Consider the following 71,575-nt stretch of genomic DNA (forward strand, 5'->3'; position numbering starts at 1 on the left):
CCACCAAGTCAGCCACTCATCGCCGTAGTCATACCCTTGATTTTGTTACGACAAATTATTGCAACCCTTCTTTACTCCCAATTTCACACACCCCATTCTCCAATCAGCTCCTCCTATTTTCAGCTCACACCTAACACTCCAGCTCCAGTGATCACTACCTACAATGCATTCATCTTACCACCTTCTCACTGTGCTCTCATCTATCTCCTTCCTTCCTGTTACAGACTAAATTGTGTCCCCCACCAAAATTCATTTATTGAAACCCTAACCCCCAATGTGACTGTATTTGGAAATAGGGCCTGTAAAGAGGTAATTAAGGCTAAATGAAGTTGTAAGAGTGACCCTATCGCCTAGGACTAGTGTCCCTATAAGAACAGGAAGAAATCACCTTGGGCAAGGCTGAGAAAGGGCTACAGGGCAGCGGGAGTGCAGACTGAAAAGATGCACTTCTTTTTCCAGTTCTGATCCAGCCTGGGTCTGCCTCCTTCCTGAACAGGCCAGAGAATTCATCTAAATAGCCTAAGCACGCTGGGCGCAGTGGCTCACACCTGTAATCCCAACATTTTGGGAGGCCGAGGTGGGCAGATCACCTGAGGTCAGGAGTTCAAGACTAGCCTGGCCAACATGGCAAAACCCCATCTCTACTAAAAAAGTACAAAAATTAGCCAGGCATGGTGGCTGGCGTCTGTAGTCCCAGCTACTTGGGGGGCTGAGGTGGGAAGATCGCTAGAGCCTGGGAGGTCAAGGCTGCTGTGAGCTGTGATTGTGTCACTGCACTTCAGCCTGGGTGACAGAGCAAGACCCTGCCTCAAAAATAAATAAATAAATAATAAATAAAAATAAGAGTGCTTGGCAGCTTGATCAGGCTATGCTAGGAACCCATCTCTCAAGCAGCAGCTCTTCTCCTGTGCCATTGTCAGTTTTGTCCTGTCTGAGTCCATGGGACTCTTCTGTCTGATGGTGGCCTTCCTCATCCTCTTCATCATGTGAAGCTCCATGGAGATCACCTACCCATACCTGGTTCTGTGACCTCATGCCATTCCTGGTGTTGGAATGTGCCAAGGTTTGCCATTAAACACACATTTCTCTCTCTCTTTCTCTATATATATATGTACACACACACACACACACACACACACACATATATACACACACACACATATATAGACACACACATATATACATATATATACACACACACACACACACACACACACACACACACACACACACACACATATATATATGAAGAGGCACCAGAGGTCTCTGCACAGTCACAGAGGAAAGGTCATGTGAGGACAGCCAGAAGGCAGATGGTTACAAGCCAGGAAGAAGGGCCTCACTAGCAACCTACCTTACGGTGCTTGTACCTCCATCCTGGATGTCCAGCTTCTAAAATTAGGAGAAAATAGTCAGGTGTGGTGGCTCGCACCTATAATCCCAGCACTTTGGGAGGCTGATGTGGGAGGATCATTTGAGGTCAAGAGTTTGAGACCAGCCTGGGCAACATAGGGAGACCCTGTCTTTAAAAAAAAAATTTTTTTTGTTTTAATTAGCTGGGTGTGGTGGTGCACACATGTAGTCCTAGCTACTTGGGAGGCTGTGGTGAGAGGATCACCTGAGCCCAGGGAGGTGGAGGCTGCAGTGAGCCATGATCACACCACTGCAATACACCCTGGGAGACAGAGCAAGACCTTATCTCAAAATAAACAAACAAACAAAAAAATGATGACAAAATAAATGTCTGTCGTTGAAGTCACCCATTCTGTGGTATCTTGTTACGGCAGCCTGAACCGACCAATATGCCTCCTCACCCAGTTTAAATTCCATGCTCAGTCATAATCAGCCATTGCAATTACCCTTAACTGTATTATCAACCCTGAATTTGTATTACTTGCTTGGCAAAACTCAAACCCTTGTGAAATCCAATTCTTCTACATCTACATCGATGCTGCCGAATATGGCTGAAGAAAAGCAACTGTGTTGACTGGACTACTTTAAATTCATGACCACTTACCTCAAGTGGGCACTTAACTTCCTGGCAATTATTCTACATTTTTCTAGTCCATTAACTCTCCTCCTCTCTGAGTTAATTATTTCACAGCTTTTCCTCCCTCTTTATACATGTTCCATCCTAACTCTCTGCTGATGACCTTGTTTCCTATTTCACTAATAGAGGCCACCAGGAGAGAATTCCCAAGCCATCAACTCCACCAAGCCAACAGCATCGTTACACATACTCTGCCTTCTCTCCAGGCTGGCTGTACCCTCTCTTTGCTCCTGCAATTTCCCTAACTCTCCTGTACCATTGCTATTCACTCTCCAGTGGATAATCACCATCAGGATGCAAAGATGCTGTACGAGCTTCCGAACTCTCCCAAAACCCAGGAAACAAAAAGGCAAAGGCTAAGTTTTTTCTTATTTCCTCTTCCAGTTATTGTACTGTTTCTCTGCTTTTATTATTTATTTATTTATTTATTTATTTATTTTTGAGATGAAGTTTCGCTCTTGTTGCCCAAGCTGGAGTGCAATGGTGCGATATCGGCTCACCGCAACCTCTGCTTCCCAAATTCAAGCAATTCTCCTGCCTCAGCCTCCCAAGTAGCTGGGATTACAAGCATGCGCCACCACGCCTGGCTAATTGTCTATTTTTAGTAGAGATGGGGTTTCTCCATGTTGCTTAGGCTGGTCTCAAACTCCCGACCTCAAGTGATCTGCCCACCTCAGCCTCCCAAAGTGCTGGGATTACAGGTGTGAGTCACCACGCCCTGCTGTCTCTGTTCTCTTTTAAAGCACAATCCCTCAACACAAGTGTCTATACTCAGTGTCTCTCCACTTTCCCTCCATCTGGTCTCTCCAGTGCCCCCTCATAAGGTTTTCACCCCGTGCTCCTCCAGGGCTAGTCTACTCTTGCTTCCCGTCTTACTGGAAGACCAGTAGCATTTGACAGAGTTGGTCACTCTCTCCTCCTTGGACACCTTTTCTTGACTTGGTTTCCAGAACAGCATCATCTCCTGCTTATTGTCTACCTCAGTCTACCTCAGTGAAAAGCTTTACTGGTTCCTCCACATCTCCCAGACCTCCAGTAATAACAGGAATGTACCAGGCCATTGCTCTCTCTCTCTCTCTCCTTTTTTTTTTTTTTTTTTTTGAGACAGAGTCTCAATTCTATCACCCAGACTGAAGCACAATGGCATGATCATAGCTCATTGCAGCCTCGAACTCGTGGGCTCAAGTGATCCTCCCACTTCAGCCTCCTGAAGAGCTGGGACTACAAGCACACACTACCATGCCCAGCTAACTTTCTATTTTTTATTTTTATTTTTTGTAGAGATGGGGTTTTGCTATGTTGCCCAGGCTTGTCTCGAACTCCTGGGCCCAAATGATCCTCCCACCTTGGTCTCCCAAAGTGCTAGGATTATAGGCATGAACCACCGTGTCCAGCTTTTCTTTCTTAATGGAATTTAGGCAAAATTTATTACTCATGGCCTTGGAATGCTCTTCCCTCAGAGAGCCACATGGCTCACCGTTACTTCCTTCCAGCTTTCTTCAAAGGTCCGCTTCTCAGTGAAGCTTTGTCCTGACTACCCAGCTGAAAATTGCAATCCTTTTCCCTCTACCATGTACATACTGCCTATCTGCTTTCCTTCCTTTATTTTTCTCTGTGGGTATGACCTAACATAATATATAATTTACTTCTGTACCTTGTTTGTTTTCTGTCTTCCTCTTTAGAACATGAGCTCCATGAGGGACAGCGTTTTTGCCTGCTTTAGTCACTTTATCCCCAGCAACCACAACAGCGCCTTGTATATATATATATATGTGTGTGTGTGTGTGTGTGTATATATATGTGTGTGTGTGTGTATATATATGTGTGTGTGTGTATATGTGTGTGTGTGTGTGTGTGTGTGTGTGTGTATATATATATATAGCAGGCACTCAATAAACATTCACTGAATGAACGAACAGTAATGCTCACTTGCCCGTAAATACAAGTACCTCGTCTTTTACCACAAAGGATATTTGTAAATATTTAGGTTGTTTCTATCCAGATTATGGCTTGGCAATTCATTTTTTTTAATTTTTATTTTTTTGTAGAGACAGGGTCTCACTATGTTGCCCAGGATGGTCTTGAACTCCTGAGAAACTCAGCAATGAGCAAAGGCTTACACAGTCACCACAAGTCAAAAACTTTTTTTTTTTTTTGAGACCAGATCTTGCTCTGTTGCCCAGGCTGGAGTGCAGTGGTGCAATCAAAGCAAGCTACAGGCACAAGCTACCATATCTAGCTAACTTTAAAAAATTTTTGCGGCTGGGCGTGGTGACTCACACCTGTAATCCTAGCACTTTGGGAGGCCGAGGCAGGCGGATCACGAGGTCAAGAGATCAAGACCATCCTGGCTAACAGGGTGAAACCCTGTCTCTACTAAAAATACAAAAAAAAAATTAGCCGCGCGTGGTGGCGGGCACCTGTAGTCCCAGCTACTCGGGAGGCTGAGGCAGGAGAATGGCGTGAACCCGGAGGCGGAGCTTGCAGTGAGCAGAGATCGCGCCACCGCACTCCAGCCTGGGCGACAGAGCGAGACTTCATCTCAATAAAATAAAATAAAATAAAATAAATAAATAAATAAAAATTTTCTAGAGACGAGATCTCACTATGTTGGCCAGGCTGGCCTCAAACTCCTGAGCTCAAGCAATCCTCCCACCTTGGCTTCCCAAAGTGCTGGGATTATAGATGTAAGTAACTGTACCTGGCAAAAACTTTTTAAGAGCTTCGCTTTCAGGATTAGGCAACTTTAACCTTCAACAGTGATCATAACCCTTAGTTTTCAGGTCAAATGATAGGGAAATGTGTAATGTCTTACTGACACACTAATCCCATCGCTGCTCATACCACCTACAACTAGCTGGGGGATAGTAGAAAGCCAAAATGGGATTTCGAAAAAGAAATTGGTTAAAATGTATCGACCAAAACGGCCAGATGTCTTGCCCATAATTCTCAAGAATTATGTACAGGCACATGCAACTTCCTTCTACAGTTCCAGTGACCATCCACTTGGAAAACATTTAGGTATAAAATGGGATTTTGCTAGATTTTCACAAAGCATTACTGAAGTGTGTTCAAACTTTCCATGCACAGAAACAAGAGTCTAAACAATCACCCTGGTGAAACTGAGCTGGAGGCTGAATATACATGACGATTAATCAGAGGAAAGAAGCGTCACTCGAACTTTCCTAGAGAGGACCATCCCGGCTTGTCCTCACCACGCATGCACCCTGAACCACGTTTCTCAACTTGAGAAGATGTCTGCCTCAGGGGCATGGCAGCTTCTTGTGCCTTTTTTTGTTGTTGTTAGACAGAGTCTCGCTGTGTTGCCCAAGCTGGAATGCAGTAGCGCAATCTTGGCTCACTATAACCTCCGACTCCTGGCTTCAAGGGATTCTCCTTCCTCAGCCTCCCAAGTAGCTGGGATGACAGGCTCCTGCCACCATGCCCAGCTAATTTTTGTATTTTTAGTGGAGACGGGGTTTCACCATGTTGGCCAGGCTGGTCTTCAACTCCTGACTTTGTGATCCACCCCCCTCAGCCCCTCAAAGTGCTGGGATTACAGGCGTGAGCCACCGCGCCCAGCTCTTGTGCCTATTTCACAAACTTTTAGCCTTAAGAACAACTTGGTGGATATTTTCTGTTGGCCTATTATTTGCTCCCTGGATGCCAACTGAGCAGGAGGCTGGGAGCGGGCTAGTTTGTGAGCAAGGTAAGAGGTTCCAACTTTAAAGAGAATAATTCTGTTACCAACCTCTATTCTGCAAGGAAAAAACTTAAGCAGTTAGCAATTTTCTCTCATTTGACCAAAAAAAAAAAAAAAAAAAGCCTCTACTCAATTCTTACCTCAAAAGTTTAAAGGTCACTAAGTGCGGTGGCTGATGTCTGTAATCCTAGCACTTTGGGAAGCAGAGACAGGAGGCTTGCTTGAGCCCAGGAGTTTGAGCCCAGCCTGGGTAACATAGCAAGGCCCCATCTCTACAAAAAAAAAAAAAAAAAAAAAAATTTAATTAGCTGGGTGTGGTGGCATGCCCCATAGTCCTAGCTACTCAGGAGGCTGAGGTGAGAGGATTGTTTGAGCTTACGAGTTTGAAGGTGTAGTGGCCTATGATGGCACCACTGCACTCCAGCCTGGGCAATGGAGTGAGACCCTGTCTCAAAAACAAACAAAAACAAAAGTTTAAAGACACAGTGAGTGTGCCGGCCCCCTCTGCTCTATGAACGAGGACCAAATGATGAGGTCAGCTTTACCAAGCAGTTATCACAGTGCTGTTCACTTTGTCCCTTCTGAATGAATCAGTTTGGCTTTGGGTCTCATTTCTAAGATACAGACAACTTGCCATATCAAGGTAATAAGGATCTTCCCCTCCAGAAAGAATAGAATTATCCAAAAGATCAAGAAAAGTTTCAAAATGACTGCTGGACCTTTGTCTGAATACTGGTGTATGGCTTTTGTGTGTCAAAAATCCAGGGATAAAAATATTACACTTTCTTAAACTATCCCTTCTGTTCATAAAGAAACTTCATATCTCTGAGTGTTGAATCTGTTCTCAGGGGACCCCCATGATACCAATGTCCCTCATCTAGGGAGACTTTTGAAGCCTGGGGACACACACACACACACAAATTGTTTCTGACTACTGCTGGTCTAGGACCAATAAAACCCTCCGAATGCACACAGTCCCCAGCGTAATTTCCAATACTTCCACACTCTTTCCACAAATAGCCACCACCATTAAAAGGTTTTAATGTTTCATTCAAAATGGATTAGTTCCTGTGGCCAATAGCCAATGTAATTATAATGAATGTTGTATTAATCCTTATGATATTTCCCTGAGTTCAATACATCACTGTATCTTAATCTTCCGCTATTCAGTTGCTCAATTACCCAATTAGACTGTTGGTGATCATTTACTGGGACTTATTTCATCTGTGGTACATGAGCTTACTTTTGGTTCCTAAGGAATTGGTCTGGCTTATGTGATTATGGGGATATTATTCTGGTTATGCACCACTTCTAGTCTCTCCCCTAAGCAAAATTATGGAATCTCGGAGAAATAACTGAAATGGAAAGGCTCTGGACATTAACTTTCCCAATATATGGTGTTGCCAGGTCCATTAAGAAAAATTATTTAACATTTTAGAACAAGTTGGTAATGTCACATATAATAACATTCTAGACAGCATAACAACAAAAAGACTTCTGCCACTAGCGGTGTGGCACACTAGATATTTTGAAAAGCTCTTCTTTACAATATATTGATAGTGGATACATTTCAACAAATAGATATTTATACACTTAGTTAGGACTACAAATAACTAAGGAAAATCTCTAGAAGCCTGAAACAGACACAAAGAGCTGAAATAGGTGATGTTCCCATATGGAAACAAGACTACCATGGGGAGGCCAGGTGCAGGGGCTCATGCCTGTAATCCCAGCACCTTGGGAGTCTGAGGCAGGTGGATCACTTGAGGTCAGGAGTTTGAGACCAGCCTGACCAATGTGGCAAAACCCCATCTCTATGGAAAAAAAAAAACACAAATATTAGACAGGTGAGGTGGTGGGTGCCTGTTGTCCCAGCTGCTCGGGAGGCTGAGGCAGGAGAATTGCTTGAACCCGGGAGGTGGAGGTTGCAGTGAGCCAATATTGTGCCACTGGACTCCAGCCTGTGTGACAGTGAGACTCTGTCTCAAAACAAAACAAAACAAAAAAACTACCATGGGGAAAATGCCAATACTAGAAACCTAGAGCTTTGAGTTTCGAGCTAGGCTTCATTTAAACCTAGTGCTTTAAACTAAACAGATTTAGTTTAACATGAGGTAGTGTCACAGAACCAACAATAACAACACAGATTAAATCTGTTTTGTTACTCTATCTTATGGTGGTATACTTCCTCATGCAGTAGATTTTCTTTCGTATTATTTGTCCATTAATACGATTAAATCATGTGAATTTGAGGTGGGGTGCGGTGGTTCCTGCCCGTAATCCCAACACTGTGGCAGACCAAGGTGGGTGGATCACTTCAGTCTAGGCGTTCGAGAGCAAGTGGAGCAACATGGTAAAACTCCATCTCTGCAAAAAATTCAAAAATTAACCACACATGGCAGCGCAGGCCTATAGTCCCAGCTACTTGGGAGGCTGAGGCAGAAGGATTGTTTGAGCCTAGGAGGCAGAGGTTGCAGTGAGCCGAGATCACACCATTGCACTCCAACCTGGGCAACAGAACAAGATTCTGTCTCAAAAAAAAAAAAAAAAAAAATATATATATATATATATATATACATATATATATATAAAAATTCACCATGAATTAAAGAAGAAAATATGAGTTCATCTAATTAAAGGCAGATAAAAAGGATTTGATAAAAATTCAACACACTTTTAAAGAAAATTAAAATGGTGGAAGGACATGCTTTATCAGCTACCAAGACTTATTGTAAAATATGATAAGTAAGACACAGAGGGGCCAGGCACCGTGGCTCATGCCTGTAATACTAGCACTTTGGGAGGCTAAGTCGGGTGGATCACAAGGTCAGGAGTTTGATACCAGCCTGGCCAACAAAGTGAAATCCCATCTCTACTAAAAATACAAAAATTAACTGGGCATGGTGGCATGCACCTGTAATCCCAGCTACTTAGGAGAGTTGCTTGAACCTAGGAGGCAGAGGTTGCAGTGAGCCGAGATCATGACACTGCACTCCAGCCTGGGTGACACAGTGAAACTCTGTCTCAAAAAAAAAAAAAAAAAAAAAAAAAAAAAAAAAGACATGGAGGGATTAGTGCAGGCACAAATAGAAAAATGGGTAAAACAGACAGGCTAGAAATGGACACAAGCGTATGTGGATTCCTGATATATGACAGAGCCATCACCAAAGAACAATAGGGGAATGATGTTCTTTCCAAAACATGGCGCTCAGACAATTGGCTATCTGGATGGAAAAAATGAAGTTGAACTCTGATATCATACCATATACGAAATATTTTCCAGGAGGATTAAATCTGACCGATTTGTCAGTGAGGTTCCAGTCAGGAAAAAGAAACCATACCAGTAACTTGAACAGGGAAATTTTAATATAAAGAATTACTAGGCCAGGCATGGTGGCTTATGTCTGTAATGCTAGCACTTTGAGAGACTGAGGTGGGAAGATCCTTGAGCCCAGGAGTTTGAGACCAGCCTGGCCAACATAGTGAGACCCTGTCTCTATGAAAAGTAACAAAAAATGTAGCTGAGCATGGTGGTGGTATGTGCCTATAGTCCCAGCTACTTGGCAGGCTGAGATGGGAGAATTGCTCGAGCTCAGGAGGTCAAGGCTGAACTGTGATTTGCGCCAACACACTCCAACCCGGGCAACAGAGAAAGACTGTCAAAAAAAAAAAGAAGAAGAAAAAGAAAAGAATGATTAACTAGTCACAAGAGGTTAACTACTTAAATGTGCAGAGAACTCCAAATAATACAGCCATAGCAGATGTAGGGAGCAGACACCCTCTCTATGGTGAAGGCAGAGTACCAAGGAAAGGCGTAAGCTTGGAATAGAACTGCCCATGAATTAAAGAAGAAAATATGAGTTCATCTAATTAAAGGCAGAAAAAAGGATCTGATAAAAATTCAACATACTGTTAAAGAAAATTAAAATCGAGGAAGAACATGCTTTATCAGCTATCAAGACTTATTGTATAATGTGATAATTAAGACATGGAGGGGCCAGGCACAGTGTCTCACCCCTGTAATTCCAGCACTTTGGGAGGCTGAGGCTGAGATTCAGACCTCCCTGTAGAAGGTGTCACTGTGCTCCACTGGATGGGAGAGAAGGTACCACAGCCCAGGGTGGCAAGAAGGAAACTGCACTGGAGCCCTGGTGAAACTTGCTAGGAAACCACCTGTTGTGGGGATGCCTAGCTGGGAAACTGCCTGCTGGCATCCACACCAGTGGAACAAGAAAGAAAAGTGGCCGGGCACGGTGGCTCATGTCTGTAATCCCAGCACTTTGGGAGGCCAAGGTGGGCAGATCATGAGGTCAGGAGATTGAGACCATCCTGGCCAACGCGGTGAAACCCTGTCTCTATTAAAATACAAAAAATTAGTTGGGCATGATGGCACGCACCTGTAGTCCCAGCTACTCAGGAGGCTGAGGCAGGGGAATTGTTTGAACCTGGGAAGCAGAGGTTGCAGTGAGTCAAGATCGTGCCACTGCACTCCAACCTGGCAACAGGGCAAGGATTTGTCTCAAAAAAAAAAAAAAAAAAAAGAGGGAAAAGCACCAGAACCAGGAAGAGGAGTCCCTTCCTCTGGCAATGTCCCTCCAGCAATCTCTTCTGGCAAGACCTACCATTGCATCAGGTGACAAAGGAGAAATGTTTACAAGGTCTGGCTCCAGTATTACAAAGCAGGGCAAAAAAGATTGGATTTGGAGTCGAGCAGCAATAAATTGCATAGTAACTGTGTAACTACCTAAATGTGAAAGGCAAAATCATAAAGCTTTCGGAAGACATTATAAAAGAATAGCTTGCTTCATGGTTTCAGTGTTATTAAGATATCTACAGCACCAACCATAAAGGAACTGATTGATCATTTTGCCAAATAAAGTAAACTTCTGTTCAACAAAAGTCATCATTAAGGCAGCAAAAAACTAATCCTCAGAGCGGGAGAAGATATTTGGAGCATATATAATCAATAAAGGACTAGTATCCAGAAAATATAAAGAGCAGGATGTGGCAGATGTATTTTCCAAAGACAGCTACAACAATAACTCCAATTCCACGCACTTCTGTACAATATGACCTTGACATTCCCTCTGCTGAGACGAAAGACCTATATCTGCTCACCTTTAGAGATTCACTTATAACCAACAGAATGCAACAGAAGTAACGTTCAAGGCCATACAGCTGCTCCCTGGTTTACCTGGGACACTCGCCTTTGAAGCCCTGAGCTGACATGTAAGAATTCTGACTGTGTCGAGGCCTGTGCTTGAGGAAGCACAGATCACACAGAGAAACTCCATGAAGGTTTTCTAGCCAGTTGCCCCAGCTGAGGCCCCAAACAATAGTCAGCATCAACCACCAGACATGTTAGTGAAATACCTCCAGATAATTTTAACCCTCAGCCACTGAGTCACTTCCAGACTTTGAGTCTTACCAGCTGAATCCCCAGACATCACAGAGCAGACACAAGCCATACCTACTGTGTTCCTGTCTAAATTCATGAACCATGGGATTCACAAGCTCAGTAAAATAATTGGTTTATGCCGCCGAGTTTTGGAGTAATTTGTTATATAGCAGTAGTTAACTGGAACATCTTACAAATCAATTTTTTTCTTTTTTCTTTTTCCTTTATTTTTTTGAGATGGAGTCTTGCTCTGTCACCTAGGCTGGAGTGCAATGGCACAATATTGGCTCACTGCAACCTCTGCCTCCCAGGTTCAAGCAATTCTCCTGCTTCAGCCTCCCAAGTAGGTGGAATTACAGGCACACACCACCAAACCTGGCTAATTTTTGTATTTTTAGTGGAGACAGGGTTTCACCATGTTGGCCAGGCTGGTCTTGAACTCCTGACCTCAACTGATCTGCCCACCTTGGCCTTCCAAAGTGCTGGGATTACAGGATTGAGCCACTTTTTCTTTTCTAAAAAAAAAAAAAAGAAAGAAAAAGGCTGGGTGCAGTGGCTCACACCTGTAATCCCAGTACTTTGGGAGACTGAGGTAGGAGGATCACTTGATGCCAGGAGTTCAAGACCAGCCTGAGCAACATAATGAGACCTGTCTCTATGGGGGGGAAAAAAAGGCCAGGCATGGTGGTGGTGGTGCTGCACACTTGTAGTTCCAGCTACTTGGGAAGCTGAGATGTGATAATTGCTTGAGCCCAGGAATTCAAGGCTTCAGTGAGCTATGATTACGTCACTGCACTCTAGCCAGGGCAACAGAGCAAGATTCTGTCTTTAAAAGAAAGAGGCCGGGTGCGGTGGCTCAATCCCAACACTTTGGGAGGCCGAGACGGGCGGATCACAAGGTCAGGAGATCGAGACCATCCTGGCTAACACAGTGAAACTCCATCTCTACTTTAAAAAAAAAAAAAAAACAAAAAAACTAGCCGGGCGAGGTGGCAGGCGCCTGTAGTCCCAGCTACTCAGGAGGCTGAGGCAGGAGAGAATGGCGTGAACCCGGGAGGCGGAGGTTGCAGCGAGCCAAGATCACGCCACTGCACTCCAACCTGGGTGACAGAGTGAGACTCCATCTCAAAAAAAAAAAAAAAAAGATAAAAAGAAAGAAAAAAAAAGAGAGAGACAACCCAATAGAAAAATTAGTAAAAAACTTAAACAAACACTTCACAAATGAAGAAATCCAATAAACATAGGAAAAGTTAGCCGACCCCATTCATAATCAGGAAAATGCAAATTAAAACCACAATGAGATACACTCAACAAAATGACACAACTTTTAAAGTCTGACATTTCAAGAGTTGATGAAGAGGTGGAGTAACAGGAATTTCCTTCACCTGGATCCTCTTGAAAGCAGAGTCTGAGACAAGGATTAATGTGGTAATGCTTTCTTTGGGATGTGCCAGCTCAGGGCAGTGAGGGTGAGGGAGGAAGAGAAGTGAAGCGGAGGAAGATACAATACAATGTTATTGTGCTGATTGCCGCTTTGCAGCAAGCTTCCAAGAGACACAGCAGGTTGTTCATTAAATGTGGTCATGCTTCAAGTGGGAAGGGTTGCAAGGAGCAATGAGAAGGGAGGGGAAATTTATCTTCCTGGCTTCCTCCCTTCTCCTGTTCCCATTAGTTAAGGTTTGCATCACATGGAGCTATTCCCCTGCGCATCCAGACATCTCCCAGGGGCTTCTGGTCGCCTCCATGCTGTGGGTTTCAACCAAATCTGAATGTAGACAGGTGACCAGGTGCAGTTTGGGTGCTTAGAAAGAGAAAAGAAGGCAGTTAGAGGAATCTGAGAGGGCACACGAGGTTTGTGTCATCATAAGATTCTCATACACTGCTGATGGCATACTGAACTGGTGCAACCACTTTGGGGAAAGGTTTGGCAGTACCTGGTAAAGTTGAAAAGGTAATACCCTACAACCCAGCAGCTCTGCTTCGAGGTTCATGACTTTTAGAAATTTGTGTAGAAATTTACAGAACCAGATCACATAAACACAAATGTTCATACCAGCGTGTTTTGACAAAAACTAGAGGTAATTCCGGTGCCCATCAAAGGGAGAATGAGCAAATAAACTGTTGTTTGTTCTCACCAAACACATGAACCAGAGGGAAAAAATGTTTCATAATTTACAGAAAATAGGAGAAAAGATGTCAATCTGAAGGAGCTTGGTTAATATGGGCCTTGAACAGAATAGGATCCTCAGAAGATTGCTAAATTGGCAGGGTAAATCCAAACATTGTCTAGAAGAGAAAATGACGGAGTTCAAGGACTCTACTTGACTGGCCTTAATGACAATTTATGCCTGTGTTAGGAACACTTATTAGACCCTGGTTCAGATAAGTATTTTTTCTTATAAGTCAAATTTACATACAACAGGAAAGGTAGCAAATTCAACTGTGATTTTTACAAAATCACATGTGTTGTGATTTTATTCTAGCCGTGAAAAAACTGTGTGCCCTCCTTAGTAAAGAACACTACTATACACTCCAGAAAATGCCAAAGACAAAGTACCAAACACCAGATTGAGAACTGAGACCTGTGCTCTTGTGTTGGTAGCTTACTAAGATAACTAGAAACAAAGTTACTTGAGGAATCATAATTATATTGGGAATAATAGTTTTGTGTGTAGGTGACAATAACCAATGTGTATATGTGTGTGTGTGTGTATTCGTGTGTGTGCATTTTGTCCTCTCTCTAAAGTTCTTTTCCCCTCTATGCCAATTTGTGACCATTCTGGGCAAGGCTGAACAAGAATGTGTGTGTGTGTGTGTGTGTGTGTGTGTGTATACTATGTGTGTACAAAATTGGTATAGAGGGAAAAAAACTTACAGAGAAAGGACAAAATGCTTAATGTTCTCACCCAAGAAATGATAGATGTATGAAGTGATGGATATGCTAATTACCCTAATTTGATCATTATACAATAAGTGCATGTATCAAAACATCCCATTGTGCCCCACAAATTCGTACAATTGTTATGTGTCAGTTTAAACAAACACATAAAGAGACAGGACAAAACTCCCAAGAATCTGAAAATACTTTATTCAGGTGCAGGGCTGATAACTCCTCTTTTTTGGGGGGTTGGGGGGACAGTCTCACTCTGTCACCCAGGCTGGAGTGCAGTAGTATGATCTCGGCTCACTGCAACCTCTCCCTCCCAGGTTCAAGTGATTCTCCCGCCTTAGCCTCCTGAGTAGCTGGGACTACAGGTACAAACCACAACACCGGGCTAATTTTTTGTATTTTTAGTAGAGACAGGGTTTCACCATGTTAGCCAGGCTGGTCTTGAACTCCTGACCTCAAGTCATCTGCCTGCCTCAGCCTCTCAAAGCACTGGGATTACAGGCATGAGCCACCACACTCCACCTTGATAATTCCTTTTGAAGGTAAAAAGAATACAGAATAGTTATAACCTGGTGAGCAATGCGAGAAGCCTTGTCCACTGACTGGTCAGTCTGGAGCAGTGACTGGGGTCCCAGTGAGATTCCATTTGAATTGCTCTGTTTTTCATAACTTATAGACACTGTTCCAGGTTTCCTGACATTATAAATAAAGAAGAAAAGGGCCTTCTGAGAAGTCAGATTGTTTTTTAGCACAAAGACTATTTTAATCTCTCAGGCTTGGAACCCTACTCCCAAGGCTTGTGATAATGCCAATATTTGTAAAAGCATACTTTAGAAAATTTCAGAAAGTCATTTATTATGTCTGTTGCAGGAAATAGTGCTGGTTCGTGAAATATGGTTGTTAATATTTACTGAAGTCACTGAGTGAGAAGAAGCAGTTCCCTCTGTCTTTCTTCCCGCAGTTGCTTATATTAACTATGTCCCTGGCAGCTTCTAGACACACAGTGCAAGCTGTCTGTCTTCCCCTGGGTGGGCAGAGGGGAATGGGGAAGGGATGGTGGCAGAGATGGAGACCTCTTGTCGATGACAAAGGAATGGAAGGGGAGAGAGATGCAACAGACACGGCATTGGCAATGGCAACAGAACGAGGCTAGCCACAATGGTGGCATCAAAAGGCAATGGGGATGAAGAGAGGGGATGATGGTGGGGACAGAGATCAGAGAGGAGACAGGAGTCAGAAGGGGAATTAGGGGAGGGGAGGAGGAGATAAAACATAAACGAGATGAAGATGGGTACACATGGGGTGAAGGTGGTATGGGGGACGATGGTATGGGCATGATGGGGGTGACAGAGGAGATAGGCCTGAATGTTTGCTTGGATGGATGGGGAAGGAGAATGGGAAGAGATGTGAGTTATAGATGAATGGAATAAAAATAAGGGTAGAATGAGAACTGAGCATGTTGCAATGGGCATGGAGAAAAGACTCACTTATTCCTTCTTTCTCAAATATGTGGGGGGGGGGGGGCAGCTACTGCGCTCCAGGAACTATTCTAAGAGCTGGGGATACAGTGGCAAGTAAGACTAAGTCTCTTCCCTAATGAAACTTTTGTGGTAGTAAGGAAAACAGAAAACAAATTTGCTATATCATAATGAGAAGTGCTACAAATGAAAGTAAAGGGGGAAAAAAAGTAAAGCAAAAGAGAGTGATGGAGAACATCATTCTAGAAGGGTGGTCAGAAGAGACTTTTACAAAGAGCAGACACTGGAGCGGAGGAAAGTGAGATGGGAAGCCGGGCAGGTGCCTTAGGAAGGGCTCCCCAGGGGAGTGTAGTGGTGCTCAGGCCCCTCCTAGCCAGGGCTAGCCTCTCTGCTTGGGGAATGGATCTCCTCCTCTCTCAACACAAGGATTCAGTTCCTCAAGTGTTTCTCTTCTTTTGCCTCTCTTTTCCCTCTCTACTGGATCGATCTCAGAAATCCACAGAAATAATCTACTGTTATTTACCATATCCTTAAAAAGAAAATACTCTCATGGGCCAGGCGCAGTGACTTAGGCCTGTAATCCCAGTATTTTGGGAGGCCAAGGAGGGCAGATCACCTGAAGTCAGGAGTTCGAGACCAGCCTGGCCAACATGGTGAAACCCCTTGTCTATTAAAAATACAAAGATTAGCTGGGTGTGATGGCAGGCACCTGAAGCCCCAGCTACTTGTGAGGCTGAGGCAGGAGAATCGCTTGAACCCAGGAGGCAGAGGTTGCAGTGAGCCGAGATCACACCATTGCACTCCAGCCTGGGCGACAGAGAGACTCTGTCTCAAAAAAAAAAAACCTCTCATGATCCTAACTTTCCCTCCAGCTCACACCCATCTTACTGTACCTTTTTACAGCAAACCGAATTGTCTACACAACTAACTCCAATCCCTCTCTGTCCTTTCTCTCTTGAACATGCTCCAGTAAGCTTTTGCTGACACCATTTCCTGACACTGCTCTTGTCACCATCATTAATGACCTTCCTCTTATTAAATCTTATTCACTCAATTCTCAGACCTCTGCTTACTCGATCTTTGATACAACTAATCACTTCCTCCTCCTTCAAACCCCTATTTCTCTAGGCTTCCGGAATGCTACATTTTCCGATTTTCCTTCTACATAACTACTGCTTCTTTCTCCGGCTCTTCTCTCCAGCCTTTTAATATCAGAGGCTCTGGGGGCTCCTGGGTCTCTTCTATTTTCTTTTCACATTTATATCCTCAGTGCCTGCATCTACTCTTGTGGTTTTATTTATATTTATTATTGTTAAGATTATTATTTTAGAGACAAGATCTTGCTCTGTCACCCATACTGGAGTGCAGTGGTGTGATCATAGCTCTCTGCAGCCTTGAATTCCCAGGCATCCTCTTGCCTCAGCCTCCCCAGTGGCTAGGACTACAGGCATGTGCCATCATGCTGGCCAATTTATTTATTTACTTTTTGTAGAGACAGGATCTTGCTATGTTGCCCAGGCTGGTCTCAAACTCCTGGCCTCAAGGGGTCCTCTCACCCCTCCCAAAGCTCTGGGATTATAGGCATGAGCCACTGCAGCTGGCCCACTCTTGTGGTTTTAAATACCACCTACACACTGATGACTCACAAATGTGCAGCTCCAGCTCAGATCAGTCCCCTGAATCCAGACTCTAATACCTGACTGGATTTCTAAGGGGCATTTCCATTAACACATCTAAAACTGTCCTTCTTATCTTCCCACCCAAACCCACTCTTCTCACTATCTTCCCATCTCAGTGCAACTCCTTCCTTCCAGTTGCTCAGGCAAAATACAAAAAAAAACCTGGTTTCCTTTCTTTATTCTCTCCCCACACATCCAAATCCATCAACAAGTCCTGTTGTATCTGCCTTCAAAATATGTTTAGAATCTTACCAATTCTCACCACCCATCATTACCACCCAAGTCCAAGTCACCATCATTACTTACCCAGTCATGATTGTCCCCCCGCACCCCCCCAAAAAAAAACAGTAGGAGGAAGAGGAGGGAAAGGGCAGCCCAGGTGGCAGAGGGGAGCAACAGTGTGATGGGGGTGGAGGGGAAGCTCCGGGTAGTTAAATACTACTGGAGCGGAGAGCAGGTAGCCAAGAGTGAGGAGAGCTATGCTGAGGTGGTGTCAGGAACCAGAATGTGGGAAGTCTGGAATGTCACCCTAGGAGCTTGGATTTATGCTGAGCCAATGAGGACCCATAGAAACTTCACCACACTGGCTTCAGCATGGAAAATGGGCTGAGGAAGTAGAGATGGGGAAGCCCAATAGAAGGCAGTTGTGACCTGCCAATTGTAACGGTGCCTAGGACAAGGGAGGTGGCCATGAAAATGGAGGGAAGTGAGCAAATGCAAGCTTTTGAGGAAGTAGAGCCAACAGAACTGTTGGTTGTGGGTGAGGTCATAGGACAGAAAGGCTTGAGCTTGGGGCCTGAGTGGATGAAAATGCTTCTCACTGACACAGGGAAGGCTGGAGAAGGAAGGGTTCATGGGGGAGATAAGGCATCAATTTCGGACTTAGTGAATTTAAGTACCTGAAAGAGTTCATGGTTGGATATAAAGGCCTAGAGCTAAGGCGCCAAGGGTGAGCTGGGAAGATATTTAGATGTAACCTAAGTGTAGACAGTGACTGAAACCTAAGTGTAGACAGTGACTGAAACCTAAGTGTAGACAGTGACTGAAACCTAAGTGTAGACAGTGACTGAAACCTAAGTGTAGGCAGTGACTGAAACCTAAGTGTAGACAGTGACTGAAACCATAGGAGGAGTGAACTGTGGAGAGGGAGAAAAAAGACCCAGCTCAGAGCTCCAACAACACGAATGTTTCTAGGAAGAAGAACCTTGAGGAAGTCAGGAAGGGAGGGGAGTAAGAAGTGGAAGGGAACCAGGAGAGCTGTTTGAGAATATAGTTGACTTCTGCTGAGAGGGTCACAGCTGAGCATGAAACACGCCCATTGGATTTATCACAGTGACACTCATTGGTGACCTTGGGGGGAGCAGTTAGGACATGATGGTGTCTGAAGCTGCAGGGGGTTGAGGAGTAAGAGGTGAGGAAGAGGTTTGACCGCAGGGCTGAATTAACACCTTTAAAAGATTATGGTTCCCATCCTCCTACAAGTAATACAAAATGAGTTTTTTTATTTTCAAAATAACATAAAAATATATAAATGTTAAAATTAAAATAAACTTTCTAAATTATTTTAATTGCAGTTAACTTACTTGCACACTTGTATTGAAAATAACTGTCCTTCCCCTGTTCAATAATGCTTATTTGCTGTGTTGTCCTTCTTTGTTGGTGCCTCAAGCATGTGCTTTGTTTGTCTATTTGGTAATCCTGTAGTGTTTGGCTCTGATAAAGACAAGAGAGGTAGGAGGCTCACTGGAGCCCAGGAGTTCAAAGCTGCAGAAAGCTGTGATCATGCCCCTGGACTCCAGCCTGGGCAACAGAGCAAGACTCTGTCTCAAAAAAAAATAAATAAATAAAAGTCGAGGGAAAAGGGAGAGGTGAGAAAATGGGGTAGGATGGTTTTTCAGCCATAAAAAAGAAGGAAATCATGTCTTTTACTCCAACATGGGTGGAACTGGAGGCCATTATCCTAAGTGAAATACCTCAGACACAGAAAAACAAATACCATGTGTTCTCTCTTATCAGTGGGAGCTAAACAATGTGTACACATGGAAGTAGAGTGTGGAATGACAGTGGAAATTCGGAAGAGCGAGAGGGTGGAGGGGGATGGATGACGAGAAATCACTGAATGGGTTCAATGTATGTTACTCCAGTGATGGATCCACCACAAGCCCTGACTTCACCACTATATAAAATATCAATGTAACAAAATTACACTTGCGCCCCATAAATGCATACAAACAAAAAATCACTTAAAAAATTAAAAAGGAAGTTTGGTAGAGGGAGATTTGGGGAGTTTTTTAAATAATGGAGGCTTTATCATGTTTATAGGCTACAGACAAGAACTAATTGACTTAGAGACTAAAATGCAAGAAAGAAGGATGAATCAATAAAACCAGAGGGTCAAAGGTGCCCCCCCCACCCCACTTTGCAGAGCACAGAAGGGATGGGCTGAGGGTGTGGCGTCCAGATTCTGCCCTCCCCTACCCATAGGCTACTGGAGGCAAAAGACACCCACTGAGCATAGCAGCCACAGAGACAGGCATTGCTGAGGCTGGGGCAGGAGCGGATGCTAAGGCTAGACAAGAGCAGGGAAAGGAGAAAGAGGAAGTTGGCACCTTTTGGACTGGAACATGGCATCCTGACCCAGGTCACAGGGTGCTTTCCCACCAAAGCAGCAAGGGGTAAAAAATAGACTCCGTCTTTCCCTCAGCATCCCCCAAGGTGAGGACTAGGGTGATATGGTGTGGATGTTTGTCCCCTCCAAATCTCATGTTGAAATGCGATCCCCAGTGTAGGAGGTGGGGCCTAGTGGGAGGTGTTTGGATCTCGGGGGTGGATCCCTCATGAATGGCTTCGTGCTGTCCTTGTAATAATGAGTGATTTCTCACTGAGTTACGAGAGATCTGCTTGTTTAAAAGAGCGTGGCGCCTCCTATCTTCTCTCTCTCTCGCCATGTGACACACTGACTCCCCTTCGCCTTCCACCGCAATTGTAAGCTCCCTGAGGCCTCCCCCGAGGCAGATGCTTCCTGTACAGCCTGCAGAACCATGAGCCAAAATAAACCTCTTTTCTTTATTAGTTACCCAGCCTCAGGTATTTCTTCATAGCAAAGCGAGAACAGACTAACACGTAAGGAGAGAAGGAAGGCCAGCTAGACTGGGGTGGACCCCTCTGGCCAAGGCCTCCTGCCCAGGAAAGCCCTTCTCCCATGCTGATCCCCCACCCCCATCCCGCCAGGAGGTCTCCTATCCATCTCCTGATAGGACGTGAGGACTGGAAGACCCTGTCCTGAAATGTCTCCCACCCAGACCTGCCTCAGTTTGCAGACTTTTACTTGCCCGCATGAGTGATCATTAAAATACACATTTCTGTGAGGGGAGGGGGAGACAAGCCCTGACCCCTGAGAGGAGGCATGTGGCTGTGGGAGGGGAATAAAGGCAGAAAGCAGAGGTAAGGATTCTAAGGCCACTTGGCTAGTGGTGACCCCAGAAAGTCTATGTAAAAGGGCACAGGGTCGCAATTGTGTTACAACAGGGGATGGGCCAGGGGACAAATTATTTTTACTCAGATTAGGCATTTTCTGCATGGCTTGGGGGAGAATGAGGAAGGGTGTTGAGTGTCTAAACTCTCCACAAGCTCCCGTTCGGTGCCACTCTGGAGTAAACATAACCCCAGATTGTGGCCCTGGAGAATCATGCTGGCAGAGCAAGGGTTAAAGCTTCCTGTGAGGGCAGGGGCCAGCCCGCCTGTGAGGCCAGAATGTTCCAGTCCAGACTGAGGCAGGCAGCTTGGGAAAAACTGCCCACCACCTAATGAATCAGATACCACGTTAGCTTGAGGTCAAGGCCAAGGCCGAAGGGGAGGGGAAGGGAGGAGGCTGCTGACAGAGAAGTTTGGTTCTCTTTGCCCCAGGAACAGGGAGGTGGCAGGGGCTACATAGTAACTGGAGGGCCCTGCCTCAGGAGCTCCCCCACTCACCCTACTCCTGGCTGGAACGTCCTCACTGCAGTGAGATTTTTCCCGTAAAGAGCACCTCAAGGTGACGTGCTCAGGACTCAGAACCTGGAATGAGACGCTGAAGAAAGGGGCTGGGCGCAGTGGCTCATGCCTGTAATCCCAGTACTTTGAGAAGTGGGCAGATCACTTGAGGTCGGGAGTTTGAGACAGCCTAAACAACATGGTGAGACCCCATCTCTGCCAAAAATACAAAAATTACCCAGGTGTGGCGACATGCACCTGTAAACCTAGCTTCTCAGGAGGCTGAGGCAGAAGAATCACTTGAACCCAGGGGGCAGAGGTTGCAGCAAGCCGAGATCACACCACTGCACTCCAGCCTGGGTGACAGAGCAAGACTCCAACTCAAAAAGAAAAAAAAAAGTGCTGAGGAAAGGGCTTGGCCTGTCCTTCTCATGTCCAGATGGGGAAGAAAGGTCAGTGCTGCCTGAGGCTCAGAGAACCCAGACTTGTGCTTCCAGGGTACACAGGAAACACAGACCCTCTCGGTTTTGCTCCTCCTGTCCTGCTGTGTCCCACCTCCACCCAATTCTGATCTGGCCCCAGGTTATCCCCACCCTTCCCCCATGAGGTCTGGGTGGCATTGGTTCACCGTTGGTGCTCTGCCCTGGTCAGTGCACCCTGCCTCAGTCGCTGTGGGAGTTAGCCGCTCCTTCTCTAAATAATTACATGTTCTCAACCAAATGGAGTCAACTCCTTCAGGAAGTTCTGCACCCTCTCTGGGGTACAAAGGGCCATCCCACCAGCCTCAAACGGAAACAAATTCTGTGGTATAATTTATGCTCCAATGCTCCCTGTGGGTCCAAGCTGAAGACAGTATCCACACACTTGCTTAGTTTTCTTCCTCTGTTCCATCCTGCTTCTCTCCCACCTCTTCTTCTGATAGGACTGCTCTCATAAATCACTGAAACAAGAATATTCATATCAGACTCTGTTCTCGGGAACCTGACCTAAGAGCCTTCCTTATATTACTCATAACCAGTATCACCCAAGATGCCACATCAACCACAACACATTGTCTCAAAATTCAGCTTTATCTAGTAACTAATACCTTGTGATACATCCCTTTCTGTTTAAACAGAGTATTGCAGTTTCTGTTGTCTGCAACCAAGAACCTTGACCAGTAAAATGATTCACACCAGAAATGGTTGCAGCAACCATCACTCAAGGGAGTGGGAGTCTGACCTAGAAGGGGACTTCTTGACCCAGCTGAGTTTGAAGGCAATGAAGATTCTCATAGCATTAGAGGATTAGACATTATATATTGTTTGTTTTAAAAAATAATATAATAAAAAATGAGCTCAACACTCATCCCAAGAGTTAAATGTTATCGATCACTTAGTTCTATCCATGCCTCCCCAAGAGGTAACCACTATTTGAGAATGTCGTCTATGTAGATGCCTACATGAAATATGGTTTTGTTTTGCTTGGTTTTGATCTTTATAAGAAGAGTGATCTTCAAGATTTGCTTTATTGCTCAAAATTATGTTACTAAGATTATCCATGTTGTGGCATGGAAAGGAATATCATTCATTTTTACTGCTGTGTCACATTCCATGTGTGAGCACACCACAGTCTATCCAGTCTGTAGTCGACAGGCACTTGAATGGTTCTTTGATTTGTGCTCTTACATATAGTGCTACCGGCTACACTCCTGTCAGATGTCTTCTGATATACCTGTGCAAGAATTTCTCCTGGGTATATATCCAAGAGTCGAATATGTGGGTATGTTCAATAACACAAGATAATGACAAATTGTTTTTCCAGATAGACACCAACCATTAATGTATAAGAGATATCACTGACCAATATTCTCTTTAGAAAGTTGGCCAGGCATGATGGCTCTTGCCTGAAATCCCAGTACTCTGGGAGGCTAAGGTGGGAGGATTGCTTGAGCCCAGGAGTTCAAGACCAGCCTGGGCTCATATCAAGACCCCATCTCTTAAAAAAAAAAGTATTATCATACCCCTTAATTTTTCGTTTTTTGCAGGGGAGGGTATTTGTTTGTCTGTCTGTTTGTTTGTTTGGAGAAAGGTCTCACTCTGTTGTCCAGGCTGGTGTAGAGTGGTGCGATCTTGGCTCACTGCAGCCTTGACCTCCCAGATCAAGCAATCCTCCCACCTCAGCCTCCCAAGTAGCTGAGAACACAGGTGCATGCCACTATGCCTAGCTATTAAAAAAATTTTTTTTTGTAGAGACGGGGCTCTTACTGTATTGCCCAGGCTGGCCTGGAACTCCTGAGTTCAAGTGATTTTCCCACCTTGGCCTCCCAAAGTGCTGGGATTATAGGTGTGAGCCACAGTGCCCAGCCCATACTTCTTAGTTTTTGCCAATTGAATGGATGTAAATGGTATCTTATTCTAGACTTAAGTTTCCCTGATTATTAACAAAGTTGAGTATTTTCCATCCATTTACTGCCCATTCATGTTTCCTTTTCTGAAGGAAACTTGCAAATTTTTCTATTGAATTACTTCTATATTTCTTACTATTTTATAGGTGTTATCTGCACATACTAGATACAGTTGTTGATTATACACATGTTATAAATATCTTCTTTGCTTGTGGCATGTATTTTTATTTCTTCTAATGTATAATAAATAAACAGAAGTGATAGAGCTATTAAGGATTATTTTAGGCTGGGCACAGTGGTTCATGACTATAATCACAGCACTTTGGGAGGCCAAGGCAGGGGATCACTTGAGGCCACAAGTTTGAGACCAGCCTGGGCAACATAGTGAAACCCCGTCTGTACTAAAAATACAAAAATCAGCCAGGCGTGGTGGTGCTCAACTGCAATCCCGGCTACTTGGGAGGCTGAGGCATGAGAATCGCTTGAACCTGGGAGGCGGAGGCGGAGGTTGCAATAAGCCTACGTCGCACCACTGCACTTCAGCCTGGGTGACAGACAGAGACTCAGCCTGAAAAAAAAAAAAAAAAGATTATTTTTATTCATATTATGAATACTATTATGCCAATAATTTTATGATATAATATAATCACTAGTATTCTGGCTTGTGTTACTTAAGTTGTTATAAACATCTCTCTCTTTTTTTTTTTAGACAGAGTCTCACTCTGTCGCCCAGGCTGGAGTGCAGTGGCGTGATCTCGGCTCACGGCAACCTCTGCCTCCCAGGTTCAAGTGATTCTCCTGCCTCAGCTTCCCAAGTAGCTGGGACTACAGGTGCACGCCACCACACACTAATTTTTTGTATTTTTAGTGGAGATGGGGTTTCATCATGTTGGCCAAGCTGGTCTCGAACTCCTGACCTCGTGATCCACCTGCCTCAGCCTCCCAAAGTGCTGGGATTACAGGCGTGAGTCACTGTACCTGGCCTATAAACATCTCTTGACCTTAAAACAATATAAAGTTCTTCTAAAGATACCTAGTTAGCACACTTTCTCATTAAAATTGCATTAACTTTCAATCTATTTCCATATTTTTTGAAAGTTCTTAGTCATTGTTTTTGTGTACACAATTAGCAGCTTTCAAATAATCATTAATTATTATAGCACTTTACTCATGAAATATTAAATACACATGTATACCTCAAATGACTAATAGAATTTTGGCATATAAAGCCAAGGACATTTTCATGATTCTGTATCTTGAATGGTTACCTCTATGTGAAAGTGAATATTCAGATATTAACAATAAATTCACATAACATGGCGTGGTTCATTTACTGATATTGTTATGTTGATAAGATATGACAGAAATCAACACAGTCATGATCATGGATCACACACAGGTTCAGGGATGTCACAAGTGATACTGAAGAAGGTATTTGGCTATTTAACCTTGTAAGGGCTAGAGCCAAAGTCATAGTTGAATAGCAGATGTGAGCCAAATACTAAGTCCACAACTAAGCTTTAGTGCATCCCTAATATGAAATTCTTCGCAGTCTACATCATAAAATTATTTATATCTAGGCTTCTCTATGGATTTGCATAGAAAGTGTCTAGAATGATAACCGACAAATGTTGAAGATAATTGTTAGGGGGTAGTGGCGTTTGGGGCAATTGAAAAAGCTTTTTCAGTACTTTCTGTATTAATTATTATAATAAGCATATATCTTTTTATGAGAATTTAGTCAATAATCTTTCCACAGTAACAATATCAATAATTACAAATACATAACAATAAATTTTACTGGTTTTTCGCTTGTTGCCATGTTTAACATATTATGCCTTCCTTGTCTTCCAGCTAACTTATCTCATTCATTTTTTCATTTGGCTGAAGTGTTTCCTCTCGCAGTTAGTTTAGGGAGGGTACATAGGCAGTTGTGCTAGGTATTCTCCATGTGCCTCTTTTGGTCCACTTTCCACTCTGCTGTGGCCCAGCACTGCCCTGCTGCCCTGTGGCCCTGCTAACCTTGTGAATTGCATCAATCCTCCCTGCATCCTAACAGCATTCAATCCAGAGTTGGCTCTGGCTTCCCTAACCCCTTCTCGGAGGCATCCAACACAAGCACAAACTCAAGTCTCCCTTACTAAGATGGTCCCAAGATTCATGCATTCTTCCCGCTGCAGCAAGCCAAATAAACCTAACTTTTATTAACTACAGGTATGGCCCTCACGGTCTTTTTGCTCATAGATTTTGACATACTATACAAACTCATTCTTTCTGAATCTGTGGTTGAAGAAAATAAAATTGCCCATAAAAAGCAGAGTGTTATTATTCTCAAGCTGTGTCTAAATCCCATAAGCAGAGTCAGAATATATCCAACTGATTATTTTAAAAAAAGAAATCAGATGGCAGCTGCCCAAATCTAATGATTAATGATTTCTGGAGCAGCCCAGCTGAAGAGTACTCCCAATATCATAGAAGAAACAGCTTGGTTCTTTCCTTTCTTACAATATGCCTATGAGAAATGTCAAATATAGGAGAAACTTAGGCTGCATCTGACATAAAGACCTGACTTAGTAACAACACTTAATGATTGGCATCTATATTTTTTTTCCATTTTACTGGGGTATAATTCAGATACAGTAATAAGTACAAATCAACTTTAAATACATATCCCCCCATGTACTCACAACCCAGATCAAGAGTAGAGCAATTCCAGCACTTCTGAGGACTCTCCCGTCCCCTGCAAGTTAATACCACTCCCTTGGGTAGCCCGGTCTGGCCTCTTACCACTATAGGTTAGCTGCACCAGTTTTCAAACTTCATAAAATTGCAGTCATACCGTGTGTATTCTTTTGTATCAGACTTCTTTTTTTTCTTTCAATCAAAATTATGCAGGGTTCACCCATGTTGTTTTATTATCAGTACTTTGTTCTTTCTTATTGCCACGTAATATTCCACTGGATGAGTACAACACAATGTACCCACCCATTCTTCTGTTGATGGACGTTGGGTTTTTCCAGTGTAAGCGATCATGAATAAAGCTACTATGAACATTCTCGTACTTGTACTTGCCTTCTGGTAGACAGAAGCACTCATTTCTGTCGAGTATATAGCCAGGGATAGAATTGTTGGTCATAGAGTGTACGCATGTTTAGCTTTAGTAAACATTGCCAAAGTTTTCCAAAGTAGCTGTATCAGTTCACATTCTCACCAGCAATGTAGGAGGGTCCTCATTTTTTCCCGTCCTTGACACGGAGATATATGATTTTTTTTTTTTTTTTTTTTTTTTTTTTTGTGAGATAGGTTTTTGCTGTGTCACTCAGGCTGGAGTACAGTGGCGTGATCAGGGACCACTGCAGCCTCAAACTCCTGGCATCCTCGTATCACCTCAGCCTCCTGAGTAGCTGGGACTATAGGCATGCAACACTACACACGGCTTCTTTTTAAATTTATCTTTTTTTTTTTTTTTTTTTTTAATAAAGATAGGGTCTTGTTTTGTTCCCCAGGCTGATCTGGAACTCCTGGCTTCAAACCATCGTCCCTCCTTGGCCTCCCAAAGTGTTGGAACTACAGCATGAGCCATGGCACTCAGCAATATGATTTTTAAAGGACTGAGAAATAATGCTCTGATTTTTAAATTTGAGGGGTTTGTGTAGATAGATATAGATATAGGCATAATATAAAATAAGAGCTGCCTGACTACTTGTATATTTGATCTTAATAAAATAAAAATAAGTTATCTAAATTCAGTTTTAGAGTAAAAAATACATTCAATTACAATTTTGATCATTTCTCTTGGGGGAAGAATGACTGACAGCATCAACTGCTTGGAAAGCACGTGGAACTTCTTGAGACAATGGGTGTTGGTGACACAGTGCGGGCAAACCCCAAATTGGGGCTTAGCCCAGGAAGGTCCTTGGCTTCACTCAGGAAAGAATTCAAGAGCAAGTCAGTGGTAGAAGAAAACAGCTTTATTGAGGTGGCAGTGTGGCGGTACACCTCTATGACAGCTCCTGCAGAGCAGTGTATACAGAGTAGCAGCTCAGGGCAGTTCTACAGTTACATTTATACCCACTTTTTTTTTTTTTTTTTTTTTTTTTTTTTGAGACAGTCTTGCTCTGTCACCCAGGCTAGAGTACTGTGGTGTGATCTCAGCTCACTGCAACCTCTGCCTCCCAGGTTCAACTGATTCCCCTGCCTCAGCCTCCAAAGTAGCTGGGATTACAGGCACCCACCACAACACCTGGCTAATTTTTGTATTTTGGGTAGAGATGGCATTTCACCATGTTAGCCAGGCTGGTCTCAAACTCCTGACCTCAGGTGATCCACCCACCTGGACCTCCCAAAGTGCGGGAATTACAGGCATGAGCCACTGCACCCAGCCTACACCCATTTTTAATTACATGCAAATTAAGGGGCAGATTATACAGAAATTTCTAGAAAAAAGGTGATAACTTTCAGGTTGTCAGGTCATTGCCAAGGAAAGAGGTGGTAACTACAGGGTGTTTCCCTAGCAATGGTAAACTGACATGGCACTGGTGGGTATGTCTTAGGGAGAGGTGATTTTGCCTCTTCTCTGTTTTAGCTAGTCCTCAATCTAGTCCAGAGTCTAAGTCTCACCTCCAGAAGTGAGTCCTGCCTCCTATCTCATTCCCCCCTCAGAGATTAGATACTCCTCTTTAATCTTAAAGGGACTACAGAAGGTTGGAGGTCTACCTCCTGTAACCGTTTCATGCTGAGTTTATGGATGCAGGCCCTGTCTAGCCCTGGAGAAGTAGAAATCTCTGGATACCTGATCTAAGGGGCCCAGAGGCAGGACACTTTCATTCTCCAGGTGAGTAGGCAGGTCGAGTTGGAAGCCTTGTGCCAGGATTGTCTTTACCTGGAACTGTTGTAATAGAAAACAAACTTTACTAAGAGGTTAAACAAGCAAGGGCCAAAGATTAGTAATAACAAGACAGCTATCAAAGGTCCTAGGAGAGGTAAAAGCCAGGTGAAACTTGGGAAGGCACTTTTGATAGTTGGCCAGATACAGTTGGGATTAATGCCCTGGTTATAGCTACGTAACCAGGTAGCTTGCTCACAGATCTTTTGAATGTTAACTTCAACTGTCCAGAGTTGTTGATGTATGTGCAACAGGTTTCAGTAGTAACTGCGCAGACTCTACCTTGTTCAGCTAGTAAATAATCCAGTGCTAGTCTGTTATTGAGAACTACATTTGCCAAAGAGTCTAGGGACTCTTGAATCCCCTTTAATGCCTGACCTCTATTGGTGGCTAAAGATTCTAGGGTTGGAGTCAAGTTCTTTAGGGTTCTTTAAGGTTCACGTTCTTTAGGGTTGACTAGGGGTGAGTAGATAAGCAAAGCCATGCTAGGGCGCTGCTAGTCCTATTGCTGTCCACATTCCTTACAACTGAATTAATCCAATTGCTCACTTACTTCTGGCGTTCCTGGGTCTTATGAGGTTAAAGACCATGACCCCTGGAGGGGCAAGGGTGGCCAACATACGTTCATCTCTGTTCCAAGTTTCATTCTTTTTTTGAGGCAGAGTCTTACTCTGTTGCCCAGGCTGGAGTGCAATGGTGTGATCTCTGCTCACTGCAACCTCCGCCTCCCAGGTTCAAGCGATTCACCTGCTCAGCCTCCCAAGTAGCTGGGATTACAGGTACTTGCAGCAAGCCCGGGTAATTTTTGTATTTTTAGTAGATGGGGTTTCACCATGTTGGCCAGTCTAGTCTCTAACTCCTGACCTCAAGTGGTCCATCTGCCTTGGCCTCGTAAAGTGCTCGGATGACAAGTGTGAGCCACCACACCCAGCCTATTCCAAGCTTTTTATATACAGAAAGCTAATTCTAAAAGAACAGGTGGCTTCCTGGGGAGTCAGGAGTGGTTATGGGGTGTGAATTCTTCCCACTCATGGCCACAAACAAAATGAGCCTGGGGGGGATACAAACAGAGGCCCTAGGGGGTGCGATGTTTATCCTCTGCTGCCAAGTTGGGTCTCTAGAGGAGATATTTTCCCCCTGTTCTAATGGGAGTGGTCAAACAATCTTTGTTTTCCAGAAGGAACAGTACTCCCACCTTCCCAGATTGGGCAGTTGTTTTTCCCTTGTATGTTCTGATCCAGGAGAAGGCACCATATATGGTCTCCTCACTGACAAGTGGAATCCCATTTACCTCACTGCAGCCTGGGGAACTTGGCAACTAGATTTGGATCAGAGTATCGCAGGGAAACGTCTGCTTTTGTGTCACTAACACAGCAGTGGGTGCAAAAGCTAGAATCATTAGTGCATTGGAGATATGGATACCCAACTTCCCAGGTCAAGGTAATAGTGGCAGGAGTTGGGGGGTGATATTCAGGTGGAATTGGAGGGGAATCAGGAGGAGAGTTTCACTTAACAAGTAGGGATTTGGGTATTTGGGGATCACTGTGGCTAGTTAGGAGATCTGGAGAGATGGCCATGAAATGTTCTGGGTAGGCCAGAAGGTAGAACTCTCTACCCTGGGAATATGGATGACAAATCCAGCAACCATGAAGATGATTCCCTGAGGCTATAATTTTTTTTTTTTTTTTTTTGAGACGGAGTCTCACTCTGTCGCCCAGGCTGGAGTGCAGTGGCCAGATCTCAGCTCACTGCAAGCTCCGCCTCCCGGGTTCACGCCATTCTCCTGCCTCAGCCTCCCGAATAGCTGGGACTACAGGCGCCCGCCACCTCGCCCGGCTAGTTTTTTTGTATTTTTAGTAGAGACGGGGTTTCACCATGTTAGCCAGGATGGTCTCGATCTCCTGACCTTGTGATCCGCCCGTCTCGGCCTCCCAAAGTGCTGGGATTACAGGCTTGAGCCACCGCGCCCGGCTGAGGCTATAATTTTTGAAATATTTACTATAGGATTATGTTCCCACCTGCACCGGATCAGGGTAATTAGGAAATCAAACAGGATTAATAGTGACAACATGGTGTCCAGTTGGGTCTTAGAGTGGCCTCTACACCCAACAAGGACAAATGAGGTGTTTCCCGGGAGGTTGGCTAAAGCAACAGAAAAGAAGGATTACGATCAGGAAGAAGATAAAAATTATTACTCCTGTTCCCACCCACAGCATCACGTTACCACCTCTGGCTGAGGGTGGATTCTTTTAAACAGGCAGCAGAGGTCCTCCAAAGGCTCACAGATGTGGGTCATGGGGGCTTCCTTTTGTGCTGCAACTCATAAGAAACAGGTTTAACCTGGACAGGTGTATCAAACTAGTTATATTCTGAAGTTTAATAGCAGCAGGTATACTCAACAGCACCTGATACAGCCCTGATCAATGTGTAATTGATCGTTGGAGGATTCTTCTTTCCAAGTTTTTACTAAGACTAAGTCTCCTGGTTGATTGTGGGGGTTAACTATTTCCTTTGTTGAAGGGAGCAATATTTTGTCTCCATAGGACTTGGAGGGCCTTTTGAACCCAGCCTAAGTTGATAATATGGGTGAGCATTCTATGTGTCTCTTCATCAAACAGGAGGTCTGAAGTTAAAAAGGGCCTCCCCAGAGCTTGCAGTGAGCCGAGACAGCGCCACTCAGTCTGCGACAGAGCAAGACTCTGTCTCAAAAAAAAAAAAAAGGGCCTCCCATAAGTCATTTCAAATGGACTGTTTTAGTGTTCCCTTTGGAGTCATCCTTACATATAAAAGGGTGACGGGAGGCAGGGTGTGGTGGCTCACGCCTGTAATCCCAGCACTTTGGGAGGCTGAGGTGGGTGGATCACGAGGTCAGGAGTTCGAGACCAGCCTGACCAACATGGTGAAACCCCGTCTCTACTAAAAATACAAAAATTATCTGGGCATGGTGGTGCCTGCCTGTAGTGCCAGCTACTCAGGAGCCTGAGGCAGAAGAATCCCTTGAACCTGGGAGGCGGAGGTTGCAGTGAGCTGAGATCACACCACTGCACTCCAGCCTCGGCAACAGAGCAAGACTCTGTCTCAAAAAAAAAAAAAGAAAAAAAAGAAAGAAAAAAAAAGGTGATGGGTAGGAGAGAAACCTAGGCCTCTGAGGTCTCCTAACAGAGCTCTGCTAATGTCCTTTTAAAAATACGATTAGTTTTTTTCTACCTTCCCCAAGAATGGGGTCTCCAGGAGGAGTGAAGATGATAGGTAATGCCTAAGGCTCAGGACACCTGCTGGGTCCATTATCACTCTGCAGACTTTTAGGTAATCAAAACCTTGGGATGATCTCTTTAAGTAGGAACTGACACTTCTAATGCCTTTTCTGTTCTTATGGGGAAAGCCTCTTTCCACTCGGTGAAAGTGTCTGTAAACACTAGCAAATATTTCAGTCCCCTGTATGGTGGCATCTGAGTAAAATCTATTTGCCAATCTTCCCCATGGTATGTTCCTTGATGTTGTACAGGAGTGAGTAGGGATAAGGGTATGGGCAGCTTCCTGGGTCATTACCGGCATAAAGTTCACAGGCCCTGGTGACCCACTTCACAGCCTGGAATAATTTCTTTCCCAAGAAGATTTAAGAAACTAATTTGAATAGGGAGCCCTGTCCCAAATGTGAGGAGTCATGGGAATACTTAATTATTTTCCATTGCTCAGCCTCAGGGAGAAAGAGTTTGTTGTTTTCTAGCAATCATCCTGAGGGATCCTTCTGTAAGCTTTTCTATTATGTCCATTTAATTTCCTCAGGGGTATAGTGTGGTGCTGCTGACATGGGCGGAGTACCTGGCATTAATGCAGTGCATGGGAATACTGGTGTCTCCTTAGCTGTGGCTTTAGCTGCTCTGTCTGCCGGAGCATTTCCTCAAATAAGCGAGGTGTCTCCCTTTTGGTATCCCCGGCAGTGACTAACTGCTACCTCCTTTTCCCAAAGGAAAAGGACAGCATCTAAAAGTTCCAGGATCTCTGAGTGATGTTGTATGGGGGATCCCTTAGCTGCTAATGTTCTCCTTTCTTTTCATATGGCAGTATGAGCATGGAGCACCAGGAACCCATATTTGGAATCAGTGAGTATATTGACCGTTAAGTCTTTTCCCAATTGCAGGGCTCTGATTAAAGCAATTAATTCCACTTTTTGAATGGAAGTCTAGGGAGGCAAAGCTTTTGTCTCAATGATCTCTTATTGGCTAACCACTCATAACCTGTCTTCCTCACCCCTCATGCATAAAGCCACTCCCATTTATAAACCACCCAACACTGGGGTTAGGCAGGGGCTCGTCTTTGAGATCAGGCCTGCTAGAGTAGGTCTGTTCTACGGTTTCCACCCAGGAGTGAATGAGTTGGGGATCTGTTTGTTGGGACATGAAGCCCATCAACAGAGTCGCAGGGTTTAAAACTTTGCCTACTTTAAAAGTAACAGCTGGGTGTCAAGCAGAAGGGCTTGATATTTAAGTAAGTGACCTCCTGTTAGCCATTGGTGTCCTTTTGTCTCTTAGGTTCCCTATACTTGGTGGTGGGTCATGACATCTAATTGTTGTCCCAAGGTGAACTTAAAACTGGCCTCTTCTACCAATAGAGCAATGGTGGCCACAGCTTGCAAGCATCCTGGGCATGCAGCTGCCACCTGGTCTAGCTGTTAGAAAAATAAGCCACTGGTCTGGGACTATTCCCGAGCCTTTGAGTTAGGATGCCCAAAGCTGTCCCTTGTTTTTCAGCCACATAAAGCCATAAAGTGAAAGGTTTTTCTAAGTTAGGGTGTCCCAAAGCAGGAGCTGTTCCCAGCTTTTCTTTTAGTGTTAAGAATGCCTGTTAGCAGGTTCCATCCCAATTCAAAGGCTCATGATCACTCCCCCTTAGAGCTTCACAGAATGCCTTTGCTCTAAGCTCAAACCCGGGAATCCAGATCAGGATTCCCAAAAAGACTATTACTTGCTTCTTAGTCTGAAGGGGCTGGAGTGCCAGGACGGTCTCTTTTTGCTTCTGAACAAAAGTACTTGTCTCCGGAGTGAGCACATACCCCCAATATTTAGCCTTTTGCATAGAGATCTGGGCCTTGTTGGGGGAAACTCACTATCCTCACTTTCCCAGAAAATTAAGGAGCTGAATTGTGTTCCTGTCAGTCTTCCCTAGTGAGGCTGGAGAATAATAGATCATCTACATATTGCAAGAGGGATCCATTAGTTAACTGTAGTTCCCTTAACTCTTTGGCCAATGCATTGCAGAAGAGATGGAGGTGGTCCCTAAAACCTTGAGGGAAGGACTGTCCAGCTAAGCTGAGATGTGGCATCAGTGTCTGGATCAGTCCATTTAAAAGTAAAAATGTACTGGGAGTCTGGGTATAAAGTTATACAAAAGAAAGCATCCTTACCATGAACCAGTGAGCATCTTCAGAGACATGGGTAAATATTGCGCAAGGATTGGGAACTATTGGGTGGACTGGGACTGCTGTCTCATTAACTGCTCTCTGGTCCTGAACAAATTTATATTCCCCATTTGGTTTCTTTACAGGTAAAATGAGGGTATTACATGGGGACTGGCACAGGATTGTAGGAATCCAAACTTTAGGAACTTTGTTAGTAGGGGCTGGATGTTATTCTGAGACTTGGGTCTCAAAGGATATTGTTTCTTCCACATGTAATTAACACTGGGTTTTAAAATAACCTGGAATGGGGGTACATCAACAGCTCTAGCAGGAACTTCCATGACCCAAACAGAGGGGTCTACTTGAGAAGCAATATGTGGTGGGAAGAGCATCTCCTTATCCGTGTTGAGGTAAGCACTTAGAGCTAGAAGTGTCCGTTCCCAGCCTGTTGCCTTCTTATGAGGCACTAGAAGTTGAACTGTGGCCTATAATTGGGAAAGTAATTCTCTCCCCAGTAGAGGCACAGGACACTCAGGCATAAGTAAAAACCTGTGGGAAAATGTATGGTCCTCCAGGGTGCAACCAAGGGAGTGGGTAAATCTCCTAATTTTGGGCTGGCCATCAATCCCCATTACTGTACAAGAGCAGGAAGACAGTGGCCCTGAGAAATGGGTTACAACTGAGTAGGCTGCTCGCATGTCCATTAAGAACCCAATATTTTTGCCTGCTGTGTCCAGGTTTACCCAAGACTCCTCTATGGAGATGTTAAGGTGTCCAGTAGGAGTCGTAGAGGACCGCAGGCCCCATCAGTCCTCTGCTCTCTTGGTCACTATGGATCTGGGTGTCTCAGACTCCCCTTTAAGCCTGTGACAGTCCTTCTTCAAGTAGCCTTCTTGTTTACAAAAGGCACACTGGGCTGGGCACAGTGGCTCAAGCCTGTAATTCCAGCACTTTGGGAGCCTGAGGTGGGTGGATCATGAGGTCAGGAGATCAAGATCATCCTGGCTAACATGATGAAATCCCAGTCTCTACTAAAAATACAAAAAATTAGCCTGGAGTGGTGGCGGGCGCCTGTAGTCCCAGCTAATAGGGAGGCTGAGGGAGGAGAATCGCTTGAACCCAGGAGGCAGAGGTTGCAGTGAGCCGAGACTGGGCCACTGTATTCCAGCCTGGGTGACAGAGCGAGACTCCATCTCAAAAAAAAAGCCGGGCACAGTGGCTCACGCCTGTAATCCCAACACTCTGGGAGGCCGAGGCGGGCGGATCATGAGGTCCGGAGACCGAGACCATCCTGTCTAACACGGTGAAACCCCGTCTCTACTAAAAATACAAAAAAATTAGCCAGGCGTGGTGGCGGGTGCCTGTAGTCCCAGCTACTTGGGAGGCTGAGGCAGGACAATGGCATGAACCCCGGAGGTGGAGCTTGCAGTGAGCTGAGATCACGCCACTGCACTCCAGCCTGGGCGACAGGGCAGGACTCCATCTCAAAAAAAAAAAAACAAAAAAAAACAGGCACACTGATTTGATTTTGGCCTAGAGTCCAGAAAGCAGTGGGACTCTCATCTGAGCATCCCAGACACTGATCTTCCCACATTTTCCTAGGGTGGGTAACCTTGAAACAGCTGAGGGTCTAAAGCAGCCACTAACAATTGTACTTTTTTGGCCAACTTTTTGGCTTTTGCCTCTTCGCCTGCCTTGTCCCTATTGTTGTAAACCCTAAAAGCAATGTTTAAGGGTTGGCTCACGGGGGTTTGAGGCCCCATTGCTATCTTTTGTAGCTTCCTCCTGATGTCGCGCAGATTGAGTGATAAAATGCACACACAGGAGAACTCACCTTTCTGGGGAGTCTGGGTCTGCATTAGCATATTTCCTGAGTGCCCCAAGCAAACTGTCCTGAAATAGAGCAGGATTTTCATTTTTGTCCTGAGTTATTTCTCTCACCTTGTCATAATTGACTGGCTTAAGCACACACTTTTTCATGTTAAACAAATTAGCCTATGATTTCTGCATTTAAGATCTTGAAACCTGTCTAGTAATCCAATTGAGAGCCTAGATCTGGAACTGCATCTCCTCCCACATGATATGGCATGGCCTGCGTCATGAGTGGCTACTCCATCTGCATGTTCACGGGCAGTAGCTAGAATTCTTTGTTTTTCCTCTACAGTACAACAAGTACATAGTAATATCTTCATGTCATAACAAGTTAAATCAAAGAATACGGTCAACTTAATAAACTCCTCTACAAACTTCCCTGGATCCTCTAAAACACAACCAAATTTTTCCTTGCATAAAGCCAAATCAAACATGGAAAAAGGCACGTATCTTGTGGTTGCTCCTCCATGCCTGTCACAATGGACATACTTCTCACAATGGACACAGGTCCAATTTTGGCGGCCGATATGGGGCCCAACTCCTGGTAGTACCGGTTGGGTTTACTTCCTCTGGCAGCGGGGGACATGGGCCAGAGCCCCCTGGATAAAGGGCAGGGATGCCTGCTGACTTTGAGGTGGAATTCTGCACTAGAGAAGTGGTGGCCCCCCACTCAGAACTAGGGGACTGGAGAGGCTTCAAGTGGGGACACAGGCCTCATAGGGGAACAGCTAAGACAGGGTCATCTACAATACGGTGTGCTTCTGGGTGGCTGGGAGTACCATGAGCCAGACACATTCTACCGCTAGCCCTTAAGTTAGGATCCTGGTAGATGGCCAGAAACACCTGCACGTAAGGAATTCTTCCCGTTTTCCTTCCTTTTTACAAAACAAATTCTAATTGTACAATATCATTAGAACATAAAGAATCGTGAGGCCAGGTGCAGTGGCTCACGCCTGTAATCCCAGCACTTTGGGAGGCCAAGGCGGCCAAATCACCTGAGGTCAGGAGTTCGAGACCAGCCTGGCTAACATGGTGAAACTCCATCTCTACTAAAAATACAAAAAAATTAGTCGGTCATGGTAGCCTACACCTGTAATCCCAGCTACTTGGGAAGCTGAGGCAGGAGAATTGCTTGAACCAGGAGGCAGAGGTTGTGGCAAGTCGAGATCTTGCCACTGCACTCCAGCCTGGGCAAGAGAGTGAGACTCTATCTAAAAAAAAAAAAAAAAAAAAAAAGAATCCTGCCTAGGCCACATCTGTTGGTTTGCCAATTTGTATTGAACCCACACATAGTTGCAACAGAAAATAAATTTTTTCTTTTTCAATTTGTCTAATTTGAATTTACTCCAATTGCCTAAAAGACACCCTCACGTCAAGTCCTTCAGGATGCTCGCTGCTGCCCCATGTCTAGTAAGGCTCTCTACGGGGGTTTTAGTGACCTAAGCTTAGCAAATGCCTAGTTACTTTTCCCTTTTAAATTCCCACTTTCTACAAAGAAGGTGTAAATATAGACAGCAAGGTGTAACAAAAGTGGATTATAAGCTACAAATGGGCAGTAGAATGTTGGCCTAAATTCCACAGAGAGTTTAGGCAGAAAGAGGCTAAACAAATGGTGACAGTGGAAGGGAGGAAGGGCGGGGGTAAGTAGCATTGCCCAAGGGGAGACCTCAGGGGCCCTGACTGCCAGAGAACCTACCTAGTAGCAGAGACCAAAAACTGTTGAGGTGGCCACCTTTCTACTGCTGTTGGTGGCTGTCCACCAGGTCAGGGGCCTGGGAACGCTCAGTCCCCTTCAACCAAGAGGGCTTCAGCAAGGCAGTTACGCAGTTACAAGACAGCACACAGGAAGAGGTCTGCAACTGGCTATTAGGAAAATAATAACTTCTAACTTCAGAGCAGAAAAAGGCGAGACCAAGATTTCCCCAGGGGAGAATTAGCTTTTTCTACCTTACCTGAGGATTGAGGTCTCCAAGAGTAAAGATGACAGGTAATGCCTAAGGCTTAGGAAACCTGCTGGGTCACTTTAGCTGTGAAGGAGGGTCTGTTATCACTGAGCAGACTTCTAGGTAACCCAAATCTTGCAATGATGTCTTTAAGTAAGAATCTGGACCCTTCTAATGCTTTTTTCTGTTCCTGTGGGGAAAGCCTCATCCACTCAATGAAAGAGGGAATGTCAACACCGAAAACCCCAGAGCATTTTCAGCAATATCAATGCTGAAAAACCTGGAGTGCCTGAGTGTCAACCAACGAGGGTCCCCTCACCAAATGCTGAAGAGCCCAGGGCACCGGGGGGTGGCCAACAGCAAACCTCAGGCCAAGCTGGAGGTCACAGAACAACACAACAGGAGGCCTTGCACAGCCAAGTGTCCTGCCTTCAATCATTCCCCAAATATAGTCAACAGAAAATCAAAGTGAAAACTAAGACTGCCAACAAAACATACATCTTAGGACTCAAAATAAAGCAACTGGTGGAGCAATAAAATGGAGTCAGAAGGGAAACAATCAGGGAAAAGGGTGACAAGGACAAGGAAGTGCTTCAGGGTATCCAAATGATGAGAGACTTTTAACTGACCTCTTAGCCAAAGGCTTTTCAATTCCTTAGCTTACCTGATGTTATGGGGTGGGGGCAGGCAAGACACTCACCCATCCACAGCAGCCAAAACGGTGGGGACCAATCTTCCACATGGCACCCAGGTGAAGGTCTCTTCAGGATCCCCCAGCTTAGGTGGGCTCAGCTGCCATGGTGGGAGGGTCCCACGTGAGGACTGATAACCCTCCAGCCTGCTGGTTCCCACATGAGGCAGCAGCAATATGGCCACTAGCCTGTCTGCTTGGCTCTACCACCTGCCAGGGAAAATGATGGCTCTAAAAGGAGCCTTTGGTTAGTGTTACAACTCTTGCAGCCTCCATCACTGACTGCTTCTCTATTTCTTGCCATCTCTCCACTTGTCATCTTGCCAATCACTGTCGCTTGCCATCTCTCACTGTCTCTCACTGTCTTGCCAACTGCCATCTCTCATTACCACCTTGCCAACTGCCATTTTTTTCTCTGTCTCTCATGCTGTCGTCTTCTCTCTTCCGCCCCATGTTTGGTGCCATGTTGCTGCAAGGCAGGTGAACCTTAGGGCTTTGCCCAAGAAGATTCTTGGTTTTGCTCGGGAAAGAACTGAAGAGTGAGCCGACGGTAGAAGAAAACAGCCTTTTTTTTTTTTTTTTAAGACGGAGTCTTGCTCTGTCGCCCAGGCTGGAGTGCAGTGGTGCGATCTTGGCTTACTGCAAGCTCCGCCTCCTGGGTTCAAGCAATTCTCATGCCTCAGCCTGCTGAGTAGCTGGGATTACAGACACATGCCACCACGCCCGGCTAATTTTTGTATTTTTAGTAAATAGTTTCACCATGTTGGCCAGGCTGGTTTCAAACTCCTGACCTCAAGTGATTTGTCCACCTTGGCTTCCCAAAGTGGTGGGATTATAGGTGTGAGCCACTGCAGCCGGCCAAGAAAACAGCTTTATTGAGGAGGCAGTGTAGTGTTAGGGCTCTGTGACTGCTTCTGTAGAATAGGCCTACCCCATAGGCAGTGTGTAGACAGTAGCAGCTCAGGGCAGCTTGGCAGTCATATTTACGGCCACTTTTAATTACATTCAAATTAGGGGTGGATTATGCAGAAATGTCTAGAACAAGGGTGGTAACTTCTGGGTTGTCGGGTCATTGCCATAGAAAGGGGTGGTGTCCAGTTGTTGCCAAGGCAATGGTAAACTGACATGGCACTGGTCGGCATGTCTTATGGAGAGGTGCTTTTGCCTCTTGCTAGTGTTTTTGCCTTTCAGCTAGTCTCAATCTGGTCCAGAGTCCAAGTCCTGCCTCCTGCCTCATTGGCAGTGGTGTGCTGGTAATTATTTTACAACTGGCTAAGAAAGAAACTCTGATTTGTAAAAGTTGCCAATTTCTGTGGTGTAAATAACTTTTATCATTGCTGAACTCACACATTGCTGGTGGCAGCATAAATTGACACAACCACTTTATAAAACCATGTGATGCTATCTACTAAAGGTGTAGATAAGATGTGCACATGCCAGGAGACAGTAACTGTACTCCAAGATGTACAGTATTTCTCGGCTTAACTGGACATCCTGAATCACCCCAGGCACGAATCCAATTCTGTTGGGAGAGTTACTGGCTATGCGTTCTTTTCCTACTTAAGTCACCTTAGTCTACTCCAAAAGATACACATTATTTGAAACTGAAAAGCTAGAATGGATAAATTATTATATATTCATGCTATGGAATAGTATACCACAATGGAAATGAACAAGCTGCTACTACACATAACAACACAGATAAACCTTATAGATTGAAAACAATATATAGGCTGAGTGTGGTGGTTCACACTTGTAATTCCAACACTTTAGGAGGCCAAGGCAGGTGGATTGCTTGAGTCCAGGAGTTAAAGACCATCCTGGACAACATGGTGAAACCCCATCCCTACAAACAATACAAAAATTAGCCAGGCATGGTGGCACATGCCTGTAGTCCCAGCTATTCAGGAGGCTGAGGTCAGAGGATTGCCTGACCCTGGGAAGCAGAGGTTGCAGTGAGCTGAGACCGTGCTACTGCACTCCAGCCTGGGTGGCAGAGTGAGACCTTGTCTCAAAAAGAAAAGAATATATACTGTGTAATTCTAATTATATGAAGTTCAAAAACAGGCAAAACTCCTCTATGTGGTTAGAAGTTAAGCTAGTGGTCACCTTGGTGGGGGCAGAGGACTGGGATTGGGAGGTAGCACAAGAGAGGCATCTCTGCTGGATGGTTATTATTATGAACTAAACTCTGAACAATGCCCCCCAAACTCATGCATTGAGTCCCTAATCCCAAATGTGATGGGATTAGGAGATGGGGTCATTGGGAAGAAATTAGGTTTAGATGCAGTCATGAGGTTAAGGTCCTCATAATGGGATTAGTGTCCTCTAGACCAGGGCCTGGTTCGGTGGCTCATGCCTGTAATCCTAGCACTTTGGGAGGCCAGCACGGGCAGATCACGAGGTCAGGAGATTGAGACCATCCTGGCTAACATGGTGAAACCCTGTCTCTACTAAAAATACAAAAAAAAAAAAAAAAAAAAAATGAGCCGGGTGTGGTGGCGGGCACCTGTAGTCCCAGCTACTCGGGAGGCTGAGGCAGGAGAATGGCGTGAACCTGGGAGGTGGAGCTTGCACTGAGCCGAGATCATGCCACTGAACTCCAGCCTGGGCAACAGAGCTAGAATCTGCCAAAAAAAAAAAAAAAGAAGAAGAAGAAGAAGAGACCAGAGCTTGCTCATGCTCTCTCTACACTGTGAAGACACAGTGAGAAGGCAGTCATCTACAAGCCAGGAAGAAAGCCCTCACTAGAACCCAACTCCGCCAGCACCTTGATCTTGGACTTTCCAGCCTCCAGAATTGTGAGAAATAAATGTCTGTTGTTGAAGCCACCCAGTCTGTCCCATTTTGCTATAGCAGCCCCAGCAGACTGAGACAGTTATGTTTACATAGATGTGTTCAAGTTGTGATGACACATTAAGCTATATGCTTATGATTAATGAATTTTTCTGTGTGAATGATTTATTTCAATAAAAAGCTTATTAAACCCAATGCACTGCGTGCACACACAAAAACAAAGAAAATGAGTCATTATCAGAATAAATCAACTTTGCAACACCTCTAACTTGTAAGTAAATGTTACTGTGTTCAAAAATTAAACAAATTATACTGTGGCCAAATACACAGAAAATTTCACCAAGAGAAACTTAGGTTAATAATAAAACAATGTATTTATGTACTTAGGAGAAGCCATCCAAACATAAAGAATATTTCCTAAAGCCCCAAATATTCATTTGTAACCAACCAGCTTCAAATCCAATCATATCAAAGAAAGCCTCCAGCTCAAAACACAAAAAGAGTGCAGCACCTTCTCCAAAGAAGAAAAACACACATTTTAAGACAAAAATACTCACCATTAAGCAGAAACCTCTGACTCATCTGTTCTTATCTTCTTTCCCATAAAGCCCTTTCATTTCCCCACTCTGACAAAAGCGTCCTTTTAGCTCACTGTGGGTAGGAAGTCTCATGGTCCTCTGTCTGCTCTGAGTGAATGAAGGGGATCTGTGGAATCAGTATTTCTCAGCTTAACTGGACATCCTGAATCACCCCAGGCACCAGTCCAATTCTGTTGGGACAGTTACTGGCTATGCATTCTTTTCCTACTTAAGTCACCTTTGTCTACTCCAAAAGAAGCGGAAAGTTCCTACCTCCAAGTTTTGGTTTTCCCACATTTTTTCATCTCTCTGGGCCATTGCCATTAGCTACTCCCACAATTTGCCTCTGTAACCGTTTCCTTGACTTCCGCATGGTAAAGTTAGGAGAAGCCACACAGCCTCCAACACACATGTATGCACACACACACACACACACACACACACACACACACTGTTCTCTTATGGTCCCACTTTCCAAACACTCTGGATGTCAATCTTCCCTTTTTTGGATTCAGCCCATCTTTATCGGCCACATCCAGTAAATAATACTATGTAAATTCACAAAGTGTCCACTAGAGGACACTACAATCCTACTGCTAATACCAAAGTGCTGCAGTATGGCGTCTGTAGACTCCCAAGGGAATCTTCCTCTTCCCTATCTAAGCTACCCATGTGTTCCTATCTAATTATTCCTTGTACCAGGCATCTAAGAAGGAAATAGGTGATATAAACAAGGAAGGAAGTAGCACCCCGACTCGTGCTCTTATTCTCAAATCCTTGGTCCCAGGGCAGGATGCTCTCACGATCTAGGCATTCTTTCCCTGAAGATGGATGTGACTGATGGCAGATGGGCTATTAGTGACGTTGATGTCACTGTGCTGGTTCCCCAGCAATGCTCCAGGGGAAGCCAAGAGTTGAGCTGGGCCTCAGATCATCAACCAAATCTCAAGGATTTATCAACCGTGGCAGCCCCATCTCATGACTAGGCTGGAGCCTGTCTGGACCTGGTTCTTCTGCTTCCCACCATCTGTCCTTCTCCTCCCTCCATACCCCACCACCCTTCACCCCAGGACCAGTGCTTATGGTTCTGTCTCCTCAAGGTCGTCATATCAAAATTAACAGCCAACCTCTCATTAGCCCACTTGGAGGAATGGGTGGCTCAATGCTATGAGCAAAATTGCTTCATCTTAGAAAAACAAAAATGGGCAACCCTTTACAAAGAAAACATTTCTATGACCGAGGCTTACTGACTAATACAACATTACTTCTTCTTGTATATTTTAAAATAAAAACAAGCATATCTAAACATAATATTTTCTAATCGCAGGAGGCAACAACAACAACAAAAGTAAGCAGAAATACTTTCAAGGACATGTCTGTAGCCTAGGACTAGTACGGAGAAGGCTTTGTTTTTGTTTTTTTTTTTCTTTTTGAGACTGAGTCTTGCTCTATCGTCTAGGCTGGAGTGCAGTGGCACGATCTTGCTCGGCTCACTGCAACCTCCACCTCCCGGGTTCAAGCAATTATCCTGCCTCAGCCTCCTGAGTAGCTGGGATTACAGGTGCACGCCACCACACCTAACTAATTTTTGTATTTTTAGTAGAGACCAGGTTTCACCATATTGACCAGGCTGGTCTCGAACTCCTGACCTCAAGTGATGCACCTGCCTCTTGGCCTCCCAAAATGCTGGGATTACAGGCGTGAGCCACTGTGCCCAGCTAAGAATGCATATTTTTAAGCCACACTGCCTAGATCAGATTCTAGATTTGCTATTTACTAGCCACATGAACTTGAGCCAGTTACTTAACCTCTGCACATCCATTTCCTGAGCTGTTACAATGAAGAACATACAGTATGTACTTCATAGGATTGTTCTGAAGATTAGATGAGTGTGCACATATATACATATATATATGTACCCATACACATATATGTGTGTGTGTATATATATATAGTGCTTAGGCTGGGCATGGTAGACCATGCCTGTAATCGCAGCACTTTGAGAGGCTGAGGAAGAGGATTGCTTGAGCCCAGGAGTTCGCAACTAGCCTAGGCAACTTCAGCAGACCCCATCTCTGCAAATAAAATTTTAAAAAATTAGCCAGGTATAGTGGAATACACCTGTAGTCCCAGCTACTTGCAAGGCTGAGGCAGGAGAATCACTTGAGTCCAGTAGGTCAAGACTGCAGTGAGCCATGATTGCCCCCACCAGACTCCAGCCTGGGGGACAGAGTGAGACTCTGTCTCAAAAAAAAAAAAAAAAAAAAGTGCATAGAACTGGCCTGGTACTAGCAAGTGCCCAATTAATGTATGTTAGCTATTATTATTATTATTGTTATTGTCCTTTACCAAATCTTGTGGATGAATTCTTCATACATAGGCTGACACCTGTTTTATTTTTCTTATGTTCCATGATAAGATCATCCTAAATAGAATATTAAGAAAATGTCTACATACACCAAGACTGGGTGACAATGATGGTGTTAGGAGGGTCTGGAGGGCACAGATCTGACACATCACCTAGTGATGACATTGGGTTATATGCAGCTTAGTTATGCGTGAGTCTGTGTTGCTGATGGCGGTGTCTAGAGAACATTGGATGCAAATGACTGTGGGAGGGACACATTCTGGATGAAAATGGGCTCAGGACTAAACTGGGGTCAAATAGTTTGGGGATAACACTGGATTGTGTGTGAAAGTATGTTGAGAAAGAATTTGAGTGAAATAGTGTTGCGGGTAAGACCAGGCCTGGATAAAATAAAGTTTTTGTGACAGTGGTGTTGGACAGTGGGTGCTGGCCACCATTTAACTATTGTCTCTTCAAGAAAAATAAGACACTGATTTGTAGCATTTCCAAATTCCAGGGTGTAAATAGTCCCATCATGGTGATGTCAAGTCCCCCACATGATGTCATGATGAGCATCCTAGGAAGGTTCAGAGAAAAAGGAGAAGAGAGTCCAGAATTGAGCCTCAGACATTTCCAGGCTTGGCAAGAAGAGAAGTCAGCAAAGGAGACAGAAGGTGCTGCCAGAGGAGAAGGAGGACAGTCGGTGGAGTGTGCTGTCCAAAAAGCTAGGGAAGAGGGTTTCAGGTGGAGGAGGAAGTGTCGAGAAAGTTGAATGTTTCTGAGAGGTTGGTAGATTAGCTCACAGGGCAGTCCCACAACACGAGGTCACCTGTAATCCTCCTGGATCAGACGCTGTGCCAACCCAGGTGCACCGACAACCTTTGCATAACCATCTGTCATCCTGGTCACTCGACTGCCTTCTGTCCTTCTGGTAAGAACATCCCGCCCCTGCGGAAAACAGCCTGTCCTTCCTCCAGGCAGGTGACTCCGATCTCAACCATGGCACCTCGAGAAACTATGGGTGATCATGGCCAAGCTCAGCCAAGCAGAGCCGTTCTTCGGAATTTATAAGTGCAATACTATACCGAAATGGGGAAACACTTCTCTCTTTTCCTCTGATACCATTAAACTGACATGACGTCAGACTGAAGTGGCTTTTGGCAATGGAAAAAACCCGTGTGAAGTAGAAGCCAGAATGAGAAAGGGGAACCTGGATGTGTTCCTCCATCCAGGTCTACTCGTTTTCTCCAGCTCTGAACCAATAAACAGCACTGGCATTTTGAACACTTTACAAGCATCAGCTCAGTAATCCCAACAACCTTAGATGGGTATTACCCGGGTACCCCATGTTAGAGATGAGGAGATTTGCCCACGGCCGCAGAGTGCAAGAGCTGGGATTTCACCCTGGGTAGTTGGCTTCAGAGTCTACAGTCCATTAGGCCAGATGGTTCTTTGTTGTTGGGGAGTTTCCAGTGCACTGTAGGATAGTGAACAGCATCCCTGGCCTCTGCCCCCCTAGATGCTAGTAGCACCCCCATCTTCAGGTGTTACAACCAAAAATGCCTCCAGACACAGCCATGCATTCCAGGGTGGGTGGAGAGCCACGGCTACTGTTCTGCCTCCTTCCGGTTCTTTTTTAATTGCTGTCACTGAGTCACCTAGATGACTCCGTATTCGCCACAGCTCAGGCTCACCTAATCTGTGTGTCAACTACAAATAACCCCATGTCCCTTGAACCCTGAGTCATCCCAAATGCATTGCTACCCGGACCTTGTGTTATCTAAAACCCCACGCCAGCTACAAATCGGTGTCCCCAAGACTTTCTGTCAACCACAGTTGAGTCATTGAGACTTGTGTGACCCATTACCCAGTGGTGTCCCTGCCTTCTGCCAACAACCACAGCTTCCCAGAGTCAGGGTCACAGAGCTGTTCACAGGACAGAAGGCATACATGGAGAGAGGGACAGAAGGAAACACAGGTGCACATATGCAAAGGCAGGGAGAGCCAGAGAAACCCACAAAAGCAGAAATACACAGAGAACAGGCCACAGCTGGTTACACAGAATAGGTCACTGGCACCTACCAAGGCCCCTGGCAGAGCCCAGTGTCTTTAGCCCCTCCCCCACCTCTGGATTAGCCCTGGGGGCAGGCAGGAAAGCTAGGTTCTGCGGGTAAGGAGCTTAGACCCAACGTGACAGCTAATCACCCACATAAAGCCTCTGTCTAGGTCACAAAGCCCTGAGTGGCCTTGCCCCCACCACACCATAGTCACCCCTCCCTCCATGGACTCAGGTAACGACGCCCCGCCCTCAGTGTCTCACCAAGCCCACACCCAGGCGGGCAGAGGAAAGAGTTCAGACTGTCTCCACTCCCTCTTGCTCTCCGGCCAGAGTGCATGCAAAGGGTGTTGACAGGGGCTAGGGGCCCAGGACAGAGAGCTTGGGCTTCCCAATAGATCGGCCCAGGAAGGATCTGGCCGAGACCAGAGAAACGCTTTTTCCTGAATCAGGAGACCTGCTAGGAGCAACGGCCCCTTCCCTCTGGACACTGTGATCTGCAGGGCCCCGAGGGTTGCCAGGATGAGAGAGTCAACCTATGTTTTAGGGCAATAAAAGGCTGTGAAGGAGCCCCACGCCTCTCCCAAGCTGGCCTGGCATGGTTGCCATGGGGATGCCCCAGTTGCTCCAGAGGTGGCTTCTGGTCCCGGAAGCGAGGATGGCAGAGACAGTCAATCCTCCCACCGAGGCGGGTAGGGGTGAAAGGTCAGTGCTGTCTGGGAACATTCCCGACCATAGCTAGGGGCTGACAGCCCAGGGTTCTCCCCCATGCCTGCTTCTCCCAGCTCACACCCCTGTCTCCACCACTCCCTTCCCCTCCAGCTCCCACTTCCTCTGCTGCTCTCTCTAAAGGGATGGTCTCAGAGTCTGACTCTGCTGCTAGTTAAGTGGTTCAAGCGCAGGGTTTTGGTGTCAGGGCTGACCAGCAGGTCAGATGTGTAGACTCAGGTGAAGAGTTCACGAATGTTGCCTCAAGTAAGGGCTCAGGGAGGTTCCAGGGAGGAAAATGGGTATGAAGACCCAGTATTAAGGTTCTGGAAAAAAATTAGGCAAGACAGCAGTATAAGGGTTCAGGTTTGGGGCACACATGTCCTGAACACTGTACGGGGCTTCAGAGGACTCAGGGTTAAGGGCCCAATGTGAGGGCTCAGCTGGGGCTCAGTTTTAAGGGTGTGGGATCTGTGCTGGTGTGGTAATTTTTTACTAACCCTTTAGTGGTAATTTGTTACTAAGAACGATCGTTAAAGTACTAAACTTTAGATGAACACCTTTTTAAATGTATACATGGAAAGGGATTTAAGGTCACCTTTAATTTTTATCTATGCATTAGAGAGGATTTAAGGTCAGTTACATACCAACAGATTTCTCCTCATCTCTCTGAGGTTGGGTTTTCTTATCTATAAAATGAGAATAATAACAGTGTCTAGCTCACAGGGTCATTGTGAGGATTAAATGAGAAAATGAACGTAAAGTTCTTAACACAGAAAGTGCACAAAAATAATAGCTTTTTTACAAATGTGCTTAGAGGGCCAGGCACAGTGGCTCACACCTGTAATCCCAGCACTTTGGGAGGCCAAGGTGGGTGGATCACTTGAGTCCAGGAGTTTGAAACCAGCCTGGGCAACACAGTGAGACCCCTGCCTCTCCAAAATAAAACAAAAACAATGAGTTTTTAGCACCTGCCAGTCATGGTGGCACATGCTACTCGGAAGGCTGAGGTGGGAGGATCACTTGAGTCTGAGTAGTTGAGGCAGCAGTGAGCTGTGATCACACCACTGCACTCCAGCCTGGGTGACAGAGCAAGATCATCTATAAATAAATAAATAAATAAATAAATAAATAAATAAATAAATAGTGTGCTTGGAAATGAAAGAGAGAGAATTAACCAAGATCACCAGAAATTGCTTCAAACCCATGGCGGGCCAGCTGGTGTCACATGTCCTGGAGGCAGTAACTATGAAGAGATCCATTTTTCTCCCTCACCAAGGGAGAAAACCAGGGGCTGTGTGGGGAGCAGGTGACAACATGCACCTTCCACAAGGGAGGGAGATGCTGCCAACCACGCTGGGAACATGCTAAAAACCAGTAGCTCATATGCACTGTAATGTAGTGGTAAAATAAACTTTTTCTTTAATAGTACATTAATATGAACAAAGGTTTAGGGCAAAAAAAAATCAAGTTGTTTTTGTTTTGTTTTGTTTTGTTTTGTTTGAGACAGAGCCTCACTCTGTCACCCAGGCTGGAGTGCAGTGGCACAGTCTTCGCTCACTGCAAGCTCCGCCTCCTGGATTCATGCCATTCTCCTGCCTCAGTCTCCCAAGTAGCTGGAACTACTACAGGTGCCTGCCACCACACCCAGTTAATTTTTTGTATTTTTAGTAGAGATGAGGTTTCACCGTGTTAGCCAGGATGGTCTCGATCTCCTGACCTCATGATCTGCCCGCCTCAGCCTCCCAAACTGCTGGGATTACTGGCGTGAGCCACTGCACCTGGCAAGTTTTCTTTTTAAAGCAAAACTCTAATTTAGTGGTTTTCAAACTTTGTGGTCTCAGGACCCCTTCACACTTTTAAAAATAATTAAGAACCCAAGCCGAGTGCGGTGGCTCATGCCTGTAATCTCAGCACTTTGGGAGGCTGAGGTGGGCGGATCACCTGAGGTCAGGAGTTCAAGACCAGCCTGGCCAACATGGTGAAACCCCTGTCTCTACTAAAAATACAAAAAATTAGCTGAGCATGCTGGCAGGTGCCTGTAATCCCAGCTACTCAGGAGGCTAAGGCAGGAGAATCTCTTGAACCCGGGAGGAGGAGGTTGCAGTGAGCCGAGATCACACCACTGTACTCCAGCCTGGGTGACAGGGCAAGACTCCGTCTCAAAAAAAAAAAAAAAAAATTAAGAACCCAAAGAATTTTAAGTGGTTTTATCTCATGATCTTCAAATGGATTCAAAATTAAAACTGAAAGTTAAAATATATATTAATTCAAAATAACTATATTTTTATTATATTTTAACTGAAAATATACCTATGAAAGATAGCCGTATATTTTCTTTTCTCTGTTGCGTTTTTGTTTTTGTTTTTTAGACCCAGTTTCGCTCTTGTCACCCAGGCTGGAGTGCAATGGCGCAATCTCAGCTCACTACAACAGCTTCCACGTCCTGGGTTCAAGCAGTTCTCCTGTCTCAGCCTCCTGAGTAGCAGGGATTACAGGCACCTGCCACCACGCCTGGCTAATTTTTGCATTTTTAGTAGAGACGGGGTTTCACCATGTTGGCCAGGCTGGTCTAGAACTCCTGACCTCAGGTGATCCATCCGTCTCTACCTCCCAAAGTGCTGGGATTACAGACATAAGACACTGCGGCCAGCCAGATAGCTGTATATTTTCTAAAACCAAAATGTTAGTGAGAACAGTGGCACCGTTTTACACTTTTGCAAATCTCTTTACTGCCTGGCTTGTAGAAGACAGCTAGATTCTCAGCTGCTTCTGCATTCAATCTGTTGCAATGGGTTGCTTTGGTTAAAATATGTGATGAAAACTCAGCTTCATGATATATGTAGTTGGGAAAGAGAGGAGTATTTTAATAGCCTTTTCAGTGAATTGTGGCTATTGTTCTTTCTTCCATACCAAAACTCGAGGTGGTAGTTTCTTAAAGGTTAGTTAGTACGTGGACATTTCATACTCTGTTAACGTTACGCTCCACTGGTTTGCCTTGCACTTTGAATAGATCTTTTACTCATGCATGGTTTTGTAACATTACTTATTGGTCATTTGGAAAATATTGGTTCACCGAGTTATGCAGATCTCCCGAATGTTGACACATTTCATTATACAATATTTTTTAAAAAGCACACTCATCAATGCTATCACCGGTCTCATTAGAATTGAAAGCTTTCAAACTCAATGTAAGTAGATAATCAGTTTTCCAAATCCTAATTTTCACTTGAAGACGCTAATTTTGTCATTGGCAACAAACACTAATTTTCTTCTCCTTGCATTGATAGGCTCACTTGATTCACTTTTGAGAAAAAGTATGCCGAAGACCCAAGTCTGATAACTATAGTTTATCATTTGTTCTTTTAAGTAAAACTGTTGTTTGATGCATTCAGTTCACAATTCAATTGCATAAGTGCTTTTCCTTGAGATAAGCATACTTCCCATTTTGTCACACAAAATATTTCAAAGACATATAATCAAGGCTTAAGACTTAGTAAAGTTAATAATGTTACTGCTTCTTCTAGACAATATAAAATAATCAGTACAGTGTGGTACCGACATAAAGACATACAGATCAAAAAATGTTCAGTATCTTTTATTTATTTAATTTTTTTTGAGACGGAGTTTCACTCTTGTTGCCCAGGCTGGAGTGCAATGGCTCAATCTCAGCTCACTGCAACCTCCACCTGCCGGATTCAAGTGATTCTCCTGCCTCAGCCTCCTGAGTAGCTGGGATTACAGGCATACGCCTCCATGCCCAGCTATTTTGTATTTTTAGTAAAGACGGGGTTTCTCCATGTTGGTCAGGCTGGTCTCAAACTCCCGAGCTCAGGTGATCTGCCCGCCTCAGCCTCCCAAAGTGCTGGGATTACAGGCGTGAGCCATTGCGCCCAGCCGATGCTCAGTATCTTACAGGCGTGAATCCAAAATAGATCTGTACATATATGGTCCACTGATTTCTTTTTTTATTTTTTGTAGAGATGGGGTCTTGCCATGTTGCCCAAGCTGGTCTCAAACTACTAGCCCCAAGTGATCCTCCTGCCTCAGCCTCTCATAGCGTGGGGATTACAGGCATGAGCCACCACCTCCATCTTCACGATCCATTGACTTTTGACAAAGATCACAAGTTAATTCAATAGAAAAAGGACAGTATTTTCAACAAACAGTGCTGGAACAATTGGAAATCTGTAATCAAAACAAGAACAAAGACAAACAAAGCTCAACTCCTTCCCTTGCATAGTTTAATAAAGCAAAATGGATCATAGAACTAAAGTAATAGCTACCGTTATAAAACTTCTAGACAAAAACATAAGGGGAAATCTTTGAGGGTCCTGAGTTGGGTAAATATTTTCTTAGATAGGACTCAAAATGTACAAACTATAAAAGAAAAAAATAATTTATTTTTATCAAAATGAAAAGCTTCTGTTCTTTAAAAGGCACTGTTAAGAAAATGAAAAGATAAGAAACAGACTGTGAAAAATAATTGTGCTCTTACAACTCAGTGATAATAATGCAAACTCATTTTTTAAATGGTCAAAAAGGCCAGGCATGGTGGTTCATGCCTATAATCCCAGCACTTTGGGAGGTAGGAGGATCACTTGAGCCCAGGAGTTCAAGGCCTGCCTGGATGACATAGTAAGACCTTGTCTCTATAAAAAATAAACAAATTAGCCAGGCATGGTGGTGTAGGCCTGTAGTCCCAACTACTCAGGAGGCTAAGGTGGGAGGATGGCTTGAACCCAGGAGGTCGAGGCTGCAGTGAGTCTTGTGCCACTGCACTCCATCCTGAAGGACAGAGTGAGACCCTGTCTCAAAAATAATTTCAATTAAAAAAAAAGTCAAAAGATTTGAATGAATACTTCACTAGGGAAGATATATGAATGGCAAAAAGTCCATGAAAAGATGCTCAAATCATTAATCATCAGGAAATTGCATATTAAAACCACAATAAGATGCCACGGTACACTTATTACAATTGCTAAAGTTTAAAAGGTTGATAAGTTGGTGAGAATGTAGAGCAACTAGAAGTCTCAAAATTGCTGATCAGAATGCAAAATAGTACAGCAACTTTGGGAAACTGGAAATTTCTTATAAAAGTACCTATCATATGCTCCAACAATCCCACTCCAAAGTATTAATTCAAGAGATATGACAATATACGTCCACACAGAGATCTGCATGTGAATGTGCATATCAATTTTATTCATAATACCAAGAAACAGAAAACAGCCTAAATGTCCATCAACATGTAAATGTTTAAGCAAATTATGTGTCTATACAATGAAATACCAATCCATAATAAAAATAAAGTAACTACTGCTACATAAATCACAAAACAATGATTTTACTGCTTCACAAGGACAGAAAACCAAACACTGCATGTTCTCACTCATAGGTGGGAACTGAACGATGAGAACACTTGGACACAGGGAGGGGAACATCATACACCGGGGCCTGTCGTGAGGTGGAATCTGGGGGAAGGATAGCATTAGAAGAAATACTCAATGTAAATGACGAGTTAATAGGTGCAGCAAACAAACATGGCACATGTATGCGTATGTAACAAACCTGCACGTTGTGCACATGTACCTTAGAACTTAAAGTATAAAACAAACAAAACATGCCTTTAAAAATAAAATAATAATAATTTTACTGCTTCACCAAGGACTTTTAAAGAGAAACTGAGGCTGGGCATGGTGGCTCAATCCTGTAATCCCAGCATTTTGGGAGTTCCAGGTGGGTGGATCACTTGAGGTCAGGAGTTCAAGACCAGCCTGGCCAACATGGTGAAATCTTGTCTCTACTAAAAATACAAAAATTAGCCAGGCGTGCTGGTGCGCCCGTGTAATCTCAGCTACTCAGGAGGCTGAGGCAGAAGAATCACGTGAACCCAGGAAGTGGAGGTTGCAGCGAGCTTAGATTGTGCCACTGCACTCAAGCCTAGGTGATGAAGTGAGACTTCATCACAAAAATAAAAATAAATAAATAAATAAGGCAAAACTGGCCCTTTTTTTTCCTCCTATTGTTACTATTCACGCACCACGGTGGAGAAGAATACAAAGACTACTGGTACAGTTGAGTGCCGTGCCTTGATTCACGCTTAGGTGCCAACAGTTTCACCCACTGTTGCTCTTACATCATGTGCAAATATCGATAAAGTGAAAGTGGCAAATAACAACTTAGTATTCTTAGGAAAATAGCTTTTGCCTTGTGGATCCCCTGTAAGAGTCTTAAAGATTCCCAGGGATCTGCAATCAACACCCTGAGAATTGATGTTCAAATTAATTAGAATAGTCACATTGACTTTTTAAAAATGACACTTCTTTTTAGATATCACTCAAAGGCATGTAAAATGCTTTCACAAATATCCCATGGAAAAAAGGAAGACCAACTCCATCTGTGGTACTATTTGCTTTACTTCCTCGAAAAGTAAAAGGGGGGCTGGGGGAAAGAGAAACCGAGTAGTCCCCTGGGAGTGTGTTCGGCATGTGAAGCCATCCATCATGCAGTCATGATGAGCAGATGCAGGCCTAGGACCAAAAAGGCAAGTGGCGCTGGGAACTCAGGGCCCTTCGTCACCTTTCGCTACACAATCCCACTGGCTATACATCCCTCCACAACACAGTCATACCGACACACACACACACACACACACACACACACAGAGTCAGGCCAGCCCCTCACGCCACGGCTAATCTCTCACAAGCCCAACCATGGCTGCACTCACACAATACAATCACACAGCCACACCAAAGTCACAAAAAAGCCAACACACCAGGTCACACTATTCTATATTCACAGATGGAGAATCTCAACGGCCATACACTCAACCATAGGTATACTCAAACTAGCAGAGTGGCTCATAATGTAAAACATCTACTGGGCCCTGTGGCCATGCCAGCACATCCCCCCAAGTATATTGTGCATGGGGTGAAATAATAGCTTTTGGACACAGGCCAACCTGAATTCAAGTTCAGGTTTTGGACACAGGCCAACCTGAATTCAAGTTCACGTTCTACCACCTATTAGTTCTGTAACCTGCAGCCAATTATTTAACCTGCCTGAGCTCTCATTCCAGAAAACGCAGGTAATTCCTACTTTGAAAACCTGATGTGATGGCATAAAATAATCAGACAAGGGGCAGCACCTTGTCTGGCCCAATGTGTCCTGGGGATGCAGCTGTAACTGCCATGTATGGCTTTTGTCACCAGAGGGCACCAGGGCCACAATGTGTCTGGGGAGATTGCTGGAAGAAAATATGCCGAAAAGGCCAGGATTCCTGGGGAGTTTCAGGGTGAGTACAGACAGGGTAGGTGTGGGATGTGTGGGGGGCTGGGCAGTTTTTGGAAACCCCAGCTAGGCCCCGGCCACCCAAGTATGCCGTTGGGTATGGTGGGCAGCTCCCGGCGAAGATCAGATCTAGGAAGGAGGATGGATGAGTGCTCTCTATGAGCCAGGCCCTCTTCTGTGCCGATTTCACACACATTAAATCCTTTAATCCCCACAACAATACCGTGGTTGATAGTCACTGCTAATATTGATAGTATTCCTGGTGAGGAATATTGAGGAAGCTGAGGTCTGCTTACATAGCCATTAAGTGGAGACCTGGAATACAAATGCAGGCAGCCTGGCTTCAGAATCCATGACCCTAACCACAGCTCCACACTGCCCCGCATCTCCCCTTGCTGGGGTTCTGCCAGGACTCCCTGACCCTGGCTTTCTTCCCTGGAGTTCAGCCAGCCCCAGCTGGCCTTTCCCCTCTTCCGGCCTGCTCCCCACCTGCTCCCTGGGCCAGCCCATGGTAAGAGGCTTATCACATATGTGTGGGGGACAGATAAGGCAGGGCCCCGCACAGGGCTTATCCAGCCCTGCCATCCCTGCTGGGGAGCTGCCAGCAGATGGAGCCCCGCCCGGGGCCTGGGGTCACTCCTTGTGATGCCAGAGCTCTTTATGATGTCATCATTTGTAGTGACATCATTGCTCTGTCCCTCCTTTGAATCTGAGAGGGATACTCAGATAGGAGTTGGGGAAGTGGAGTCAGACAGGAGCCCTACCGAGGCTCTAGGTCAGTGGGCCGGGTTGGGCTGGAGTGGAGGAGGGAGTGGTGCCAGAGGATCCTCCCGAGGGCAGATGGCTATTTTTGGTGTCGACTGCTCGGCTTATAGCCACCCCTCTTCCTGTCTTCCCAATCCAAAGAGGCTCTGGGTCCAGCAGGGGCAGGAGCAGTGGGAGAAATCTTTAGCCCTGCTGCAGGGCGGCTCCGGGGTCAGTCTCTAGCTCAGGAACCAGTCTGTTCCTCCCTACAGGGAGGCCTGACCCTCGGTACCTCGGGTCTGAGGGGAAGGGGGGCTTTACTTCCAATCCTTGAAATAGCAGTGAGGCAAAGAGGGATTATTAGGCTGGCTGGACAGACAGACATAGCCAGACCCGCCATTATAGTCACACACGTTAGCTTGCTGCTGTGGGCTGCGGGCACAGCCTCACACCAACACCATCACACAGCCATTCATTCTCATAGCCATGCCCGCAGCCACACATGGACCACAGATGGCTGAGCCACACTGACATAACAGCACAGGCACAATGTCATCACCTGTCCCATCTGGGAGAACAGGAACCCCTTCTCTCTCACGGTTGTACTCCCAGAGAGTAGCTCAGTTCCCAGCACATGGCAGATGTGCACTAATATTTGGTGAGTGAATAAATGGACATTAAATGCCACAGGGCCTGTGACCGGGCTGAGGCCAGAGGAAACGCCATCCCACCTGCAAGTCTGCTCGACCTCTCCAGACCCAGGATGGGAGCATCGAGGAAGCTGCCAGCACTACCCCAGCCCCAACTTCAGTCACGGCCACTCCTCAGATCATAGGTCATTGAAGGGACCTTGGTAATGCAGGGACCCCACTCCCTCCCTCTAGGTCCAGTGAACTGGAACACTGGCACTCTGAAAATGGGATGTTATGAACATGGGGTGGTCTGGATGTTAGGTACCCCAGGCCCCCGGGAATGGGGTACTGGGGGCTCTGGGGTTTGGGTCCTTTACAGTGTTAGGTGCTCTGGCACCCCTGACATTGGGAATTCGGGACTTCGGGAGCTCAAAGCTATTTAGGAGTCTGGGTGTTCAAAGCTCCTGAGATTGGGGCTGCCCCTTGGACAAGGCCAAAGTCAGTACTTCCTGTCCATATGCCTGATTCTACCTGGAGCCACGGAGGTCCAGCCTGGAACCCCTGTTCTGAGCCCCATGATTAGCTTATGCTGTCCCGGAGCTGGGGTGGCGGGGCTGGGGTAGCAGGGTTTCAGGGGGAAAGAAACCACAATAGGATGGCCTAAGGGGTACCTGGAGCCCCAGAGACAGCTCTCGGATCTGGAACCAATCTAACCTGCTTCTCTGCGTTGGGACAGGGCAGGGGAGGTGCCAGACACTGGCCACTGGGCTCCAGGTTCAAGAAAGGAGGAATCTGAGAGCAGAGCCCAGGCAGGCACTTCCCAGTAATGCTTCCCGGCTACTGAGGCTGGGGTTCTAAGGAGGTGGAGACCCCTAGCCATGCCTGGCTTCAACTATAGGCAACGTCCACCTTCCCCCACCTTCTCAGCAGGTCCCCAGCACCCATCCATCAAGGTGCCCAGTGCTCCCAGCTCTTGCAGTGACCACCAGAAGTGGCCCAAGTCTGGCATTATTCGTATTCCTACTAGACACACACCTAAACTGACTTACGTGCATCCCAAAACAGAGGCCTTGATCCTGCAGGCTGATGACACCACTGGAGGAAACCAGCCAGCCCTGGGGGCTCTGACGCTGGATGCAGCCCTCCCAGGAAATAGCTCCACTGGCTGCGGTAACTGGAGGCTCCTGAGACACATCTCAGCCTGCAGTGGGTGGGCCCCCCAGCCCGCTGCAGCCCTGCCCCAGGAAGAAGCAGGCCAGTCAAACTGGCTGACCCCATCAGTCCCCCCATCCCCTCCCCCGCCCCAGTCTGTCCTCAGTCCTGATCCCCCTGCTTGCCCCACAGTGGCCCAGGCTGGCCATGCCCTTCCCAGCCTGCGGGCCAGCTGCTCAGAGCCAGGGGCTCACAGCCAGGGACGGAGGCTATCCCAGCTCTGACCTGGGCTGGGCCCAAACCTGCCTCCTTTGGGCCTCATTCTGATTGGAAAAAACAGCCTCTCTAGTCCCTGTCTCAAGGAGATGGCTTTTCAAACCAGAATCTTTCTCACAAGTGTCTCCTCAGGACACAGCTCACTGTGCGGTTTCCTGAAGCTCTTTCTGGGTCAAGGTGGGTAAAACACACATCCATGAATCTGTTTCTATGTATACAAATAGACTTTGTGCTCTGCCAGTGTTAGTTTAATAAAGCCCTCTGGCCAACATCCCCAATCTTCCTAAACACTCCAAGGAAAATGTTCTCTTTTCTTCACCGCATGGGCTAAAGTGCTAGGCTGCCTCCCTGTCCCCAGGTTAGTCCCCAAGCCTTCTTCTTTCTGACGGAGCCTCAGAGGGCTGTCCCCTGAGCACCCATCCCCCTCTCTTCTAACTGCCCAGGCCCCAAGCCCCTAGGCCTGAGGGCATCCTGGAATCTTGCTCTCAGCACCCCACACCTGCCTCCCTTCATATGGATTCCCTGAGCCATGAAAACTCTCAGAATCTTCACTGTGTTCTTAGCGCTCAGTGCCCTCTTCTAGGCCTGTCCCCAGCCCAGCCTACTGCTGGAAGGGAGAAGGAGGGAGGCCTTTTCCCCTTCATACTCTTCCTTGTCCGCCTTCCTCTACTTGGGGGCCTCTTCAACATCCTCCATCTACCTTCCCTGGGGTGGTATCCCTTTTGATGAGCCCCAGGGAGGAGGCAAGGAGGAAGATCCTAAAAACAATTTATGGAGGAAGTTAAGTCCTGGCAGGAGAGATGTAGAGGGCTTGGACCCCATCTGCCCAGTCCCAGGATTTGGGCACACACACAACTACACAGACCTGCTGCAGTGCACACAGTCTTCCACAGATGTACCTACACAAATACACAATCAGGGGCTCAGGCGTCTGGGGGCACAGACACAACAGGTTGCCCAGATCCAGGTGTGTGTGCACACAACTCACACAAGAAACACCTGCACTTGGTTTGTAGAATAAAAATCCCAAGCATACTATATCTACTAGGTTTGGGGACAAAGTGAAAATGAAAATAATCTTGCTGATAAGACTAAGGTGTCTTCCCAGATCTGATCAGGAGTCCAATGTGAATAGGAGACAATAGAGAGCTGTCTTTGTACTTTGGCTCTGAGAAAGGTTTGTGGAATGGACTGCGTGTGGCCTGAAAGAGCTTGCATTGCAGGGAATGCCTGGGCTTGATGCCTGTTATCTTGTTCAGTGCCTCTGATAAATTAATAAACTGCAATCTCACTCAACAATTGGTTTCACGTGAGTTTGGCATGTATTGGGGGCTGACAGTCCCAAGGAAAAAAATTAAACTGTTTCATGACCAGAAAATGGTGAGGACTCAGGGTCCAAAGTAGAAATTGCCTCTGTAGGTTGGGCCCCTTCCCTGAGCAGATGCCCCACTCAGGTTGGGGCAAAAACCAGTTCCTCTGACAGTACTAACTGGCCACTTTCCCTGAAAGGTGGTGGCTCTCACAAGGTATGCAAATGTGGGAGCCTCATTCCACATGCCAGGCACCCCTCCCCAGAGGCAGCCTGGAGCAACGGGCTTTACATACACACACATGCATTTCCTTAGCCCCTTCTCTCCATTTCACAGTGGAGGAAACCGAGGCTCACAATGCTCCTTTTGGCAAAGACTTTTTTTTTAGCTGAGATTGTAACCCAGGTCTGTCTCACCATGGAAGGAGGAGGGATCCCAGGTTGGTGTCTGCAGCCCCTGTAACACCACCTCAAAAGTAGAGCTGACCAAGCCGGTGGTCCAGGAGGGAAATTTGAGAAAGGGCTCCTCTAGTTCCAAGGAGTAGGACCTAGGCCTTACCCAGCAGTGCCCACAGTCTCTAGCGGCTCTGCTCCAAAGGGAATGGAATTTGCTCTGACTTCTCTCTAGGGGAAACGCAGGCGCAGAAGGCCAGGGGCCTGGAGGGCTAACTCCAGCCTCAGCCCCCCAAAGTGCCCCAGGCCTTCTGGCTTTATTCCACCCTAGCCCGAAGGGGACCACATCTGCTTGCTCAAGGGCCCCAGCTGGAGGGCAGCGAGGCAGGGGCGGAGAAGGGGGCTCCTTTGTGGAGCCACCGGGGGTTCGTGGGGATCAATCATCTGAAAGCTGGAGAGACTTGTAATTTTATTCCCTGGGAGGAGGAGCCTGAGAAGTCTGCACGGGGGGAGGGGATGGGATGGAGAGGGGAGGACGGCCAGGGGAGCTCTTCGGGTAGGGGAGGGACTTGGCTAGATCTCCCAAGCCTTCTCCACTCTTCAAACTTTCACCAAACTCTTAGCCCCCGCCTCCCCGAAACCAAAACACAACAGGCTGTGGAAGAGCTGCGAGCGGCGCGGCGGGGCGGGCGCGGCACAGAGCCTCGGGAAGCTGATGCAACTTTCACTTTAAGAAAGCCACCTGGGCGCACCGCGGTGCGGACCCAGCACGCCTGGGCAGGGGGCTGCAGCATGGTAAGGGGGCTGGGGGAAGGGAACGCTGGGGCCCGCGCCTCCGTCGGTCCTGCCGTCGGTCTGAGCCGACGCGGGGCTGAGCCCCAGGACCAGCGTGTGCATATATGTGTGTGTGTGTGTGTGTGTGTGTGTGATCGCGCATGTATGCGGGCATCTGTGGGTAAGAGTGTGGGTGCACGCACCGGGATGTCTGTCTCGCCGCAAAGGTCGGGGTAGGTGCGCGCGGCTGGGTGTCACCGCTGTCACCAAGGAGCTGAAGCGGGAGGGAGAGGGAAGCGGGGGGAGCTCCTGCGTGGGGTGGGGGGGGCGCCAGACGCCGGTTAGATCGGGGGCGGCGGGCGCAGGCTGTGCGGGTAGCGCCGGAGCCAGAGCGTGGCACGGTCCGTCCGGGGAGCCAGTGGTTCTGCGCTCTGGGGGCCTGAGGGGGTCGATAATCGGCCGTGCCTGCGCCTAGCGTGCGGGCTCCCGCGCGCTCCAACGCCTCTCAGCTCCCGCCAGCCTGGCCGCCTGTCTGGTCCCTCCAGCCGGCCTGCCTCCCTATCTGCCCTCCCGGTGCCGGTGCCGGTGCCTGTGCCCGTGCGCTCGCGGGACCCGGGAAGCCGCGCGGGAGAGTCCTGGCGCACTCAGCCTCTCTTTGTCCGCGCTCTGGCCGCGGCTTTGGGAAGGGACTGCGAGCGAGCGAGGAGTTCTTTGGGGGATGCTACCCTGGAAAGAATCCGTGCCCTCCCCACCCCAACCCTCATTACCGGCACGCCTAGGGCGGGGCCGGGCGGCCGCAGGTGAGGGCAGGGGCCTAGCAGCCCTGGGCGCCCACCCCCGGCCGGCGCTCCGCACCCGGCAGCCACTGCAGATCGCGAGCCGGCGGCGGGGCCGGGCGGGAGAGTGGGGCTTGCCCCGAGGGCCGGGAGGGGCCGGAGCCGGCCCGGGGGCGGGGCCGTGGGGCGGGGACCTCGGCGCCCCGGTACTTTTCCACCGCAGGGGCCGGGGGCGGGGCCGCCGCCTCCACGCCAGCTGAGGCCCACACGTGGCGGCTGATGTAACGCCCGTGCCCCTACATCTCTCTCCCGATTAAAGCGGACGCGCCCCGCTTCGAGGAACCGGGACGCTGCGGGCGGTGCCGCTGCTCTGAGACCGACCGCGCCCCTGCCTGCTGGCCCGGGGCCTCCGCGCCTCGGGCCCGCAGATACCTAAAGGAGCCGCACCCCCTTTCGGGCCTGCTCTCGGCAAGCCACACCCCCTCGCGGATCACTCTTAAAGGAGACTGGACCCCAGCTCGCTGACAGCTTCCGCACAAAGCGCGGTCTATTTCTCCGCTGAAAGGAGCGTGAGGGTACGGCCGTTGGGAAATGAAGGCTGCGGGGCGAGGAATGGGGAAGGAGAGAATAACCTGAAAGGTTAAAGACTCCCAAAGTGAGGGAGCATCAGAAGGTTGGAGAGTAGTGGGTGAGGGGACTGGTTCTAGCGACTAATGGGCGACACTGAGCATGCTCAAGTGTTTCCAACGACCGCAGAGAAAACGCCCCCTTTACTTGGCCTATGCGGCGACTGCGCCGTACCCGCTCAGTTCCCGGCTCTGGAAACACAGAAGCAGCACACCTCTGCCCTGAAGAACTCTCCATCTAGTGGGGAGCCAGACTTGGGCACGAGGAAGCATGCCGCAGTTGCTACGTGTGGCAAGCGTGCTGAGACGTACACAGTGTGGGGGTACAGTAGGAAGGCTGACAGCAACGGGGAGAACCTAGGAAGGCTTCATGAAGATAATAGCATTGGGATAGGTTTTGAGGATGCGTAGGATATATACAGGTGGATATCAGGACAAGGGTGCTCAAAAAAGAGGGAACGGGTGCTGGGGCAAAGGCATGAAGCAGGAGCCTTCTGCAAATGCTGGGTAGTCTCACGTGGCGGCAGATGGCCACAGGTTGCTGACCTGGGCTCCCAGGTAGAACTAAGGGCTGTTTCCTGCTCCCGAAACTCCTCCACTTCCTCCATCACAGTGAATGGAAATTATGCTTCTTCCTCTACCTACCTACTAAACTGTGAGGTCCTTGAAGCCAGGGAAAGAGCCTGTCACCTTTCCATCCCCAGTGAGGACTCCAGGGCTTTTCCAAGATGGACCGTTAAAACTGATTGACCTGACAGCCCTGATACTCAGCGGTGAGACTGTCAAGATGGGCCAGGGTTCTGTGACTGATGTCTCAACATCTGCCTTTGGGTGACTCACACGCAGCTCAGACCAGCTTGTCCAACCCAGCCCTCCTGTCCCCACACCGAACCTGCAGCCTCACCATCGTTTGTCCTCTGGGATGGGCTTCCTCCCACTGCACCAACAGAAACCAGAGACTCCTTCTTATCCCTCCCCCTACCCAGTCCGATTCATCACCAAGTCTTCCTATGTTGCCTTTTATATTTATCTGAAATCTGTGCACTTCTCCTCACCCTGTTGTCACCTTCCTAACCTGTTGTCACCTTCCTAACCTGTGAGCCCCCTCATTTTTGACCTGGCCCCTTTCTTCCTTTCCTTTCCTTTCCTTTCCTTTCCTTTCCTTTCCTTTCCTTTCCTTTCCTTTCCTTTCCTTTCTTCCTTGTTTCCTTCCTTCCTTCCTCTCTTTCTTTCTTTTTTTTTTTTTTTAGATGGAGTTTCACTCTTGTTGCCCAGGCTAGAGTGCAATGGTGCCATCTCGACTCATTGCAACCTCCACCTCCAGAGTTCAAGCGATTCTCCTGACTCAGCCTCCTGAGTAGCTGGGATTACAGGCATGTGCCACCACGTCTGGCTAATTTTGTATTTTTATAGAGACGGGGTTTCTCCATGTTGGTCAGGCTGGTCTCCAACTCCTGACCTCAGGTGATCCGCCTGCCTCGGCCTCCCAAAGTGGTGGGATTACAGGTGTGAGCCACCGCACCCGGCCTGGCCTGGCCCATTTCTAATTGATTTCCTCTCTTCTACTTCAGCCTCCCTCCAGTCCTTTCTCCACACTGTATCTAGGGGGATGGTTTCAAGATGCATATTCCACCAATTGCTTCTCCTTGAAGTTGATCTTTTGCTTAAAAGCTTTCAATAGCCACCCTTGCCCTCAAGATGAAGACCAAAATCCAGACCCCAAAGGCCCTGGCCAGGCCTCTCTGTCCACTTTAATCTTTGACCATTTCCCCCTGACTATCTGAGCTCCAGCCTCAGAGCCTTTCCACATATTGTTTCATTTGCTTGACTCTCTCTTCCTCTTCTCTTCCTCATTATTGCCACTTTGCCTAATTTACTTCTTTAGACCCCTAAACATCACTTCCTCAGGGAAGCCCTCCCCTAGTCTTACACAAGGCCAGGCTCCCCTACTGTAGAGTCTCATAACACAATCTTTCTCTTTACATCCTTTATCTCAGTATGCAATTCTTTATTTTTTTATTTTTTGAGACAGAGGTTCCCTCTTTTTGCCCAGGCTGGAGTGCAATGGCACAACTTCGGCTCACTGCAACCTCTGCCTCCTGGGTTCAAGTGATTCTCTTGCCTCAGCCTCCCAAGTAGCTGGGATTACAGGTGCCCACCACATCGCCCAGCTGATTTTGTATTTTTGATAGAGATGGGCCTTCACCATGTTAGCCAGGCTGGTCTCAAACTCCTGACCTCAGGTGATCCACCTGCCTTGACCTCCCAAAGTGCTGGGATTACAGGCATGGGCCACCGCTCCTGGTCTCAGTTTGTAATTCTTTAAATTTTAGTCATCAGTTTAACTCTTTCCCCTTAGTCTGTAAGCTGCAGGAGTACAGATACCTTTGAGTTCTTGGTGCCTAGCACAGTTCTGGCCCAGAGCAGACCTGCAATCAATATTGCGGAATAAATGAGTCTAGCTGTGGTCAGCCATAAATGCCTGCTAAGCAGTTTAGGCCATATCCTGTTGGCTGTGGAAAACTATTGGAGAGAATCAGGGATTTAGGGCTTCGGGAGGATTAACAGATTGGAGGGGAGGAACATGTGGAGGGCTTGTGGTAAGGACAAAAATTAGGCAGAAACTTCAGAACTTATGAGGAAATTACTATTGGCCCCATCTTCCAGACTGAGAAAACTAAGGCTCAAAGAGGTTGAGTAACTTACTTGAAATCATATACCTAGTGAGTAGCTGAGCCAGAAATCCAGCCCAGGCCTACCAGATCCCAGAGCCCGAGCTCTTTATCTTGTGCTAAACTGCCTCTGTGACCCGCTACTGCCTGTCAGCGGTGGCCCACAAATGCTTCAGGGGCATGTGTGGGGCCTGGTGTTGTGGATCTTCCACACGTAGAAGGGGCTGGACGCCATGGGCAATCATTTGGTGTTTTCTGAATGGACAGATGGGGCCACATAACAGGAATGTCAAAGGCAGGAGAAGGAGCAAAGCTTTACACCCAGCTCATTCTCCTGGAAGCCGCCATGAAGCAGTCTTTTCCCTCCAGTCCACGAACTACCTGAGGGCAGGGATTGCATTTGCAGTCAGAGATGTCAGAGTCAGAGATGTCAGGTCTGAAAACCTAGTTCAAGTCCTCACTCGAGCACTTACAAGGAAGGCATTTGACCTCTCCGAGTCCGTCTCTCTGATGGTAAACTGGGAGGAATTCCAGAATAACCTGGGTGAGGGCCCTCTGCAGCCTAAGTTTGGAGACACAATGTCCTCAGTTCACTTACCTGACCAGTGGGCTTAATAATTTCCAACCCATGACGTGGCTTTTTTGTTTTTTTTTTTTTTTAAGACAAAGTCTCACTCTGTCACCTAGGCTGGAGAGCAATGGTGTGATCTCGGCTCACTGCAATCTCTGACTCCCGGATTCAAGCGATTCTCCTATCTCAGACTCCCGAGTAGCTGGGACTACAGGCGCATACCACCACACCTGGTTAATTTTTGTACTTTTAGTAGAGATGAGATTTCACCATATTGGTCAGGCTGGTCTTGAACTCCTGACCTCAGGTGATCCGCCCATCTTGGCCTCCCAAAGTGCTGGGATTACAGGCATAAGCCACTGCACCCAGCTGACATGGCTCTTTCTAATGCCATCTGCTGTTATTACTATCATCATTGTCATTATTAGTCCTTGAATGAGGAGAGGTGGCTTTAAGGGAGTCAAATCTAGAGTTTACAGCTTGAGAGGGAGGCACAGGGGTGAGAGAGGACAAGGTATAATCTCATTTTGAGGGAGCACACCCCCGTCTTTCTTTACTTGCCCCCAGAAGACCAAAGCCATGAGCTGGAACCTCTTTAGGAGAAGAAGTTGAGCCACAGGCCAGCCTGGGTCACATCTTGTCCCCACCCTGCCCTAAGAGAAGCTCTGCAGGAGACCAGGCAGCCAGGGCAAAGGGCCTAACAAAGCCAAGGGCTGATTTGCATAGGCAAAGAGCAGCCTCCTCATCTCTCCTCCAGCCTTCCAGAGACTTCCTGGGCTTGTAGGTGAGAGGTGGCCCTTGACAGGTGGCTGTGGGTAGGGCAGAGTTGCCCAGAATAGCCTTGGGAACAGACTCCCTGGGAAGGCAGGAAAGGCTCCAGAGAGAGGCAGAGCCGAATCCTTCCTGGGTCTAGGCCCTGAGGAGGGGTTTCCTCCCATGAGATAATTCTTTTTTTTTTTTTTTTCCTGAGACCGAGTCCCGCTGTCGCCCAGGCTGGAGTACAGTGGTGGTGGGATCTCGGCTCACTGCAACCTCCGCCTCCCAGGTTCCAGCGATTCTCCTGCCTCAGCCTCCCGAGTAGCTGGGATTACAGGCATCCGCCACCACGCCCAGCTAATTTTTGTAATTTTAGTAGAGACCAGGTTTCGCCATGTTGGCCAGGATGGTCTCGAACTCCTGAGCTCAGGTAATCCACCTGCCTTGGCCTCCTAAAGTACTGGGATTACAGGTGTGAGCCACCACGTCCGGCCAAGATAACTCTTTTTTTTTTTTTGAGACCGAACCTCACTCTGTCACCCAGGCTGGAATGCAATGAGACAACTCTTTAAGGCTCTCTGAAGATGGATTTCTCCTGAGGCCGGTCAAAAACTAACCTTTCTTCCATCCCATCTGACATTAAGCCCGTGTGCACCAGCATTGCCATGGGGCTGCTCCTTCCACGTGGCTGCTGCCCCACAGCTCGCCAGCCCCACCTTGCCCCTCAGATGCTTCCCACAAGATCCTGGGCTGGCCTGGATCCCTCATTCCAGAGGTCCCGCCTTCGCTATTTCCCTCCATTTTAATTCAACTAACACTTCTTGTAAGCCCAGTGCCGTGCAACGTGCTGGGCACAGAGGGCAAAAGAAACAGTCCCAAGCCCTCGGGGAACTCACTGACTCATGGTCGATGAACTTAAAAGCAAATAAGTGTCATACGAAATAAGAATACTAGTAGAGATTTGCACAAAACAGAAAAGAGGAAGCAACTTTTTTATTCTTTTGAGAGAGTGGGTCAGAAAAGGCTGCAGAGAAGAGGTGACATTTAGCCCGGTGCAGTGCTGAGGATTTGTAGAATTTCACCTGGTGAACTGCTGTGGAGGGGACAGCTGGGAGTGGAAGGAGGCGTGGCTGCACAGGGGTGTGTGGCTGGCCCAGAGCTTGGTCCAAGTGAATGACATGACAACAAGCCCAGCTGCCCTGGAGCCCACACTGGGTGCCACCCAGATGGGGAAGGGCCATCCTGGCTGCCTGGCTGGGGTGAGGATGGGGAGAGTGTGCTGACCGGAGCTGATTCCCCTCCGGGAAAGGCTGAAGCCATTCACATAGACCATGAAGGAGTTGGACTCCATCCCAGTTCGGTATTCATTTTTTATCTTTTACAGGATTGGGCATCTGGAGAGTCAAAAATAGACCTTTGCCCATTGGGACACGAAGCCTGGAGATCAAGAGATCCAGGGGAAAGGTTGGGGGCACTGGGAAGGAGCTGGATCGGAGGGTCTTCCAGAAAGAAAGGAGCAGCATGCGGACATGGCTTGGCAGAGGGCCTGGGCCGGCTGGTGGTGGGTGGCTCTGCACTACCTGTGTGGAGAGCCCTGTGGGCCACATGGCCAAGTCTTCACCTCACCCTCTGCTCTCTCCACAGCTCTTGAGGTCTGTGGCCTGAAAGGCGCTGGAAGCAGAGCCTGTGAGTGTGGTCCCCATCACCAGAGCCCCAGCCCACCGCCGCCATGGTAGGAAAAGGTGCCAAAGGGATGCTGGTGAGTACAGAGGCCAGACTGTGGGGAGGAAGGGGAGTCCCAAGCTCTGCCCCCAGGACCTCCTGCCAGCTGCTTGCCATGACAGGAAGGCTTAGGAAGGCCAGCACTGCCAGGGCTCCTGAGTTCCCAGCTGACCCCAGCATGAGCAGGTAGCCCCTCATCTACCAGGTCAGAGAGTGTCAGGCTCCAAGCCCACAGAGCCCACGAAGATCTGCCAGAAGGCAGGAGGTGTGCGCCCCATCCTTGTCACAGAGGTGCTGCGGACAGAAGGAGGTCACTCATGTGCTGAGAGGACAGTGCAGTGTGGGGCTGTGCGGGCGGCTTCCGTCTGTGCTGATCAAGGGCTCCTCCCTCAGACCCTGCCTGGTTTTTTCTCCACTTCTCTGGGTCCTTCTCAGTCTGAAAAGTAACAACATTTTGTTTTGAGTGCTCTCCTGAGGACTCTCAGAAAATCTCTCTCCACCCTTCCCCCATGTCCTGGCTTTTCTTTGCCCTCAACCTTAGAGCACAGGGGAGGTAGTGGTGAGGCCAGGAGACACAGCGGGGTGGGTGAGATCCTTTTTATTTTTTTAATTTTTTTGAGACCAAGTCTCACTCTGTGCCTGGGCTAGAGTACAGTGGTGTGATCTCGGCTCACTGCAACCTCTGCCCCCTCCCGGGTTCAAGCGATTCTCATGCCTCAGCCTCCCGAGTAGCTGGGATTACAGGCATGTGCCACCAAGCCTGGCTCATTTTGTATTTTTGGTAGAGACGGTGTTTCACCATGTTGGCCAGGCTGGTCTCAAACTTCTGACCTCAGGTGATCCACACGCCTCGGCCTCCCAAAGTGCTGGGATTACAGGCGTGAGCCACCGCGCCCAGCCTGGGTGAGGTTCTTAAAGGAGCAAGACTAGCTGATGGAGGGACCAGGTCAGCACCAGAAGCAGGAACCAGGAAAGTGATGCCAAATCCTGTCCCAGAGGCAATGGTTGTCTTCCTTCTCTTGAGATCTTCCCTGGGGACAGGCTAGACTGGATGGCTGCCGGGGGTGGGGACCAGGGACTGACCATGGACAGTCCCTCCCTCAGCAGCTCCCATCCTGTCAATCTCCTGTGTTGCTTTTCTCATTTAATGAAAGATTCACTGGCCTGGGGTCTTTACTGAGCCCTCCCCAAACAAGCCCTGCCTCTCACCAAAGATTTCTGGGACTCAAAGTACCTGGTTTAAAAGAACAACTTGGGCTGGGCGTGGTGGCTCACACCTGTAATCCCAGCACTTTGGGAGGCTGAGGCAGGCGGATCATCTGAGGTCAGGAGTTTCAGACCAACCTGCCCAACATGGTGAAACCTTGTCTCTACTACAAAAATTAGCCAGATGTGGTGGTACGCACCTGTAATCCCAGCTACAGTGAGCCGAGATTGTGCCACTGCACTCCAGCCTGGGCAATAGAGCAGGGCTCTGTCTCAAAAAAAAAAAAGAAAGAAAAGAAATTTTTAAAAATTTAAAAAGAACAGTTTGTGGGAGAGAACCGGGTGGTTCTGTTCCAAGCTCAGGATCTTCTATCTGGCCCTGTTCTGAACCTCCTGCATCCAACCCCTGGCCCCATCCCTCTGGTCTAGCCCCCTGCTTATTGACTGATTGGAGTAAGTCTGAATGAACCAAGCTCCTGAAAGTATTCCTAAGATTCCTGAAATCTGGGTGCTCAGAAATGGGCCCAGATGGAGGTCTTATGACCTGAACACTTGCTAGGGGTGAATCCCATCTGAGAACCCAAACATGGCCCCGCCTTTCCTGGAGAGGTCTTGGAATTGCCATGGGCTTGTGACAGGAAGTGGGGTGTGGCCCTGTCCCTTTCTACCATGGAGATTCTGAGCCCCATGAAACCTCTGAGTCCTCCCTGGTGGCTCTTCTTTCTCTGGAGTGACTTGGAAGGACTGGGAGGAGGACAGGCGGAGAGATGTGAGCAGCACAGAGGGCATGGGTCCCAGTGTCCCAGAGTCCCTGCCTGAACTGAGCTTCCCGGACTGTGCTCTGCCGGTCGGCCTGGCCAGCCTGTCTGTGGATGGGAATGCTGCCTTGGGACTCCTGTTCCCAGCACTAGGATGTGCCTAAAGATAGCTGAGGCTCGCTCTCCTCCCCGCTCTCTGCCCTTTGGCTTTTGCCCACTGTTGCTGCGTTTGAGGCTCATAGCATCCGTCCCATGGGCACCCCCAGTGGTTGCTTGGAGATTCTATTCCTGCTTCCTTTTCAGCTCTGCTGATGACCTTGGACTATTCCACTCTATTCTTGGGTTCCAGTTTGGGACTGAAGCCACCTCCGTTCAGTGCTTGCCTCTAGACACAGCCTCTGAGGTGCACAGGGCAGCTGGTCCCAGCCGAACCCCATCTCTGCTAACACAGGCAGCCCAGTCAGCACGTTTGTGTCTTCCGTGTCTTCCTATGGCCAGTAACTAAGGAAGCATCATTCTGACAGGCTTCTTCTTTGGATACCCTGGTAGATCAAAAGAGGATGTTAAGGGGTGTGTGTGTAACCATGCACTTGGACCATCACAATTCTCTGTGGCTTCTGCTGCTCTGTTTGTACCCTGGCATGCATGGAGCAGGCACTGGCCCCTACCACGGGATCCTCACTTCTATCCCCCTTTACCCAGGTTTGGGTGTGAGGACACTGGCCCTCTAAGTCTCTTCAGTGTCGGCAGACACCCTGTGTTATCCTTGGAGCTTCTGCTGGATGCTACAGCCAGTGCCCCATGGGTAACAAGCAGCTTACCAGCACGTGCCCAGGCCCACATGCCCGCTGCACGTGTCCCTCCCTCACTCCCAGCCCAGATGGTCTCTGCCAGGCCAGCTCAGCTGCCTCCCTCACGCCTCAGCAGCTCCTAGGACAGGGCTGTGTGAGAACCCAGCTGGCCAGGGTGCCTCCAAGCCTGGGAGCAGCTGGGATGCTTGGGGGCACTAGGGGGTGGGTGGGGTGGTCCTTCCATGGAGACCTAGGCCCTCGTACACGTGTGGAGCAGGGCCACCTAGGTCTCAAAGGGCAAGGGGCTGGAGGAGAGGGACCCAGGACAGGAGGCAAGAGAGCCCCCACTAGCTCAGTTTTAATCCTTCACCCACCAATGTCACACCATTTCCCAGGCTGGCCACCTCAGTCCCCTCCCTAGTGCCACTACCCACTCATGCAGAGTCTTGGGCAGTCCGGGCCTTGGCGGGCTTCCTTGACCTCTTCTCATGTCTGAGCACGCTGATTGTTTCTGCCACTGGGAAGCCTCAATGAACAGGAACAGACTCATTTGGATTAGGGCTCTGGGTGCCAGAGCATCCAAATCCCAGGAGGACTTGCAAGCACCACAGGCTGCCAGGGGCTGCCCCACCCTGACCTGTTCTCATATGTTTTGCCCTGAGGGTTTGGGCACCTCCTGTCTATAGCATCCGTCATAGGACCTGGCACATAGTGGGGACTCACCCAGCCCAAGTGTTGGCATGTAGCAAGTGCTCAACTAGTGCAGGCTTGGTGCCTTACTGGGAGGTCACCAAGCACAAGGTTTGGCACACCTTGGACACTCCCTTGGTAGAGGGCCTGTCGCTGCCTGGGCACTCACCTAACCCAAGTCTTAGCATGTGGCAAATGCTCAGCTAGTGCAGACTTGGCACATATTAGACACTCCCTTAGAAGACAGCCTGTCACCCTGTAGGCATTCGTCTAGCACACTGCCAGGCACGCAGTGGGTGCTCACCCAGCTCAGAGCTGGGCACACACTGGGTCTTTACCTGGCACAGAATTCGGCATACCTGGGGTACTCCCCTAGTGCAGGACCTAGCACACCATAGGGGCTCCTCACCTGGGGCTGACACACAATGAGTGCTGTCTCAGCTTCGGACATGGCACATGGTGGGCATTCTGCTGATGCAGGTTCTCGCACACAGCAGGTGCTTCCAGCACAAGATTTGACACCCAGTAAATGCTATCCCGGCTCAGGGATTGGCACACAGTGGCCATTCTCCTTAGATAAGGCCTAGCACAGTGGAGGTGCTCTTCTAGCCAGGACAGCCTAAGCAATGACCTTCCACTGATCCTAGATTAGCAGCTACTGGCTCCTCAGTGAAATGGACAATATCTAGATCCAGAGGAAAAGGCCCAGCCTTCTTCAGCTTCCTCTCAGGTCAGGGGGCCTGCCCTCCCTCTTCCTCCCCACTTCCTCTGTAGCCCACCTACTCAGGGAGGCCTGTAGCCCGGCCTCCCACACAGCCGCCCTGCGGCCCTCCCCCATCCCTGGCACTTCTCAGTCCCAGCTCAGCGGGACCTTCCCTCCAGAGTCACAGGGGACAACAAAGACCCTAGCCTCCTTGCCCCTCTGGAAGCAGGCCCACTCTTATTAGGAAAAGTCAGAGGCGGGAGCTGGGGGAGTCAGCCTTCCTAAGTGGGGCTGGAGCAGCTGGATCTCGCTAATGAGGTCTCATTACGGCCAGGGCCCAGCTGGGCTGCTGCCGCCTCCTGTCCCCATGGCCAGAGCCAGGGAAAGCCATCCAGCCAGGGCTGCCTGTTCTGGGCACCCGGCCCAGGCCAGGGCAGCCAGAGCCCAGAGCCCACCCTGGGTGGAAGTGAGCATTTGGGCATCATGGGTGACTGGACCTTCCTGGAGCCAGTGGCCCAGCCAGCGCCTTGGCCCTCAGTCTGCGCCTGCAGGAAGTCAGGGGAGTGTGTCTGGGGACCAGGCGCATGAGGCTGGCTGAGTGAGCAGCTGAGTCAGTAGGATCTGAGGCCATCCTTAGGACACTTGCTTGAGCCAAGGCCTGTCCCCATCTTCCCCAAACCAACATGGAGATAATAATGGACCTACCTCATGGGACAGCTGGGAGGACCCAGTGAGTTAACATATGGGAAGTTAACTTGTACCATACTAGGTGAGTGCCCACAGGGTGACGGGCTGTCTCTGAAGCAAGTGTCCCACATATGCTGAGCCAGGACAGTGCCTGGCCCACAGCAAGCACTTACTATGTGTTTTCTGTTACCATTATTACTACTGCTCACTAGGT

The 71,575-nt window shown here is 47.3% G+C and overlaps 1 protein-coding gene and 2 long non-coding RNA genes across 21 annotated transcripts in view; 2 read left to right on the forward strand and 1 right to left on the reverse strand.

The window, feature by feature from the left end:
• Window positions 1-14,223: 14,223 nt before the first annotated feature.
• LOC123568823 (uncharacterized) lies at window positions 14,224-41,837 on the reverse strand. 2 transcript variants are annotated; one of them, XR_006692401.2, is made up of 3 exons: window positions 41,699-41,837; window positions 38,355-38,555; window positions 14,224-22,110 (listed from the first exon to the last, which is right to left on the reverse strand). It is a non-coding gene; the product is annotated as an uncharacterized lncRNA (long non-coding RNA). The 2 variants fall into 2 exon arrangements; XR_012421094.1 differs by lacking the exon at window positions 14,224-22,110 and adding an exon at window positions 35,674-35,732.
• A 4,584-nt stretch (window positions 41,838-46,421) lies between these two features.
• LOC135968785 (uncharacterized) lies at window positions 46,422-50,232 on the forward strand. The gene is made up of 3 exons (XR_010583754.1): window positions 46,422-46,827; window positions 49,966-50,021; window positions 50,121-50,232. It is a non-coding gene; the product is annotated as an uncharacterized lncRNA (long non-coding RNA).
• Window positions 50,233-59,276: 9,044 nt separating this feature from the next.
• The window catches only part of SLC6A9 (solute carrier family 6 member 9), a 35,076-nt gene continuing 22,777 nt past the window's right edge, over window positions 59,277-71,575 (forward strand). For 11 of the 18 annotated variants that reach the window (XM_045372424.3, XM_065523593.2, XM_065523607.2 and 8 more), the window contains exons 1-2: window positions 59,277-59,424; window positions 66,449-66,563. In XM_045372424.3, the coding sequence (XP_045228359.1) occupies window positions 66,534-66,563 (30 nt within the window). In that variant the 5' untranslated portion in view covers window positions 59,277-59,424; window positions 66,449-66,533. Of the gene's footprint in view, window positions 59,425-60,505; window positions 60,755-66,448; window positions 66,564-71,575 lie in introns of those variants that run through there. The other 7 variants (XM_045372432.3, XM_015437004.4, XM_074009082.1 and 4 more) reach the window with 1 other exon arrangement.

This window comes from Macaca fascicularis, chromosome 1, assembly GCF_037993035.2.
Source record: "Macaca fascicularis isolate 582-1 chromosome 1, T2T-MFA8v1.1".
Classification (NCBI taxonomy): Eukaryota; Metazoa; Chordata; class Mammalia; order Primates; family Cercopithecidae; genus Macaca; species Macaca fascicularis.